General features: G+C 35.9%; 3 protein-coding genes across 3 annotated transcripts; 1 reads left to right on the top strand and 2 right to left on the bottom strand.

Annotated features, from left to right (window-relative positions):
* Positions 1-221: 221 nt before the first annotated feature.
* Positions 222-4,615, bottom strand: cep15 (centrosomal protein 15). Its single transcript, XM_079396815.1, has 4 exons — positions 4,380-4,615; positions 4,177-4,300; positions 2,589-2,657; positions 222-2,472 (listed from the first exon to the last, which is right to left on the bottom strand). The coding sequence occupies exons 1-4, from the start codon at positions 4,430-4,432 to the stop codon at positions 2,308-2,310; spliced, it is 411 nt and encodes a 136-aa protein (XP_079252941.1). The 5' UTR covers positions 4,433-4,615; the 3' UTR covers positions 222-2,307.
* Positions 4,616-17,864: 13,249 nt separating this feature from the next.
* Positions 17,865-22,009, top strand: LOC306856592 (uncharacterized protein; the record flags this gene model as incomplete). The annotated part of the gene is made up of 6 exons (XM_079395954.1): positions 17,865-18,040; positions 18,256-18,524; positions 18,867-19,057; positions 19,881-19,974; positions 20,771-20,967; positions 21,816-22,009. The coding sequence occupies exons 1-6, from the start codon at positions 17,951-17,953 to the stop codon at positions 22,007-22,009; spliced, it is 1,035 nt and encodes a 344-aa protein (XP_079252080.1). The 5' UTR covers positions 17,865-17,950.
* Positions 20,994-25,088, bottom strand: LOC306856963 (uncharacterized protein). Its single transcript, XM_079396546.1, has 4 exons — positions 24,814-25,088; positions 23,104-24,089; positions 22,454-22,658; positions 20,994-22,374 (listed from the first exon to the last, which is right to left on the bottom strand). The coding sequence occupies exons 2-4, from the start codon at positions 23,227-23,229 to the stop codon at positions 22,070-22,072; spliced, it is 636 nt and encodes a 211-aa protein (XP_079252672.1). The 5' UTR covers positions 23,230-24,089; positions 24,814-25,088; the 3' UTR covers positions 20,994-22,069.
* Positions 25,089-60,948: the final 35,860 nt, after the last annotated feature.

Raw genomic sequence — 60,948 nt, 5'->3', positions numbered from 1 at the left:
GATTTGATATAAAGCGATGTGTCACTCACTGATCCCTTAGGCTGTGATTTTACGCCCAGTCTGTGGTGGGTTTCTGAACAAAATATAGTCCAATCCATCTACAATTTTACTGGCATGGTTCCACGAAGCAGCTTGAACATCCATGGAAATTTTCTTTTTAATACTTTTTAGTGGAAAAAGGTTCCAAAAGTTCTTCACACCAACAAACCCCAAAGGGCATTGCTGAGAAAATCTTTATTTTTAAGAGTGCAAAACATAAATACATGACTACATACAAACATTTACGCAAACATGTTGGGATGGAGTGGATGTTTTGACTACTTGGATTAATGGGATCCAGTGAGGTAAATGGGGACAATAACACTACCGAAGTCCAAAATCAATACAACACAGAATGACGTACAAGTTAGCCAGAACAAAAACACCACAGGAGTCCCCTTATGACCAGCACTAGTGCTGAAATAATAGTTTCAAGAATGGAGAGAATTCCCCAACAGGCTCCCAAGCAAAAGCTTTTCGTGTTTAAGTGCACTACATTGACAAAGATCTTTAGTTGTGAAAAGCTCCTTTGAGAGCAATGGGTGGTACGTTTCTGAAGGAAGACAAGCTTGTTTCGCTAAGGGATTTTTTTTTATATATATTTATACCGTTCCAGAGATATAATGTCCAAAGATTAATGAAAATACTCAAAAATATAATTATGTATTTTAATGTAGTATTTTTTACTATTATTCAATCCAAGTGCCATAATCCTCAACATAATCAGGCTTTCATGTAACAGCATCTATGCCATTTTTACAGACACAAGTTATTCAGCAACAAACAACTTTGTTCTATCATCTTACGATAGTGCTCTGAAGATCTGGCTGATGGCCAGGTGTCTGAAGCCCAGAGCTGATCTACAACATTTGGCCTTGGCCTGTGCCTGGGCTCTGACAGCCTCAGTTGGCAGTGGTATCCGTAGCCAAACTACCTCAGGGCTTTCCCCATTAGAATACATAATGCAGAACTAGTCATTTGGAAGGGCTCCAGATCGTGCTCTTCAAAACCCTTTTAGATAATTTGCTGTCATTCCCTCCACCCACACCCAGAATTCTCCACCCCTCCACAGCCAACCAGCCCCCCTGCCAATTCGGAAGCCTCGACTGGTGCCCTGACCTCAGGGGCAGGAGTCCCAGCTGAGGAGGAAGGGCAGCTGCCAACCACCACCACTTCAACCATGACCATCCAGATGATCGCGTTTGTCAAGCCGCCACTCCGTGTCACCCTGAACTGGTTTGATCATCCAATTAGGCTAGGTCATGGTCTGCAATCTCTCCCTCCATGGAGGGACGATAGACAAGACAGTGAACGAGCATGAGAAAAAAAATCAGGATTAAATAGTATATGCACTCAAAGGCAATAAAAAAATAAAAAGTTTGTTATATATGCGCACTTAAATACAAGCGACTCTAGAGCTTGTTTCATGTCTGGATTCCCAAAACCACCAGTCTCAATATGAGAAAATGCTAGTTAAACAACAAACCTGATCAAAGAACAAATCAAATGCGTAATTTTCAGAGTTACAGACAACTCTGAACTCAAGTGGCTGACCCTTCAACAGACAGGCAATACAAGAGCAATTATCGCATGGACAGTTCAAGTGCTCAGAGGCTTTGTGTGATGACCTGATTGTTGAGGGTTCAGGTTGGAGGCAATGAGGTTTAGGGGTGCATTTAAAAGCAGCATTTTTGCACACAAATTTTCCCTCACAATTTGCATTTGTGCGTCTTGAGACAATATTTTTATTTAAGCTGGACATGTAATACTTAGCAGTGTCTAATGCAACTCAGAAACATGTTCTGTTACGTAAATTTGGAGGGAAATAGTGGGTCAGGAAACAGAATGATAAATTAGTTTTTCTTGATGTTTTCTTAATGTTTATTATTTGACACTTTATGGACAACCCTTTTTTTTACTTGTAAACTAATCTGAACTAATTTTAAAGTAACTTCAAAAATACCATTTAATTTGATATCTAACAGCAAAAACAATAGTTTTATTACTTCATCGTAAATCACAGCTGATTTTTACAAGTGATTCAGTCATTTATTTTTCAATGCAGAGAAGAAAAGACAGTGGTGTAGTTTCAGAAAATGTAGTCAGTATTGCCCCCATGTGGATGTACTTGTGTAAGCGAAAATGTTCATGCAGTATTGAATGAACACATTTATTCTGTATTTGCATATATAATATTTAAATAAAATATATAACACATAAAAATAACAATTTTGGGCAAAAAATATAAATACGTTACACACAGACAGCTCATCTAGGTTTGGGTCGAGGGGGTTTACCCTTGCATTGTGCAGGGGAGAAATCATGTTGTCTAGTTTTCAGTCTCCCAGTCTCACTCACCGGCGGTTGCCCTTTCCCAAGCAAATACTGCTCCCATTCTGGTAGTTTGCGTTCAACAGAGGCCCAATAACGAGTCTATGACAAGACAACAAAAGATCAACAAAAAAGTACTTCAAATGCAACATTTACTATTGCATGTGTTCAAAAATGAAACACTGTGCAAGATTTATCTTATGAGATGTAACTAATACCTCAAGGTTAATAATATCTGGGTGAAGAAGCCGTCTGGTTTGAAGATTTTTCTCAGCATTCTGTAAATCCTAGAGCAGAAATCCATACATTATATATATATATATATATATATATATATATACACACAAACACACAATATAGATAGATAGAAAACTGAAAATATTCAAACTAATACACAGAATAAAAAAAAAACATCTTAAGCATCTTAAAAAGACTGAATTGCAGTCATTAAAAATGATTCTCTGTTAACTTGACTATAATAAATCAGTCATTCAATAGTGGGACAAAACAGGGAGGAAAATTGAAAAAAATAAAACTTTGTACTCAGACAAATGAAACTACATTTATGTATCTTATATGTACTAAGCTACTGAGCTATGCTTTGATGCAACCTCACAACTTTTCTATTTTTTAAACAAAATGTGATTTTTTTTACCTTGGACTGTGTAATGTAATTTCAACTTCATCTTTAACAGCATTCAAGATGTTTTTAACATTTCAAAACACATTCTCATGTTAGCAGACAGATTACACTTTCACATGTGACCAACAATTCCACAACAAATATAAAATATCATAATGAAATATTATCAAAATAGTCATCTGACAGAGGTAACAAATCTGACGGTGGTGACGAAAACCTGAATTTAGTCGGTCATTTTAACTATCAAATACATTGGATCAATCAATTACTGTACTACAACAAACAGTAAGTATATTATTATTCATAAAGCTTTTATTCAAGAGTCACATTTAAGTATTGTTGGAACACAAAATCTTATGGTGGTGACATCTGACGGTGTTGACAAATTGGGCATTTCTTTCACAAAACAAAGTTCATGTAGTAGCCATTTATTTTTTTCTGTTGATTCTAGATGCTAATGGAACCTGCTTCAGGAGAATAAAATTAAATATTTCAAACAATTTCCTCAGAAATTGGAAGATGGTGTTGACATATCATGCTTGTGACCAGGGAATATTAACATTAGGATTTAAAATATTATAAAACTATAACACTTTAGAGTGACAGCTGCCCCTGATATTCCCTGATTTTATTACATTTTAATAAATGTCTGACGGGGTTGACAAAAAGTGGGGTCACAACTTTGAAACCTTATCAAACGTGTACTGAAAAACAACTTTGCTTTGATACGAGACATGATTAAGTGTTGCTTTATATGTCTCATTTTCATCATTAAAAAACATTTTTACCCATTTTATAGCATATGAATGATTGAACCCTTCACTGCGGACACACTGTTTTAGATGTAGTGAGAAGACAATAAGTGTCATAGATTTCACATAATAATGATACAACTAAATTGAAGGGGATAATTGTGTTAAATACATTCTATTATTAATTCCCATAACATTTACAATTGAAAATATTTAAAATTTTTAAACCTAATAGCAGTTACAATTGCTGGACATGTTTTGTCCCATGTCTCAAGAATGACTGAAATAAACAAAAACCTTTTTACGGTACTATAATAGAGCTCTGTGAAGCACCTAGTTTTGAATACAGAACTGTATCATATAAATATATAGCACAGTGTATGTATAACAGAAAGCCCACAGTAGAGAAACCTTAAGGATCTGAGCATTCCTCTCCTTCGCTGCTTGAGACATCAGACACTGCTGTTTCTTCTTAGCCTTCTGCTGTTCATAATGCGCTTCCATCTGCTGCAGCAGTAATGCTCTTTTCCCCAGTCTACATGAGAAAAATTACATTCATTAAGCCGTTTAGTTTCATAAGAAGGAATGAATGATTAAAAATAGGAAGGACTCACATATCTTCATGTTTCTGGTTGAGTTCAAACTCTTCTTGTGTATAAGAGGCCATTTAATGTAGTTTCAAAGACGTGGAAAGAAAACTCAAACTCTGTCACTTAACTGAAACTTTATCAAAAGCTCGATACTATATACATTAAAAAACCTCATACTGTTACAACTACCATGGCTGTTACTCTGCGACCACAGGATCCGGAAGCAAAGCTCCTAACTAAAGCCTACCGTAACCATAACTACCAACAGCCACGTGTGCGGAAACGACAGCTCGTGAGCAAAAGATTAGGACAAGTACGCCCTCTATTGTTGGGAAGAGTTAAATGAACATATAGTAGTTTAAAGTTACATTTTGAAATGTTTGAACGTTGAAAAAATGTAATTTTATTTAATTATTAAATCATTAAATTAGGGCCAGCTTACTCCCTATTTTGATATGTCAATTATAGTAAATGCACAACCTAAAAGCAATAAGTAAAATAGCTTCAACGATAGAAAATTATCTTATAAACAATTTAATCTTTCAATTGATGAAGCATATTGCGTTTTAGTATTTAAAAAAAAAAATGCAATTTAATGCTCAAGCTCATTTTTAAGTTCTGGTAAAACACAGTATAAACAGAATCTATGCTGGTTCATAGCACACTGTGGGGATATGGCCAGAACAAAGGCGGGGAGACATTTGCTTGCAGTTAAAAATTGAGTTTATTGACTCACAAATGACATTAAAGACATTAAAGTTGACCCACTTCACGGAGGCCCCAACCAGAACCAGAGGCAGAGTAAGCCCTTTTTACTCCCAAGGCTCGAACCGTCTCATGGGAACTCAGGGAAAACACAATTATATACATACACAAACATCTAAATAAACTCCCAAACTCTGGAATAGCCTTCCTGATAACGTAATTTTTGTTTAGATGGAACAGCAGCTACGCTAATTATGTCTCTATTTGTTTATCTGTTTCTGATTAACATCCCATGGTAACCAGGAATTACAGAAGCTTCAGTCTGGATCCAACCCTTAAATGATCTGAGATGACCGAACACCTGAGAAAAGATAATGCCAACCCCTCAGAGGACCTCAGAGGATGCCAACGCTCAGACAACATACAGAATTACCAAATTTTGCCATAAGTTAAATATATTAAGGTTCTGCAATATATAAATATATTGTGGAAACTTAATTTCCTGTAGAGCTGCTTTGCAACGATTTGTATCATAAAAAGCGCTATACAAATAAACTTGAACTGAAACTTGATGGGAAATCCAGGCGTGCGTGAGGAAACAACTTATGGAATCAACCATCTTCCAAATGCAAGGGGGGTTTAGGGAACGCAAACAGGATTGTCACGCATTGTCACACATGTTAGGTTTCTGTGAATTTTGGGGAATTTCCATAGACTTCTATTACTGACCAAATTATATTTTCTATCCCTTAGCCCAACCCTAAACCTTCCCCTTACAGAAAACCTGTTTGCATTGTTACACTTTCAGATAAACATCATATACTTTTTTTAAATCTTTTTTTCCCCCTCATAGGGACCGCAGGCCAGTCCCCACAATGTAAAAAAAAATCAGGTTTTGCTATCCTTGTGGAGATATTTGGTCCCAAAAATGTAGCATAAAAAAGCACATACACATACACACACACACACAAAATGCCCAGACAGAAAATCAGTACAATAGTTCTTACAGAGATGGAGAGAAAGAAAAATGAAATATGCCAACAGGGAATTGGTCTGCTTATGTAATGGAAGGATGAAAACAATAACAAACTTGTTTTCATCAATCTATTGTTACTACATTTTATGTTTTCAATGATTCAGCAGATACTGTATATCTACCGTAGGCTAGCTACTTATGTTCAACAGTCTCACTATTTTATCAGTAGAGGGACTATTGGCTTTAACAGTAGAGCTGTAATACACTAAAGCTGTTAAAGACTGATATGGTTCAGGTGTTTATCATCACATTTAGACTGTTAATCAATGGCCTTAATGATCCACCTATGGCAATGGCATAATTTGGTGAACAAAATAGGGGCTGAAACCTCAGAACAGACACTATATTGCCAAAAGTATTGGGTCACCCCCTTCTAATGAACAGGTTTGACTACTTTAGTAATTTCTATGGTTACAAATCTTAATGTTTAAGCATATAATGATATTCTAGGAAATTGCATGCTTCTAATTTTATAGCAACAGTTTGGACAGGACACCTTTTCTATTCTAACATGACAGTGCCTCTGTGTATAAGGCACGGTTCAAAAAGACATGATTGATTCAGTCAGTTTGGAAAAACTTGACTGGTCTGCAGAAAGCCAAGTCCTGATCCCAGCTGAACACTTCTGATGTGACTTTATATGCAGACCTTGAGCCAAAAACTCACCAAACACCAAGTTCTTCCACAATGACTGAATCAATCATGTCTTTTTGAACTGTGCTTTTTTTTGTATTTTTATAATACAATAATACTGTAGTATTTTCTCATACAATATGTCAATGGATGAATGCAAGTTGGCATGTTTATTTTAGGAGTGGGGTAAGAAGTTTTTTTTTTTAATTTAGGAGACACAGATATCTTCATGAAAATACTTCATGCACATTATGCACACCTCTCATTTTTTAATGACAAAATTACCCCTATGTCGAAAGTCTTGCATGCCCTTTCCAGCTTTCATGTTCCTGCGATTCCTTCTTTGCAACACCTGTAAACAGAAATCCCAAATGTAGCTGTTTGTAAAATCTTTTCATATTCATAGATAGCCTATTCATAGAAATAGAAAGTGGGAATAGGAATTATTATAATACAAAGTTGCTTAAAACGGGTAGTGTTTATTCAATAATAATAATAATAATAAACAATAATGATATACCAGTTAGTTATGAATCTAAGTAATCAAAAAAGGGAGCTGAGGACGGCGTAGATCACGTCCAACTTTTAATTCCGCCCCGACTGCAAGCGGCTACTCTCGCGAGATGGTCCTCACTGCACAACACAAGATCCAGGGGAAGTGGTTGGATCTAGTTCCAACTCCTCCCACCTTACATATAAGGTGTGTTTGACTTGAAGCGGAGCCTTCCCTTTTAGCCACAACCAACACACCTATACCTACACCTACTCGTCTTCACCTCCTGACCCCTAAACTCACCCATCTCCACCCCTAAACCTACCATCTCCACCCCCTAGATGTGGATCCAACCCTGCCCCCTGGATCTTTGTTCTGCAGTGAGGGGCTACTGACTCTCGCCAGCCGATGGCAGGCTAGTGTAGTTCATCTCGAATAAGCCTAATTACTATTGGGTAAGCTAGCCTATAGTTAATAAATAAAATAAAAAATAGATGTATAAACAATAACTAAATAAACCGATGGATAAACAATCGGTTTATCCATCGGTTTATTTAGATAAATAAACCGATGGATAAACGCAGGAAGTCGTGGCCTAATGGTTAGAGAGTCGGACTCGTAATCGAAAGGTTGCGGGTTCGAGTCCCCGGCCGGCAGGAATTGTAGGTGGGGGGAGTGAATGTCCAGCGCTCTCTCCACCCTCAATACCACGACTGAGGTGCCCTTGAGCAAGGCACCGAACCCCCAACTGCTCCCCGGGCGCTGCAGCATGGCTGCCCACTGCTCCGGGTGTGTGTTCACGGTGTGTGTGTGTGTGTGTGTGTGTGCATTTGTTCACTACTCACTGCTGTGTGTGTGCACTTGGATGGGTTAAACGCAGAGCACCAATTTCGAGTATGGGTCACCATACTTGACAATACGTCACGACTTTACTTTACTTTTTTAACAATAACTACTAACAAATGCAAGGATGTTACTGTTGTGTGCATGTGACTGTGCGCTGTTGTAGGATTAATTAAAACAACAAAAGAAAATGAAAATCAAGATTGCATAGTACTGAAATCCAAGCATAGTCCTACCTTCTTTCTGGGTGCTTTATGCACGTGTTCGTCTTCCCATGTGGAGTCAAATTCGCACTCATCATCTGACTCCTTGTTAAGTAGCCTGGGAGTATATTGCAAAGTCAGGGGCCTGTTTCTCGAAAATCTTCCCTAGACATTTCTTGCTAAAAGTTCCTAAGTGCAAATCTCAAGAAAGTTCTGAAATATTTTCCTATTTAGCCTACTTCACTTTTATTTTTCTCAATAACAGAACGGCAGTTCTCTGGTTAGGGTGGTTCTTGCTGAATACCGATCCGCTCAATGAAAATCATTGCATCTTTTTGCACTCCCTGCAGATTAATGCAGATTTTATTTTAAAAAGTGTTTCATGAACCCTGGCCCAGTAACTAAGACAACGCCAAATTCAAGTACAGTGCCCTCCATAAGTATTGGAACAGTAAAGACAAAATTGCTCTGCTGGCTGTGGAGTCAAGACATTTGCAAATATGATTAAAAGATGAATATGAGACAAAAGAACAGAATGTCACATTTTATTATTAGCCGTTTCAACACATACATGTTTTATAAATAAATAAAAAGAACAGCACTTTTAGAGTTCATCCCACTCATTGATGTGAGCATAAGAATTGGGACAGTTGAACATAAGGCAGATATAAAAGATTAAAAGCTATGATTTATTTGCAGATCCATTGCGCACAATCCCAGCAGTGAGTCTGTGACCCATAGACATCACCAGACTCTTGGTCTCATCCTTTGAAATACTTTTCCCAGTAAATTCCAATTGTTGCTTGTTTTGGGGAGTTTCTGCCTTTACTCTCCTCTTCAGCTGGTGAAATTCATGTTCAATCGGATTTAAATTTGGAAATTGACTTGGGCAATCTAAGAATTTCCATTTCTTTGCCCTTATAAATTCCTTGACTGAACTGGCAGGGTGTTTTGGGTCATTGTCCAGATGCAATATGAAGCACTTCCCAATGAATCTGGTGGCATTAACTTGAATATTGGTATTCAAAATGGTTTTGTACCCTTCCAAATTCATTATGCTACTGTCATCATACATTAAGTCATCAGTAAAGTTGAGAGGGCCTGTTCCAGAGACAGCCATGCATGCCCATGCCATGACACCACCTCCACCATGCTTTACAGATGAGGCTGTATGCTTGGGATCATTGCAGTTCCCTTTTTTTTCCTCCACATTTTTCCAAAACTCTTCCGGCTCACCTTTGTGCTTTTTTTGCAAACTCTAATCTTGCCTTTCTATTTTTGGTGCTGGTCAGAGGTTTGCATCTTGCTGTGTAGCATCTGTAATTCTGTGTCAAAGTCTCCTGAGGACAGTAGATTGTCAGAGCCTCACCCCAGCTTTCTGGAAGTTGTTGGTGATTTTACAGACATGTCTTTTAGGATTCATTTTCACAGCTTTTATGATTTGTCATCAACTACTGTTGTTTTCTCAGCCGATCAGGTAGTTGTTGGTTGCTGGTGTCGCTGGTGGTTTCCAAACTTGATTTCTCCATGCCCTTTGTTTTTTCTAGAGCTCTAACTGACTTCCTCTTTTCTTTTAACATCCAAATTGCTTGCTTTTCTCTCAAAGTCAGCTCCCTCATCTTGATTCTGGTTTGTGTGTGTCAACATCAAATGCAAGATTCAGAATACAGAAGTAATGGATATAACTGATACAACACATTCCCTGCTTTTAATATCTGAACAATTAATGCAATCTGACACAGCTGATCACTTAGAAATACCTGTGAGACAACTGTTCCAATACTTATGCTCACATCAGATAGAGGGATGAAACTATAAAAGTGCTGAACCTTTTAGCTGGTAAAACATCTGTGTTGAATCACCCAATAATAAAATGTGACATTCTGTAGTTTTGTCTCATATTCATCTTTTAATCATATTTGTAAATGTCTTGACTCCACAGCCAACAGAGCAATTTTGTCTTTACTGTTATACAGTACAGTGCCATCCAATACTTTTGGAGGGCACTGTACATACATATATTAAAAAACATAAAGCAGACACAAGGATTCATGCAGACTCATGCCTAAAGTGCTCAACCACTCCCACTGTCAAAGCTGAAGGTCATGGTGAACCGAAAGTATTTCTAGTAGGCCTACAGTTCAAAAAGACTCCAGTTTACTCAAGGGTTGCCATGTCTTGCATTAATATTCAGAAATAGACAAAAAGCAGGTTACAAAAAAATCAAAAAGAAGGCCTAGATTAATCTGGCACATATTTTTGCTATTTGCAGGACCAAACTATAATTATAATCATTAGGAAACTATTCTAAAAACAAAAAAAATATTTGATATCTATTATGTATAGGCCTACTCATCATTGCAATATGTTCAGAAAAAAAAAAAAAATTTTTAAACAGCTTTAATATACATTTGATTTCCATTATATGTTTAGTGTAATTAATAAACCAAAATATCATATTTTTTACATACTGTACTTCAACAGAATAACCTACTACTGTATTGCAGTAATGCAAAACATTTAATTTAATAGTAGTTTCTAATCACAAGTTATCAATAAGCTAAATTATGTGATTAAATATTTAACCTTTCAAGTTAAATATCAACTTGCTCACACTTCAACTTGAGGCATAAAGAAATTTTCAATATTTCCAATTTCCAGTGTTCTCAAAAAATAGAGTAGACAAATCATAGAATTCACAAATCTAACATTTAATGGAGTTACTTTTCATAGTGCAACTTTGCTTCATCACAATTTCATTACTCCATTTCCTGTACAGCAGTCAGGCTTTAGTAAAAGATGTTTAGTCAGTGAAGAGATTACATTAACTTTTTAGCAGTTAACAATGAACAATTTATCAGTACATTAACAATTCATCAGTAGAATCCATCAAAAAACAAAGAAAAAATAATCAATATTACATTTCCTACAAGGCAGACAAATATACTTTTAAGATGCTATTTCTTTTTCCTTCTGACAATCTGCTAAATAATAAAAATAATAATAATAAAAAAAACATTAATCTTTAACAATAGTTCTTTAACTTAAATCATAAAGGACATTCCAATATGTTTCCTTTAATTTAATTTAGAAAAACATATGTAACCTCATGTGACTATCATTTACAGTGCTTGTTAATTTTCCTATTATGTTTCATTAATCTCCCTCATTTTTATGCCAGATGTCAGAAAAAGCCCCTTCTTTAAACAGGTGAAGAAGACAACCCTTATCATCACCATGAGACATGTCAGACATCTCACATTAAGACTCTTTAGTTTGATGAAGACCACTAACATCATCACCATGAGAATTGTTTGCTGGTGTTATGTAATCAATATCATCACAATCACTTATCTCTTGATGTTGCTTTACTACACTTTCATTTTCTGAGCTGCATTGACTGCTCTCATTTGCTCCCTAAGCCATATTTTTTATTGTCAATTTGTTTGGACTAACTGGCTTCACCCTTTACTGCTCATTTTCAGATTTTTCATGTTTATTTTCAGTTTCATCCTTCATATGTCATGAACCTGACATGAAGACCCCTCTTCAATTTGGTGAGAACCACTAGCAGCATCATCAAAAGCTGCACCGTCTGCTCTTATTTGCCCACTGATCACTATTTGTTTCTGTCAATTTGTTTGGAATAACTGGCACATCCTTATTTTGATGATCTTTTTTCTCTTCTCTTCAGTTTGGTGAGAACCACTAACAGCACCATGACTATGAGACTTGTTTGCTGGTGCTATGTTTTCATTATCATCACCATCACCATCATTTACTACACCCTCATTTTCATTTTCACTATCTGTTTCTGTCAATTTGTTTGGAATAACTGTCTCATCTTTAGTTCATATTTAGGCTCATCTTTTTTACTTTGCATCTCTTGAGGAGGATGACTGGCATCTATTTTGTTCATTTTATGTTGGTTTTCATGGAGATTCACACTTTTCTGCTGATCTTCTGTACTATTATTCTCTGTTGGCTGGTCCATGTTTTCATTTTTGCAGTGCACCACCTGACTTGACAGAATCTTCCTTGGGCCCCAGACAAAGTGTTCTTGGGGCTTGAAATGCTTAAAGGCAAATTTAACCAGCTCCCTTCTCTCTGACTTGTCCAAAACAGCAAACATAAAGTAATTTAGTGCACTTTGCTTCACATTTTGAAGCTCTCCCATGACAAGAGTTTCTTTGAGGAAAAACCTGACCAGTGGGGCCTGATAGTGCTTCAATCCTAGAGTCCCCAAACACTTCAGGATGCGTGTGATGCACAAGCTGTTATGTGTATATCTGCAAAATCAAAGCAAAAACAATCTAGCTATTGGAAAAGCCTAAAAGTCTTGAAACAACATAAACTGCAAACAACAAATAGAAAAAAATATGACAGTAAAAATCTGTTCAGGTTTCTAAAGCGGTCCTTCCAGTTAGGAACACGTTCCACCTCTCCTGTTGATTCATCGACCAAACATATTCCGTAGAAATCCAACATGATTCCACCAATTTTCTCTTTGCTTCTTTATCTTTACGGAAATGATGGAAAAAAATAGAGTAGATTCATTTAAGCATTCTCTATTTTTCAATATGCTGTAACCAGCTTCTGAATGGAGACTAATATTTCCTGAGAAATCCTGTCAGACAAATACTTTTTAAGATGGTTGGTAAATAAAGCTGAAAAACCCATCTACTGTAAGTTAAATGTTTTAAACTGACCTTTATTTCATTTTTTGTGAGCACATGTGCTCTGCAATTCATCCCTGGCTCTTGTATTGGAAACAACCTGCAAAGTTTTAAAATGGTTAGTTGAATGATGGCCATTCAAACACTTACAGTGGGGAAACAAATTATTTGATCCCCTGCTGATTTTGTATGTTTGCCCACTGATAAAGAAATTATCAGTCCATAATTTCAATGGTAGGTATATTTGAACAGTGAGAGAGTATAACAACAAAAGAAATCCAGAAAAACGCATTTCAAAAAAATTATAAATTGATTTGCATTTTAATGAGTGAAAAAAGTATTTGATCCCCTATCAATCAGCAAGATTTCTGGCTCCCAGGTGTCTTTTATACAGGTAACGAGCAGAGATTAGGAGCACTCTCTTAAATCTCAGCTTGTTTCCTGTATAAAAGACACCTGTCCACAGAAGCAATCAATAAATCAGATTCCAAACTCTCCACCATGGCCAAGACCAAAGAGCTGTCCAAGGATGTCAGGGACAAGATTGTAGACCTACACAAGGCTGGAATGGGCTACAAGACCATCGCCAAGCAGCTTGGTGAGAAGGTGACAACAGTTGGTGCGATTATTCGCAAATGGAAGAAACACAAAATAACTGTCAATCTCCCTTGGCCTGGGGCTCCATGCAAGATCTCACCTCGTGGAGTTTCAATACTCATGAGAACGCTGAGGATCTTGTCAATGATCTTAAGGCAGCTGGGACCATAGTCACCAAGAAAACAATTGGTAACATTATGCTGTGAAGGACTGAAATCCTGCAGCGCCTGCAAGGTCCCCCTGCTCAAGAAGGCACATGTACAGGCCCGTCTGAAGCTTGCCAATGATTCAGAGGAGAACTGGGTGAAAGTTTTGTTGTCAGAGGAGAGCAAAATCAAGCTATTTGTCATAAACCCAACTCGCCGTGTTTGGAGGAGGAGGAATGCTGCCTATGACCCCAAGAACACCATCCCCACGTTCAAGTTGCCAAACGTCAGCCTCGAAACCTTAATGACTGCAAAGAGGAGTGGGACAAAATTCCTCCTGAGATGTGTGCAAACCTGGTGGCCAACTACAAGAAAGCTCTGATCTCTGTGATTGCCAACAAACTTTTTTTTTTTTAAATGCGTTTTTCTGGATTTTTGTTGTTGTTATTCTCTCTCTCTCACTGTTCAACCTACCATTAAAATTATACACTGATCATTTCTTTGTCAGTGGACAAACGTACAAAATCAGCAGGGGATAAAAAAAAAATTCCCCCACTGTACAACATGCATAATTAAAATGGTGTTAACTAGAACTCATGGATGAAGTGGAACAGGATCTAACCATTGAATGTAGGAATGAACATCTTCCAGCAAGTCATATTCACCCCACCACATCTGGTGAAAATCGTTGATGTAAAGTTCTGCACAAACAAAGGTAATATGTTAAAGCACTTTCTTGAATAATACTTGTAACAGGTAAATGAAAACCATAAATGATGTAATTTTGCTATAGAATGAGTGCAATGCCATACCATCAGGTGAAGATTTTAATTTACCACGGTTAAATTCTAGGTCATAGAAGTGGCCCTTAAAAAAAAAACAAAAAAAAAACATTAATGACGCTACACAAACCCATTATCAAATATCTTCTCCAAATCAAGACTTGTGAGCTATCAAACAAGTTTTGTGTAAATAATACTCTAATACTGTACACTGGCATGCTTGAAGTGGCTAATTATGAGTGTATGGGCAGAAACTCATTTTATTATTAGATTACTTTATCTTGTTCACCATCATCATCATCATCATCATCATCATCACTACTAATATTATCCAAGCCCTTAAGTCAGAAACAAACACAATCCGTGAGATTTTAGCCTACAGTAGGCTCTGGCAACATTTAGGCATGTCCTGTAGTGTGATTTAGATACTCATCTATGTGTTTTTTACATTTGTTTCAATGGAGTAATGCGAGTTGGCATGTTAATTGGGTAAGACAATGGGTTGTGTTCACTGATCTATAATAGAAAACTGGATTGCTCATGACGTAATGAAAGTGAAGCCGCGCCGCCATGCTGGTATTCCCCACTGTTCCCATACATTCCATTTAACTAGTAGGAAATCGTACATATTTAATGAAAACATCGCCTAACAAGTCAGTGTTTTTAAATCTGAAGTGTCCCTGTACATTCTTACAGTGCAAACACCCTAGGCATATAAACGGTTATTTTTTTTAATGTTATTAAAAAGTTACGTTCATTACAGTAGCGAAGGACAGATGAACATGACACGGCCTCAACCTATTTGTTTCAATGGAGTATATACATACGCGTAATTTACGGGTGGGACATGTCCCCACCACTTTTTACCAGGCTCGATATTGTCCCCACCACTTTTAAAAAGTAACTGAAAAATAGATTGCGTAAGGTATATATTAAAGGAAAAGCACCATCTACAAATCGTCACTCTTCATAATCTAATTCATTCATTTAACACATTTTTCCGCCGGTCAGAAGCTTTTCAACGTCCTCAAAGATGAATATTAGCCTAAGTCTCGTTGTGAAACTATCGCGAGATACGCGATATGCGTCATGGGATATGTAGTTTCCTTTCCCTATAATTAGTCTACAGATCCTGTACCTTTCTTTTTACGATGCTCGTATTGTTTGGATACTGTTTCAAGGTTGAAATATTTTATTTGAGATTTTTGAGAAGATTAATTGGACAATATCTCTGGTCCACAAGTCAAATCATCACTCACTGTAGTCATCAAGTGATCAAGTGATGACTAGAAGGTGGACGAAGGTTCTTCTTCAACCACGCAGCGAGGTGAGTTCACTTGAGGCATTGTTAAAAAGTCACAAGTCACGGTTATTATTACAAGTCATGATTAAGTGTTATATGAAAAATTAAGTTATGTAAAAAGTAAATAATTCATTTTGGGATCTAAATGTTTACATTTGCAATCATAAGCAATATATTGGCATTTGTCCATCATTGAAGGCTGAATAATAGTTAAAGCACTTTTAGGCAACAGGACAATTCTGTTATGACTGGGATTTTCACAATTAAAACAAAAAGTATACAAGTCTTTAGTTCATAGTCCTTTAATTCAGTTTGGTATTAAATCACAGCGCGCTCCAGTGGCCGCCAGAAAACATGATTAGCGACAGTATGTCTATATTCACGTAAGTTAAATATAATATGTTTTCGTGTTAAGCAAAGTAACTTGCTGTGCGTGGCTGCTTCACTAAAAAGCTTCTTATATCACTTCCACACTTTCTTTTGGACATTTTGTTGATGTTTTAACATTTATGCTATAGGTAGCAACATTTACCGTTAACTAGCCTTTACATGTGATGTGGGGTGGGGGAGGAAAAAATAGAGCTTTTATAAAAACGTCATAAAAAAAAGATTCCTTAAAACAATTTCATTTATTTAATTATTTAATTAATAAAGGTAGTTTAACCATTTTCAACACAAATTAACTCTCACCCATGTTTTACACAAGGTTTTGCATAGTTTAGGATTGGTTAAATTATTTGATTGGATGAGGAAAATTTTGTGGGCTTGTCTTGACTCTTGACTTAATGTTGATTCTTCCATGTTGGTCAGCGCGTGCATCGATCACACCTGCTTTTAGCAAGTTGCCCGGCTGGTATTAAGAGAAAATATGCAAGTAATTCAAAGTAGAATGAATCGTAATACACACACACACACACACAATTGTGCAATTAATGAATACGCTGCAGCTGAGCTGACCATGAAATGGTAAGTTCACCATATTTATCTTGCGTATTTTGATTGATATTAGCTACCCTGGATGTGTTGTGATAAGCAAAACGTAACATTCACAATTCGGATGTTTATAGACATATTTGTGAATGTGATGCATGTGTACATCAAAGTGAAAATTAAGTGCATTTCCAACTGAACTCAGTCCCCAAGTAAATTCGGTTATTAAATAAACAAATAGCAAAACCAGTTGCGCGGTGTCCCCACCACTTTTCAAAGTAAAGTTACGCCGCTTTGAAAAGTGTGTGTATGTGTGTGTGTATGTATATATATATATATATATATATAATATAGCAAATTATTCGTACAGTAGGCTAGACTTAGGCTACTGCAAATGTTTCAATTTCCTTAACAGCATTTTTTTTAAGCTGGTAATGATTTAAACAATGGTTCAAATTAATTATTAATGTAGCATATTACTAACATTTTACATGAAAACAGTGGTAATGCTAGTAAACATTTATGCAGTGTTGGAGAGTTGAAATAGATGGTGCTTAATCAGGACATTAAAAATATACACATCATAATTTATTCAGAGAAATAACCGACTACATACAGTACGGATTTATAGCTTTATTTCAAAGTTAAGCTTTTCATTTCAGTACAATATAGAGAAATAAAGTAACAGGGCTATCGTATTGTATATTCAAATCAATTTCTGAATAAGTTCATGTTTAATAATTCCTGAATAATTACATAACGTTACATAAAGAAACAGGCTATATTTTGTGTTGGATCAGTTACCAGTGAGCAGCAGACACACCAAACTAAACGATTTAAATATATCGCGTATCCTTGAGCTAGAAATCCTTTCGGTTAAATTTGGGTCCGTGTATATTTTGGTCATTGGATTTTCCTTTCAGAAACGGATATTAAAAAACAAAAAACAAGTGGTTATTTGATTTTTGTTTTAAAATACAAAATATAAAATTAAAATACAAAGCGTTTCTCTTTTTCAGTGTCAAAAAGAGATGAGCGAAATTTTAAAAATGATTTGAATTTCACTTTCTATTTCGGATATCAAAAAATAAAATTACTTTAAAACAGAAACGAAAAAAAGGCCCGTTTGTTCATATTCCGAGACCGGATGTGACTAGCACTCACGTGAAAAGACCGCCACATTTGACAGTTGTGAAGAAATTAAGTTACGTGCTGTGACGACTAATTGAGCGTGAGAGCAGAGCAGACATGGAGCCATACGTTGTTTTTCGAAACAATAAAAGAGTCTCTCTCAGGGAAGAAGACATGACTGCAGAAAAAATAAGTCGCATTTTCCAGGTAAAAAATGTTATAAGCTAACGTACGATCTCTAACGATAGCTAACGTTAACGTTCGCTGGCGAAACCGTAAAACTTTTCTTTTAACGGAAACATTGTGGTGTCTGATTTTAAGAAGTTAATCTCTCAGTAGTCACTGGAAAATATTAGAACTAATTGAGAAAAATTTGGAAATAAACACTTGCGGTTATTTGATTTAAATGCATTTCTTGACAGGTCTCAGCACATAGTCTATATGTGACTGACGACGCAAATGTGGCCATTTTTCCTGGAGCTTCTGGTTTTTTTAGTACATTGGACCTTACACCAAGAGCTCACTATGAGGTTCATGGTGAGGAGGAGGACACCTCATCATCTTCAACTGCCACAGCTCGTTTTTCATTTATGCGATCACCTGCGACTGTTACTCCTAGTACATCATCATCATCTGCTCAGCGGGCTGCCTCAGCCCCCCCCAGGGCCACTGCCTCTAAAACATTTCAAAGGTAACGTTAACTTCTTAAATGACTGTGATACGATTTATAAATTTCAGGGATGCAAACGGTCATTGTGGAGAGCGCAGTGCATGTTTGCATAGCAACGACAGACGCCACGGGAAAGTCTAATATAATTAGATATAAAGGAAAAACACCTCATCACATTTGATAATATTATAATCTCCAGCTGCCTCCTTTTTAGTTGTAGTGTAATAGTTAATACTACTTGTACTTTTCATTTACATTTTAACATCCCCCCCCTGACTTTCATAACCTCTGCCAAGAAAGTGGTGAAGGTTATGTTTTTGCAGTGTCTGTCTGCATGATTATTTTAATATGATGTTCTTCCAGATCGGTTTTTCTTGCTGAGGTGGTTGGTGGGAGGTTGAGTCCCAGCAGAATGGTGGTGATCCGGTTTTTGGAAACTGAGGCTACCCTTCAGGGGATAATCGGTAAAGTTCAAGATGCCATTGGGTGTCATGACCCAATGGTATTGACTGATGTGCAGGGGAATGCCATTTTGGAGTCTGAAGGCACAACTGGTGAGAAACATTAAAGGGTTAGTTCACCCAAAAATGAAAATTATCTCAGTTTAGACTTCCTTCTTTGTCGCATCATAATTTAAGATTTTTATGATGACATCTGATAGCTAAATCACTCCTCAGAAGTGTTATAGGTGGCTGAAACTTGCTCGATCAGAAAACGTAATTAAGACATTGTTAAAATAGTCAAAGTGACTCCAGTGGCTCAACCATACGTTTATAAAGCGACAAGATTGCTTTTTGTGCGCTAAAATCAACAAAATAACGACTTTATTCCACTATTCATACGTCTTCACACAGGCTCACTGTTGGTCTACGCAGGTCATTTGAGTGGTGCGTGTGACGTTCAACCCAGAAGCTCTACGCACATAGACTAAGTAAAAACACCAAGGAAACACACAAGACCAATGCTGAAGAGAATAAATAGTGGGATAAAGTCGTTATTTTGTTGATTTTTGCACACAAAAAGTATTCTCGTCGCTTGATAAACGTATGGTTGTCTAGAGTCACTTTCACTATTTTAACAATGTCTTAATATTTTTTCTGATTGAGCAAGTTTCGGCCACCTATAACACTACTGAGGAGTGATTATCAGATGTCATCATAAAAATCTTAAATTATGATGCGACAAAGAAAGGAAGTCTTACAGGGTTAGAATAACATGTGGGTGAGTAATAACTGACATAATTTTTGTTTTTGGGTGAACTAAACTTTTAATTTTGTTTTATTTTTAAGTCTTTACTTTTGTGATTTAAAATTAGAGGGGATGAGATACACTCATGATGATTTAACCTTTTTTCTGGTTTTCACCCCTAATGTAAAGGGTCCCAGTACTGGAAACAAAATGCAAGAAAGATTCTTGCTATACAAGAACAGGCCTTCCAGGAGGTACAGGGCTCTAAAAGGAGGAGAATGAGGTCATATTAAGTATTCATATTTCTCTTATTTGTCCATATATTGAAAGGCATTGTTTATTTACTTTTATTACATGGCTTGGCTGAATTCCAATGTAGAATGCTGTCTGTTATTTCTTGATAACAGACCGTTGCCATGAAAAACAGCGCGTTGCTATGGACGCAGAACGGACTATTTTCTTTGGCGGAAGCAATACAATCGTTTTTAAATCAATAAACTCCTTTTAAAATCAATAATTCGTGGCAAATTATTTATTTATTATTTTGTAGGTAGCCATGTAATAAGCGGGATAATGTATAGTGAGCCGGTTGTTATAGTGAATAACAACTATAAGCGTCGGGATCCCGTTCAGCCTGCCGGGGTTGTTATTCACTATAACAACCGGCTCACTATACATTATCCCGCTTATTACATGGCTTGGTTTAATTCCAATGTAGAATGCGGTCTGTTATTTCTTGATAATGTATAGCGAGTCGGTAGTTATTGAGAATACAACCCCTTCAGGCTGCTCAAGATCCCTCCGCTTCGCGTCGGGCTCCCGATACAGCCTGTCGGGGTTGTATTCTTAATAACAACCTCCTCGCTATACATTATCCCTTACATATTTGTCCTTACCTTTGTTGTCCAGACTATTGAAACTTTATTTCAAATCAGCACCGGTTTGCCAACCCTTTGGCCATTAATGCTTCTGTATTTTAGTGGCTTCTATAATGTTTGGGCCAAAGATTTATTTGGCTACCACAAGCAAAACCGCTAAAACACAAACAGTATATCTATTATGTGTTTTCCTTGTAATAGCCGAAAAGATGAAGATGCTGCTGGAATTGGAGAGGTGACTGAGAAGATAGAAGAGCTTGTACTGGCATCACAGACCTTACCAGATATCACTGCAGCAATCAAAGAGCTCACCAATCTAGCTGCCACTCAAAGAGTGATCCTGACTCCTTCCCAGCTACAGACCATCAAGCAAGGATTCTGCTGTGTTATTTGTATGAGTGAGTAAACAATAGATAGTCATTGTCCCACATGTACATTTATTTTGAATCCAGTTTGATCAAGAATTGTAATTTTCCAAATATGCATTATTACATTTTTTAACCATGGTCACCTATGTCTCATCCACTACAATTAATTACATGTACAAATGCAAACCTTTGTGTTAAAACTTATGATGTAACGATACATTAACAAAAGCTGTGTCTGAAATGGCTCCCTATCCACTATATAGTGCACTATTTAGGGTGTCTGCCTATTTGTTTCGGTGTCCGAAATCTGAGTGAACGACATCATTCCCTACATTCGTTCACTACTTTTACCCACAATCCTCTCTGAATTAGAGTGTACATCCGATGTACCTATTAACCTATTATTTAGACAATATATGAAATATTAATGTTAACAACGTCACATATTATTACAATACCTGACTGTTAGTCAAACACATAAAATTGTGTTAATGCCTAAATAATATTTTAATAAAACAAAATTACCTTATTAATATTTTATTTAATTTTAACAAGTCATCTATATAAAATTGTCTAAAGCTCAGTCCTCTACACATTGAATTGTGGTAAATAGTGCTTCAGCAAGTGTACATCGGATGTACACTCTAAATCAGAGAGGATTGTGGGTAAAAGTAGTGAACAAATGTAGAGTATGATGTCGTTCAATCAGAAGTTTAAAAAAAGACCAGTTGTGGACTATAGGGTTTAAGAGCTACAGACATTTGTAGTTGGTTATATGTCATTTTCAGAAAATTCTCAAAAAAGAAGGGGTGCTGGTTAAGAGTTAAGGTCATATGGACACACTAAGAATGACTAGTTTTTCTCATTTTGTCTTTTAGAATTTATCGAGGAGCCAGTCTTCACAGAGTGTTGCCGGAGCATTATTGGCTGCAAAACATGTGTGGTACAGTGGCAGGAGACCTCTGTGCACTGTGCAAAATGTAGAGGGAACACTGCAAACAACACCATATTTGAAATTAATGGTCTGTCAGAGACATTTTCTGTTCTGAGATCCCTTTTTGAAGAGGAGTAACATGTTGAATTTTTACACAAACAAATTTACAGTTAACAGTTAAATAGAGCTAATGGCTTTTCACACATTGCGCTGAGTTGTGGTTATAAGACAGAGCAATGCCTGTTTGTATGGGGCAAAGTCATTGTTCACTGCTCTAGAGTACAGTTCTGAAATGTCTGAATAATGCTCAGCAAACTGGTTCTCAACTGTAATCTTGTCCTGTTCAGTTGAAAATGGATCAACTCCAAAAGTTGAATGCCTGGTCAGTGATGATCCCAGCTGTTGGCTGTAAAGGTCTGCTGCTTCAGCTGAATGAGGCAACAGCTCCTGTTGGATTTTTTTGGGACACCCACGGCCAGCCAAGTCATTTGGTGTTCCTTTACCTGTAAAATAAAGAACATACTGATGGTATTGAAAATTATGAATGCCTCTTGTAATCTTTGAAACACGGTTTTATTTCACCTGGAATTCTATGAGCATTCCATGACTCCACCAGCCTTGTAAGACCAATCTCACACAAGCGGCCAGTAAGGTTGGACACACAATATCTCACAAGGCTGTCATCCATGTCTATTTCCTCTTGATCCACCAACCCCATAAGTGCTGTCTTCAGTGGATAGTTGACACGATTGTTGACTTCAGGCCAGATTCGTTCAACTATATGATTCTGAATTTGCAACAAAGATGTGTAATCAGTCAATTTGTTCTGGTGGGTAAATAAATCTTAGTCTATTAAGGAAAAATGGTCATGCAGGATTCCCAGTAAATCTGTAAATGTATTAACTCAGCAGTCATTATGCACATCGACCGCCGAACAAGTAAATTTATAGTTTTACCAGGAATTCTGCTTGAAGACAAATAGGATGTAATTGCTTCTGCAGCAGTTTTTTATTAAGCTGTAACCAGATTTAAAAAAGAAACATGTTCTCAGCCAGTTAATTTTGTTTAATTAACTATAAAATTTGGAAAGCATAGTAATACCAATGACAATTTGTCTCATACATGCAAAACAACATTATACTGCTAAAGCAAAACTAATAATAGTAATAATAATAAAAAAGCAGGGATACAAGTGAATTGCTGAAGCAACCAAACAAACTGTTGAGCTGTACCTTTGTGGATGAAGTCTGTATATATGGCCTTCGCTCCTGATTATGGCGGTGAGATGACAGCAGCTCCTGCATGAAAAGCGTCAAATAAAACTCCTTGCCATGATCTACTCGTACCTGGTCCCACATACCATAGGCAAGTACTGCAGGCCTATTGGATAAAAAAGTGTTTTATTTTGTGCAAAACTTTTCAAACTTAACTGTTATTAGTTATTCTCAGTATAATAGGCTTCATAACAATATACTGTAGATGTTCAACAGTTATTATATGTTTTATATTCTATCATGAATGTTAGCCATGTGTATGCACTTTCTTTATTGTCCACAATAATAATAATTGCCATTACCTGAAAACATCTTCATAGATGGCAAGGTTGTTTTTTATAGGCATTGTAGAATGACCAACAATCTTTTTGCTAAAGCCATCAATGGCTAAAACATGGGTGACCCCAAACATAGACAGTTTTTCGTTTTGGTCCATATGAACCTTTTGACCCATGTAATCAGCTTGATATGGTATGGGGTTGAGATTGCGGGCACCCTAAGAGAGATAGGAAAACGATGTAACTATTTCACACAAAAATAAATCTCATTAGTCCTATATGGCTGCATATTTTACAAATATAACCTATTGTCTATTTGTGTCTCTATCAAAAAAGTAAAATGAAAATTAGGGGTTTGTTCTGATTATAGGCTTAATATAAATATCTGCAAGTTTTTAATCTTAATCTAAGTAACTGCAGCTAAACAGCAAAAAAATAAAACACAGACAAAAAAAAAAAAAAACATTATCTCATATTTACACATAAATTCCATCCACATATTTGATTATGTATTAGAGAGAGGAGACAGTAACAGACCTGACGTCTTGCTTCATGGTATGGCTGATGAATAGTTCTGAGCGCTGATCCAATTCGTATCTCTGCAGCATGCACTCCTTTCGTGGCGAGATACCCCTTCATCATCTTTCTTCCATATGTAGGTCCAGTCTAGAAAATAAAAAATATACAGCCTGTCTTTTTCTACGTTCCAAATATTTACCAACTGATGTCTGTTTAATGAAATAAAACGTTTTTGTGTTATGGAATGTATCAGTGTTGTGAGGATTATGTTAACTGTGACTTAGAAACTATTTATAAACAATGGAAGGCTGAGGCTATTTATTGGGATTTATGTACCATTCGTAATAAACGGGCATAAAAGATGCCAGCCAAATAAATTTGATAAGACATATAAATGCGGGACATACTGTGCATATCACATGTTCTCTCTCTCTCTCTCTCTCTCTTAACTTCAATTCTTAAATCTATAAAATTTACTGTAGGCTATAGTACATTTTTTGAGAGGTATATATTTTGGGACAGTTTACAGCCATTTATTTATTTTTTAATCTCAATAACAATAATTCTCATATTGCAGACCAGTCAATTGTAAATTGGTTTACAGACCCATGTTCAGTGCTGACTTGACTGTTTTTATTTCAACCATCTCTCTCTCTCTCTCTCTCTCTGTCTCTCTCTCTCTCTAATTCAATAGGGCTTTATTGGCATGAAAGTTTTTTGAAACAATGTTGCCAAAGCATATACAAATAAAATATATACATAATATATACAAACACAATAAAACAGTTATATGAACAATAATAAAATAATAATAATAAATTTAATACTCTCTCTCTCTCTGTAGTAAAAAAAAAAAAAAGCAGGATCATACCTCGGTTATAGCTTTTGCCACCTCCAACTCCAAATGTGCGTCAGGGAGTCCCATCAAACTTAATCCATTTTCACTGCAAAATCTCCTCACGTTTCTTGCGGAACATCCTCTTGCTCCCCCATTTACTTGTGATATCTGCGCTGAGATTTCTGTGGATGACAGGCCTTGTTTTGCCATGTCTAAAATCATAACTGAGTAAGGTTCTAAAGACATTTTATTCTGGGCTAAGCACGGCTAAGCACTGTCAAATGTGGCGGTCTTGTCACGTGAGTGCTAGTCACATCCGGTCTCGGAATATGAACAAAAGGGCCTTTTTTTCGTTTCTGTTTTAAAGTAATTTTATTTTTTGATATCCGAAATAGAAAGTGAAATTCAAATCATTTTTAAAATTTCGCTCATCTCTTTTTGACACTGAAAAAGAGAAACGCTTTGTATTTTAATTTTATATTTTGTATTTTAAAACAAAAATCAAATAACCACTTGTTTTTTGTTTTTTAATATCCGTTTCTGAAAGGAAAATCCAATGACCAAAATATACACGGACCAATTTGCCTACAGCTCAGTTTTATGAGCGCCGGTCAATATCATGTTTATAGTGACCTCTAGTGGATTTAGTTTTGTACTGACATGCGTACAAGAGGTTCAGATAATAAGTCAAACATACAATCAGGACAATATGTCTATTTACTATGTAAAATGTATTTTAACGATTGTTTACAGAAAAACATAATCCATCCAGAAAACCTGCAGTACCTCTGTAACCCACGGGGGGCCTCAGTCTACATGCTGGAATAGAAGCATTGCAGGTGAGAGCCTTTGCTCAAAATATATGAAATGGAAGTAAATATCGTAATCATTAAATGAATAATCTAAAGTGGTAGTAAATCAGTCCAGTAATAACTACAGCTGAGTAAAACTTCCAGAATTAAATTGAGAATGCTTATTAAATTCCAATCCATGCAGGGTTGTAATGCCAAAAACTACCAGAAAAAAAACAACAACATATTCTTAACTGCTGTTATTGTAGTTTTTAATGTTATTAAAGGTAATATAATTTTTCAGTACCAGTTAGACCTACCTATTATTATATACACAGCATTTCAGATGACACCAGTGACGTAGACCGATATTAGGGAGACAGAAAAAAAAATAGTTTTGGAGCAAATGTTTTCTACTACTACTACTGACCAAAATAGGCATGATTAGTCATAATTATTATGGTTTTGTCACAAAACTTGTGTTTGACTGTGTTGATTTATTTTTATTTATTTTGAATTTTGAATTTTTTCACATTTCTCACATTCCATGATAGGGAATCAGTTTGTCCAACCCTGACACAATCAATTTCAAATTGATCATCAATTATCAATCAATTATTGATGTTTCAGGCGATCGGACATGCTGCAGACTTTCCTCTAACCTAGAACATCAGAACATGAACCACTGCCATCATATAAAGGTTAGTAAAATCACTTAATGTAATTACTGTACACATAGTCATTTAAGATAACCTGGTTCCACAGGGAAAGTAAATTATGTTGTGTTAGTACGTGACTCCCTGCTGTATGTTTTTAATTATGATAGGATGGCTAATATATCCATAAAATTAAGCCATTTGTCTTGCATTTTTCTGTTCTCAAAACATTCCAATTTCTCAATACGTCATAGACTCACGTGTTCAGGAGGATGATTTTTTTATTTTTTTATTTTTTTGTGGACGTCATGATTGGGAATCATACATTTTGTTGCAATAGCGTGGTATGAGCAGCAGATGGCTCTGTATCATAAAGCTTTGATCAAAGCAGTCTCTGCCTAAGAGCTAATATCCCTATGGTTCATCATTCTCTATGCTATTCAAATACCTGCTGCTGATACACTTGTCAAGTGTCACATTTGGAATCAGATAAAACGTCATTTATATAAAACCATTTCACACCAGGATAAAACCTGAATGAAATATTAGCTTAGCTTACGAATGCTAGTTAGCTAATCAAGTCTATCACATAAAAAGAGGCTGTGTGAATATTTTAAAAAGCTGTTTTCAGTATCATTTGAAGTAAATATGCTTACTACAAAAAGTGCTAGACCGAAATATGCCACATGTTGCACTAAGGTATGCAGCATTTCATAACAAGTCACATTTCCTGCAGGCAAAAGCCATCTTTTATATATCAGGCATACACTGAACACAGTATGCGTACTAGCTGCCATACTTCATTTCAGTAGTCATGTCCACATATGCAGAAGCATTTTCCCTTTGAGTTTATAATGTGTAGTAGTGGATTATTCTTGACAGCTTTATGTAACAGCATGTCCTTTGTGGGTGTGTTAATAATTAATTTGCTTGATTTTCTTTGTTCAGGTTCTTTTGAACAGTCATATCTTCAGAGATGTCCATACAGCTGAAAATTTTCAATGTTTTTTTTTTTTCTCTGTATAAGACCGGAAAAACATGAATGCAGGTTCGACCTTAGTGCAGTGTTATTGTTTTCAGCTCCAAAAAAATCTTTAGCTCTTTAATTTTATATGAGGTAGTATGTTACACTCCTGGACAATGAGATTCCGGAACGCTATAAGTAAATAAATGTGCACTAATACAATTTCTAACACCGTGTTTTCCACTTATATTAGCACATTAATCAAAATGAATGTGTAATAAAATATTCAATTAGACATCAAAACAACATTACCATTTTTCTAAACCTTTTCCAAGCTGTTTTGCTGGCTTAATCACACATGCTGAATTGGAAATAATTAATACAGCACAGGAGTGGTGTATTGCAAGTTTTGTTATTTAAAAGCTAAACACCAAGTACCAGGGCCAACGACATCCGTGCTAAAAGAAGTTTAACTGCATTAAATTGATCAGTAATGTGAGATACAGTTTAAAATTTTGAAACGTTCAGCTGGACTCGTTTAACAGCAATATTGTGTTCACTAAAGGAAACCGTCAGACCTCTCCTAACCTAACCATGTACTGTATTGCTTTCATCTCTTATCTCATGGTGCATTTGATTCTATGCAAAGCCTGAGCAATAAAAGCAATAAAATCACAACACAGGGCTTTGCAGCTATTCAGCTATACAGCTATACATATATTCATAAAATATGATGGAGTGACCATTTTTTTTCTCTTGCTTTTGTCCAGTAAAAATGCATAGATTTGTACTTGTGTTTTTACTTTTAAAGGCAAATGAGGGAACTAAATAATTATTTCTGATAGTCTTCCATGTACCTCTAGTGGTTCTAAATCAGGGGGCCGGGTCGCAATAGGTGGCCTCAGTAAACTTCCAAGGGGGGCCTCATGATTACTTAAATTATATTATTAAAAAAAACTTTTGGAATCACAAAATGAATCGTGATACATTTTCAAAAGTATTTTTTCCCCTCAAGTTTGAAAACAAGCAGCTTTGTGAAATATGAAAATGGTCCATAATAGCACAAAGTAAAACAGGGGAGCTTAACAAACCATGACCTTTCTGGATGTTATTTTACTGTAAAAGAATCTTCTCACAAAGCTAATAGTCACTCCTTGGCTCTTAAATGACCATTTATGAGTTTTTTTTTTTTAAATACCAGTGGTTCTGCCTTCTACTTTTTGTAGTATCTGGTCTATCTACACCTAATTACACACCCTGACATAGACAGAAATTACGTTTCCTTCCGATATGAGACATTTAGAGGTGACTGGAAAGTTTAGTCATCATTTGTTACAATATGACCTTCAGAAGACCTCTAAAGCTTTATCATTTCATAGACCACTTAATACTGTAATTGCACATCACATTTTCCTCTTTTTTTGAAAGTCTATTTCAAAACTTGCCCATCTGGCAGAATTTGAATGGGAACAGATAAAGACAGCCTACCGAGATAAAATTTGTTAAAACCCTAGGCATTTGGTCCAAAAGATAACAAGCGCATCTTGATGGATTTATTTTTTGTCTTAGCAAAATAAACTAAAAGGACAGAATAGAGGAGAATCACTACAAAAGTTGTTTCAGGGTAGAAATATGAACAGAGAATTATTCATGACATGGGTCCATAGAAACTTGTAAAAGAGTGACGCTACAATTTGTCAGCACGCTTGATCTTCAGGCGGGGCGAGTCAGATCCTTTGCAGCGAATCATCTCTAAATAATTCAACATGCCGTGGCTAAGCTTCACGCCATTTATCTCTGCTCGACTGACAACCATCAAACTTGTCACTCTCTTATGTTTCATTGCATTGAAGGGCTCTATTGATTATGCCTGCTGAGATTCATTCTCTGAATTACTTCATAACAAAACTAAGTGGCCTTTATCAGCTTACTGTTTACTTCATTCCTCAAGTTTTTTTTTTTTTTTTTTTTTTTGGTTGGCAATTTAGTATAGAAGTAAACAAAGTGTCTCCGCAGTGTTAGACAACACATTATTATCATCCTTCTATTGTCTCATTAAAAACTCAATAGAGAACAGTTAGGTGCTTTTATAGGTTGTAGTTTTTAAGGTTTGGCGAATTAGCATAGATTTTTCATGCCATTTACATGCTCTCATATCTAAGAAAGCTGGTTCAAATTAGCATAAAATGCATCAGTTCTGCTCAAAGGGGTAAAAAATTGTGCACTGAGTTGCCAGGGAAACCAGTAAATGTTTGCAAATGAAGAGGAAAATCACTGTGCAGAATGAAGTGTATTAGAAACTGGAATATAAGCAAAGTGAGTTAAGTCTACAATGTCATACCTCCTTTTCGTTCTCATTTAATCCGAATTATTTCATGCTGCACATCTTGAATATCTGCTGAACATATGCATTATCTATGGTTCCCACGGTCATGGAAAAATGGAAACAAATGGGGGAGGGGGGGATTTGCATCTTTTCAATTTTGTATGTGTGTTTATTTGGATTCATTTGATTCAAAAGTGTTACTGTTCATAACTATTAATTCCAAAGATTCACACCTGACATACATATGGAAATCTATTATCTCTATGAAATCATTTATTTGAAAATACTAATCCATTCACCATGACTGAAGAGGTTGTGGAAAAGTAATGGAAATATTATAGAAATATTTAATTTGCAATATTATAATATCCTTTCCTCTTATTCAGATGACATTCCTGGGTATTTCTGTAAGCCTTCATTGATGATCTGACTATTATAGTTTGTCAGTTCCTGTCAGGCAGGCATGCTACAGGAGTTATGGGTACCCCGATGAAATGATGGGAAATGATAAATAGTACTGTGTTGAACTAGTTTAAGGGGTACAGCTAACTATTGTTCATCCGTTAGAGATGAACTTCACAAAGAGAGTCAGGGGAACCGCACGAACAGCAATATCCATCAGCAGCTAGTGACAAACTACCTCTATATACCAGCTCAAAGACCTCCAGAGTAGTTATTATTTCACTTGGCAATCATTTGCATATTTGTTTTGCTTTACCATTTATTTTTCAATGTTTTTGTTCTGTTTTTAAGGAAAAACTTGAAACATATAGACCATTTCAATGGATATTCGGCGGTATAAGGAAGTGACATCTTTGTTCCTCGGACGTTTCTGGTTAGTGTTTGAACGCATTCAAAACAATGATGCACCGTGGGATTGCGATTAATTCATTTAATCCTGTTGGTTAAAATGTTGAAATTAAAATTAGAATCGGTGGTTGGGTGGTTGGGTGGTCCCTCTGGGCTGGAACTAACATTCATTTATAAATAATCAGATATTAAAGGGTTTGATGTCCGAGAAACGCGCCTGGATTGCAGCAGTGAAGCGAGAAGCAGAATAGACACTAGCAACTCCAGGATATACAGCACAAGGAAAAGTTCTTGTTTTTTCCATTTGATTCTTTGTATTTATTTCCGTTAACTCTTCTTCAAGTATGATGCAGCATTGTGTTTTCGTCATTGTTTACATATGCGCCTAGCGTTTTGATTCTTTTTTTTTAGTCAAAAAGGCCAAGCTTTTATTTCTGTTTCATTGCAAGCATGTATGTGGGCTATAATTAAACATGAGTTCTCATTAGTTGTCTAACTATCTTGTCAGCAGATACATTCAGTGAGTAACACGTTATAGAAATGTATTCTCTAAACTTGAATGTTGAATAGTGAAACGGTTAACTGCAGTTGTTTACAAAAGCTTACGGAAAACATTTTTCATCACTTATGCTTGTCTAATGTTAATTCCAATATGTACTGATGTATTAAACAATAATAGTATTATTTGTAAATATTGTGCATTAAATAAAATAATAGTTTTTCTACTTTTGTCTTTAGGAAAGCCGTCATCTGTAATGTAAGACAGTGAGGGAGACAGGACAGTGCTAAACCACATGTGTTCATATGAACACCCAGATGTGTTTGAGAACTTGAGGATGAAATGCAATGTAGTACTCAAAGCTGCTCATGGTCAGCTTGCTGCTTTTGATATTGATCACGTTAATAAATGTGCTGGAAACTGTCTTTTGTTTATATGCAGTACTGGTCAAATGTCTGGATGCATTACTATTTTTTGTTTTTGAATGAAGTCTCTTATGCTCATCAAGCCTCCATTTATTTGATCAAAAATTTAAAGTTTTTTTTTTTTTTTTTTTTTTTTTTTTTTTTTTTATTCTTTATATTTATTTCTGTGATGCAAAGCTGGATTTTGATCAGCCATTACAGTCTCAAGTGTCACATGATCCTTCAGAGATCATTCTAATGTGCTGATTTGATATTTGGTTATTGTCAGTGTTGGAAATAATTGTGCTGCTTAATATTTTTTCTGAAACCTGTGATACTTTATACAGGATTGATTAATTGAATTGATTGAAAATTATAGAAATCTTTCCTAGCAGTATGTCTTTACTATCACTTTTTAAAATCAATTTAAAAAATTGCTGAATAAATGTATTCATATTCTTTAAAAAAATAAATAAAAATACTGACCCCAAACTTTTGAACAGTAGTGCATGTTGTTACAAAACATTTCTATTATAAATAAATGCTGTTCTTTAATTCAAAGAATACTAAAATTATCTCAGTTTATAAAGAAATATTAAGCAGCACGACTTTTTCCATCACTGATAATAAATCGGCATATTAGAATTATTTCTGAAGAATCATGTGACACTGAAGACTGGAGTAATTATGTTGAAAATTCAGATTTGATCACAGAAATTAATTATATTTTAAAGCATATTAAAATAGAAAACCATTATTTAAATTGTAATTTCAAAATATTACTGTTTTTGTCTATATTTTTGATCGATTAAATGCAGGCTTGATGAGCATTGGAGACTTATTTCAAAAATATTAAGGCCCGGTTTCACAGACAGGGTTTAGACTAAGCCAGGATTAGGCCATAGTTCAATTAGGACATTTAAGTAATTTTTATTAACATGCCTTATAAAAAAACATTACTGGTGTGCATCTTGAGAGAAAACAAAGGTAACAATGGCAATTTTAATGACCTTTCGGATGTATTTAATCATAAAACCATTTATAGTATATTACATTTATTAACGGTTTATGTCATATTTTCTCTAAACCTTCTTGTACATTAAGATTCTGGCCAAATTAAAGACACGTTGTGTTTGAATTTGTAAATCTTATATAATATAATTATTATTAATGACCTCTTGTGTTTAGTTAAAAAAAAAAAAAAAAAAAAACATTGATTAGTGAAATGAACGAATGATTTCATAAAATAAATTAGAATGATTGTCTCTCATTGGCCTGATAAGCTAAGCCCCCAAAACACGTCTTATTTAGCGGTAAAGGATTGCATGATTTGTAGATTATATTTAATAGTTTAACTTTGCAAAAACTTTTTCAATTAGTTTTAAAAGGTTACATTCTTAAGGACTCTACACTTACATTTATTTTCACAAGCACTAGTGCTTCTACTTAAAAAATAAAAAATAGGAACACCTTCTGCTCAATGACAGAAATTAACCTTACTATTATAAGGTGATATTTGACTCCTTAAAGTCTTTTGTGTGTGTGTGTGTGTGTGTGTGTAATGCCATTTTTAACTTTAAATGTATGTCATGTGAAAATAGATTTATTACATTTATTAACTTTTTGTAAAAACTTTTAATTAAACAATACATTTATTTAAAATAATAAGATACAATCAGGAAGACTAGTCAAATTAAATCAGCATCAACAATTAATCTTTGCAAGGCACAGAAGACCACAAATGTGGAATATTTACAGACGTTTTAACAAGACTCAGAGATGGCATTAATACATTTCATAAAACAATGTTATCAGATTAATGTTTTATATATAAAGTTTTGAATATAGAAACACTAAACGATTGTCACTGTCTGTCACTGAATCATTTAGTCAATTCGTTGAGTCATTGACTCACTGGTCATTGAATCATTGACTCACTAGATTTGTTCAAAAACAAAGATTCATTCATAATCGAAACAGCCCTGTGTTTGTTTGGAGATGCGCAGCGGCTCAGCTGTGACTTTATTTCATCAACAAAATAGTTCTAAACAGATCGGACAACAGTATTCTTAAAATGTAAGTCGCTTAATATTAAAGGTGCTGTATGTAGGATTTTGATTCTACTAAAGCATAAAAATAGCAGATATTTAAGGAACATGCTAAGTTAACATACTTGTTTATCTGAAAAACAATGCTACAGTCAGTTATTCTCCTTTGAAAATGTGCATACCGGCCCAGAATGTCCGCTTGTTATGGTTTGTGAAGCCCGCCCACTGCCAGTTTACCCAATTGTATTTTGGCACCCCGGGTTGCCAGTTGGCGGAACCCACAGTGTATTTAATGTAATTCATCGTCATGTGCGCTCTTTTCAGTTGGTGTCATTAATCTGTTACAATGAATGACAAACTGCAGTCTGCTTTCAAGATCTGTGCTGTGAGGTGCAGCAAGCACAGCTATAGAGAAGCATTTCCATTGGCTGCAGTCTGCTCTTGATGGCCAATTAAAGACAGCATTTCCCAGCAAACCATAGATACAAATACCCATCTACATTTCTTTTTTAGTCTGCATTGTGCTACAGTTTATGCAAAACTGGGTTTGCTTCTGTAGTCTTTTGAATGGATAAAATATAGAAATCACTTTAATTTTCAACTAAATTTAACCAGATGGAAATGAAACGCCGTCCCCCCTCGAAATTCACTTCCCGGACTCCGTCCCCCCACTTACCCACCATTTCCAGCCCTGAGTAGCTACATCACATAAGAAAGATTGGTGGGATACCTAACTTGTAGAACCTTTACTGCATTATCAACACAAGGAAGGCACAAGGGTAATAAAATAAATTTTATTAACAAAAGATAGACAAGAGTAATCAACAACTACTAAATGAATACCATGAATGAAAAGGAATAAAGTGCATAAGATCCATAAAATGCAAGTGATTATGTTGGATGTTGCTACAAGCTGAAGAACCTTATTATGCATCAAACAAATACCTGAAAGATTATTTGTTATCAACTGCAATCAGCTATATAACATCTAATGTCAATTAGAAAAATCATATACTGATAATACACAACAATGCCAAGGTCTCTGGAAGAGGTTTGGATAGGGGACAGTTACGTTGTCTGTGGTTGAGTGAGCAGTCCGGTGGCGGTGACTTCATCCACTGGTTTTGCTGGTAACAATGCTGTGGGAAAGGAGCAGGAATCTGTTTTGACAGCCTTGAACACGAAGTGCTGGAGGATGCTGATCTCATGGAGCACCAAAGGGTCCTAAAATCTAGAACACGCAGATGTGGCCCGGGAGTAGGTGCAGAAGGTCCTTAGCCTGGAACACGCAAGCAAAGGTACCTTGGAGTGAAGGTTTGCTCACCGGACCTTAACCTTTTTGCAAATAGAGACCCAGAATTTGGTCAATCCGCTTTGTCTCTCTAGGATGGAGACTCAGGACGTGCTGCGTCTGTTGTTGTCTCGCTGGACGAAGACTCTGACGTCTGAAAGTAGATTATCTCTTTCCTCGCAGGCTGGAAGCTCAGAACGTGGACGTATCTGTGGCTGCCTCGAAGCTGGAGACTCAGGACTTGGTATCTGTTATTGCCTCTTCCCTCATGGGCCTGAGGCTCAGAACGTTGGTGATCTGTTGCAGTCCTTTCCTTGACAGGGCTCAGAATCAGAACGGCGGTTTATCTGCTGTAGACTCAGAACAAGGAGTGTCTTTTGGGAAGGTACCTTTGTCTCTTTCGGATGAGGAGGAGATTGCAATCTGGCACTTCTTTATTTCCAGGCTATGATTGGCTGTTTCCATCAGAGTGAGGGGACACGGTGTGGCACACCCTTCTTTCCTCCTGTGGAACTTATTTGCATAGTCCAAACACACATTTAGAAAAGTGTCACTAAAGCTTTATCAATGCATTATTCACTTACCAAACCACAACCAGAATACCTTTGGCAATGTTACGAACACATTAAATCCAAACATGATGGATGAAGACTGAACTGTCATGCATGCATTTATTTCATGCATCCATCAACAGCTAAGTTTGTGTAAGATGTTGCACTACACATTATTGTTACGGAGAATACTTATTTCTCTGAATAAGTATAAGACGTGTGTGTTGTAGTTTGCATCGGTTTAAGGTTTGAGAACATAGTTATGAATGGATTTGGATGGAACTTTGCGATCTCTCTTTGTTTCACTCACTGCTGCAGCATGCAGTGGTCCTAAGGAATTTTTGGAATCAATCTGTTGGTGGGTGAAGGGCAGACTAATAGGGAGTCCTGTCCTTCCCGGGCTTTGTATCAAAGTTCTTCTTCTTGCCCTCTAAGAGGTGTCTGGCTGTTGTCCTGGCATCTTTATCTGATGGCATTGGATAGTTTGCTTATGTTAGTCCTCCAAGATCCAATCAAAATGTAGCAAACCTTTGTCCACTGTAGTGGTCAGAGAGGGGCCCCGCCATAAACTGGGCCCTGGAATGTGCTGTCCACTATATATTATTATCATGTAACAACTTATTTCCTGAGGATAGGGTTGCTTCATTTTTCGTTGTGAATTAAGTACTTTGATCAGAATCAGAATCAATGTTTGCACATACAAGGAATTTGTTTTAGTGACAGTAGCTCCACAGTGCGACAGAATGACAGCAACAGGACAGGACACAGATAGTAAAAATATTAAAATTAAAAATAAAATAATGTACAAATATACAAAAATGAACAATGTGCCAAATAGCACACACAATATACAAAATAGACAATCCATTATGTACAGGTATGTTAGGTGCAAATTTGAAATGTAATAAGTATGTGTGTAAAACAAACATAAAAAGTATGATAGTGTTGTGTGTTTCATGTTTATTGTTAAGAGTTCAAGTGTTCCGTCAAGTGATGCTGAAGGATCTAATGATTCTTTGTATAAACCTGTGTGTGTTGCTTCAAGAGAGCAACAATATATTTGTGTTTTTATTTTCTTTCTTTTAAATAATCATTTATCATTTAATGAATATGCCATATTTTATATTATATTCTTCCATTGTTGTTTGATCTTATGTTTGTGTGATTTCAAGAGATATTGTCTTCAAAAGTATGTGATAAAAGAAATGTCTCACATTCAAGGTTTTTAACATCACAGGTTGATGTTGTGAAGCAGTAATTTTCCATTGATTTTGCTTTGGTTTAATAGCACTTGTTGGATTTGTCCTGGTCATTGAAACATACAAACGTAAGATTATTCAGTAAACTTTATTTATTATTATTAATTATCATTACCATATCTTCTGCTTTCTGTTCTACCCATGCTTCCTCAGTCAACCTGACTGTTATTACAGTTTTGGGTACTAAAATTCTTATTTGGGGTATCAGACAAGACTTGCTGTTAATGGGTTTTGGGTATTAGATAAAACCCTGCTTTTAGATACCAGACAAAACGGATATCTTCTGGATATCTGCAGGATCTGACATCCAGGGTTGGATTTAATATTCCTGCGGTGGAGATCTAACAACCTTCATTGCCCCCAAAAAAGTTCATGAACTTGGCTTAGGGGGTAGCCTGCCATTAAACATCTTATGGGCCGTTCCAATTTCAAAACAATTATGAAACTACCCCAGTCTCCACTACAAACCCACAATGCTAGTGTATCATGCATTATTTGACCAATTCCAGAATACTTATCCTTCAAATTCCTTCTTTCAAGGCATTTTTTGATACTCTACAATTTATGGGCCAAATCTGTTGTGTTCAGACAACTCTTATGAGGCATGTTATGTTTTTGTAACTTCTGATGTAATATTTAAGTATAACCAGAAAAGACTTGCTTTACGCAGAGAGCACTGAAACTGTTAAACAGGCTTCAATGGCTTGTTTGAATGCACCCCAGAAGAGGTTGATTTTGGCTGGTGCAGGCTGCTTTGCTGTTGGAAGCTCTCTCCTGGGTAAGTGTGCTGTACTGTAATCTCGCTCTGATGGCAGGGAAATGCTGTCTTTGAACAAAGAGCCTCTGCAGCAGAGAAAAACCTCCCTTATGGTTGAGATGTGATTAAAGTTTCTCTCTCAGATCTCTGTGTGTCTGTTGAGGGGAAATGCGTTTGCTCAAAGAGAGAACCGGGGAGTCTCTCAGATTTGATGGGTGGGTGGATTGGGGAGCTAATAGTGAAAAGAACAGAGTAACTTCTATCGGGCTCATGACAGCTACTGTATGTGACTGTAACCAAAAATACTGATGGTACACGCAACGTGTGAAATGATGACTTTAAGGGACAATAGTCATATTTTTGTACATGAATACTGACATTTACTTGCAGTGCAGGAAGACAAATTCAAAGAGTGAGAGATAAAAATGCAATCTTTCAATTGCTGAATATATTTGTGCACAAACACACATGCAAGGCTTTTCTCCCGTCTCTCTTGGCTTTCTCTCAAGACTGGTTTGGCTGTGGTTTGATGAGGTGTGATAGAACTCATTCTCAGTAAACAGAGATTCTCTCAGTTGGAGGCCAATAGTTGGCTACGTCTGCTTTGCTGTTTTCGTCTCGCGTCAGACATATGTTGTTAGCCTGGGTGCCGATTTAGATATTTGCCTTCTCACCCTTTGAATTTGAAATTCAATTCATTTTAATCTTGTTTGCATTTTTCTATTCTCTGAAGATTTGCATGTGAAAAAACTGAGATGGATATCTTTCCTTAATGCTAGTTCTACAGACGAGTTTTGAAAGATTTCAAGGCCTTATGTGTAATTTCTGATACATTAGCGGCACCAAGCGGAATTGCAAAAATAATGTTGTTTCCAATGTTTTTGTGAACATTGCTCATTCTAAACTGCATGGTGCGGTTACAGTGTTTTTAAAGTGGAACATAGTGTCACAGATCGGCCAGGCTCCCAGACCAGCCAATCACAACACACACCATCACCTGAATTCTAATGGAACACACCTGCACATAATTTGAGCCTCATCACCCAGCACTATAAAGCCACACACCTCGCTGCACTCAATGTCCGGTCTCGTTCTTACGAAGTGGACTCCTATAGCTATCTCTGCGACTTACTAGTGACTTACCTGTTTGTCTACTTACCTCCTGTGTTCTCTCCAGCGTTGTGTCCCTCTGTCTCCTGGATCTAGATTATTCCAGTGATCTCCTGTTAGCCCATTGAAGTCCCACAGTGAGGTGTGTGTGGTTCTCCCAGCATCCACGAGTTCTCAATAATAATAAAAAAAAAACTGTATTTGAAATATTAGAAACAAACTAACAGAAGAAACAAGCAACACAGACATGTGGCATATCATGAATGAAAAAAGTAATTCTTTTTTTTTTTACAGTATATGGCGCCTTAAACAATGCAAGCTAAAACACAGCTTTTCAGTAAAGACACCCTGATAATAAATGGTAATATTTTGTACAATATAGTCCATATATATATATATTTACACCAGTAGGTGGCAGCAACTGTCTGTCTTTGTGAGTGAGTCATTGATCTATTCATTCAACAGTTTAATTCAAAAATGCAGATTCAGGAACAAAAAAAGTGACTGCGTCATTGAATCATTAAGTCAACCAATTTGTGTTATACTAACTTCAATTTGAATATACTAATCTGTCTAACCTGACTAACCAGGACTATAAGAAGTCTTCAAAACTTACAAGTTAAAATACAATATTGTATAAATAGGTTAATAGTCGAATAATCAATTAGTTAAATGGATAGTTCACCCAAAAATGAAAATTCTGTCATCATTTAGTCACCCATTCAAAATTTCAGTCTGTATTTTTTTTTACCATTGACTTCCATTGTATGGAGAGAAAAAAATAGTTTGTGTTCCTTAGAAGATAGAAAGTCATACATTCATACATGCAGGTGAGTAAATGATGACAGAATATACATTTTTGGGTTAAATATCCTCTTAATAGAAAGTAGTTGAACTTGTGAACTTGTGTTATTTTAATGTATTCTGTGTTGGTCTACTACAAACCAAATTAATAGTCAATTTAAAGCAACAAAAATTAGAGGTTTGTTTCATGAGAAAATCTGACGTTTCTAGCTTGATTGAATGCCTGCCCTGAAACCTATACCTATCTACAGTGCATGAATACATTAGACCGAATTGTACACTGCAAACTTTCAGTGTCCTTTTAATCATGGCTGTATTGTTACATAAAGAGAAGCCTGGAGTGTAATAAGCATGCTATGTATAATTACTGTAAATGCCAGCCTTGCTGGAAATGGTTGTATAACAAAAAGGTTAGGACAGGCTTCTCAGAACCATATTTGTCACACAGTAGGTAACTGTTAGAGGTTTCAGAGACATTAAGAGCCTCAATCTTGACGTTATAAGTCAAGGCATTTTTAGCTGGGAGGAGTGTAGAAGAAAGTCTCTTTTATCCCATTACTTCTCTCTGCGTCTGCAACCAACATTTACCTTAATGCCATTTTGAGGTCATAATGGTGCAACTCCCACAATAATTTGAAAAGTTGAAGCTCACGAGTTTATCATCAAAACCACTTTGTGACAGAGGGGGCGCCCACCTTCAGTCATTGTGACCCTCTCTCTCCTGTTCCTCCACGTCCAGCCTCACTACAAGAACATTGAGGCATGTGAAAATAAAACATGCAGCATGTGATGAGGCACATCCAATGCTTTTTGCACCCTTTTACCACTGCTGCTGTATAAATCCAACATTGTGTGTCTTATTTTGCTGAACATCCTTCAAAGTGCATGCAGGAGATGCAAGCCGACTTTTAACCGTTGACACTGTTGCTTAAAGAGATAGTTCACCCAGAAGTGAAAATTGCATCATGATTTCCTCCCTCTTATCATTCCAAACCTGTATGACTTTCATTCTTTAACTGTTTGATTACCAAAGTAATTTAAATGATCTGCTTTTGTGTTCTGCAGCATTTAAAAAATAAAGCATAATGATGACAGAATTATTATTTTTGTATGAGCAATCCATTAAAGATGCCAGGGTTTGGCGGTTAACATGGTCCATTTAGCCCTTTCTGGCAGTTGTTGTTAACTATATGATCTGGGTCTATAAAATCATATTTCTCTATTCATGACCATTTAGTAGTAGCTTGCAAGCAACACATCACTAAAATTACAGGTTTAATGATAAATAAGAGTGTTCATGTTAAAGAAAAGTGAAATAAATAAATAATAAAATATAGTTTAAAACACATGCCATGTTCTTGGAAATAATTATTTCTCGTTAGTTTGGAAAAAAATATAGCATTTGTATAGCATTTAAATATTTTTCTGCCTGTTTCTGCATTATTTTGTTGGTGCATGATTCGTTTCTCAAATATTAATAAGCAAATAACAACAAAAGATAATTCCAAACTAGTTATTCTTTTTTTTAAATGACTGTAATTATTATTATAATAGTAATATTATAAGCTTCTGCTGAATGCGTTAATTCATTAAATAAAAACATGACCTTAGATGATGTATATTCAAGTCTTTCTCTGTATAAACAGCATTTTAATGTTTCGTGTCACTGAACCTAAATGTTTTACCAGTTCTAGTCAGTATTTGTTTTATTTTTTGCAGGATCCTTAAAAGTGATAATTGGACTAAATGGACTTTTTTTTATCATGACTGCTTTCTTTGATATCACAACTCATTTATAGCTCAAGCGAGTGCCCATTAGGAAAGATGGCAAAACCGCATACTATTGGATGGAGTTTTGCACCAGCTGAGCGACTGCCATTGAGATGAATAACAGCTAATTGCTTGCTTTCTCCAGGTATTATAGACCTCCTATGAGCTCTTCTACTAGTCTAACATGCTTCCATCTTCCCTCGCACGGACAGCTCCTCGTCACCATCCCAGCATGCTGAGGACACCACACCATGATTTGTTCACACCATCTGGAGTTTTGCAACCTCAACCCCTTAACATTTCACTTTAAACTTTACTCAAAAAAGAAAACTAATCTTTAATTCCGCTGGGTTTTCATTCTCTGCTGTGAGATACATCAGCAGTATGGTCTTTTACACCTGCAGGCATCACCATATGGAAGCCCAAGTTACTTTTCTTGTGTAGCATGCAAGCTACCAGTGCCAAATTGCCAGTGGAATCGCTGAGGGCACAGAAGAGAAGCTTCCCATAACTAGTTCACCCATCCCACAAAGCTCAGAAACATAAGGCAATCTGAGGAAGTCAAACCCACAGGGTACTTTTTTACTAGAGCTTTTGATGTAAACTTGAGTCTGTTTGACATCCGAGTGTGCTTCATTTGAAAGTGGTTTTCTGAACTCGGCTGAATCGCACCTGAAGCCGCTTGAAAAGGTTGCCTGAGGTAGGGTTCATGTGAAGTTCTCTATGGTTTGCAATTGGTACAAGGGCAACTCGTGGAAGTAAACTGCTTCTAATGATAAAAATGTTGGGGATGCACTGATATAATAATTCTGCCGAATACCAAATAAATGACAATGTTAAAATTCTGATATTATACTATAATACTATTTGGTGTTAAAATACTGTTTAAATAAATTCTAAAATCAGTTGTTTTAAATGGCTCAAGTGAAATTATGAATCACAACATTAATGTACATTATGGAATCATGTACAAAATATGGATTGCATTTTATAGTGTTAAATTAAATTATTGTTACATTTGAAAATAAACTTTAAATAAGCATTAGTTGACAGCAAAAGTTATCTAAAGGAAAGGAGAGTAACAAAAAACATTTGAATTAAATATTTCATTTTTGAAAGAACTTGACACTTATTCATGCATCAAACTGATCAAATGTGACAGTAAAGGAATTTATAATGTTACTAAATATTTCTATCTCAAACAATTGACGAGAAGTTTTTTTAATTTAATTTTATCACATAATCTTGGGGAAAAAATCACATTTTCCACAAAATATTAAACTGATATAGAACCAATTTTGGCTGTGATTTTGTTAAGAAATGTTTCTTGTGCAGCAAATCATCATATTAGAATAATTTCTGAAGGATCATGTGACACTGAATAGAGTAATGGCTGCTGAAAATCAGCTTTGCCGTCACAATAGTAAATTACATTTTTAAATATATTAAAATTGAAAACTCATTTTAAATTGTAATAATATGTCACAGAATGATTGTTTTTACCCTATTTTTGATTAAATAAATGCAGCCTTGGTGTGCATAAGAGACAAAAACATCAAAAGTACACTCCCCAAACTTTTGAACAGAGTGCATTTTGCAGCCCTAAATAATGTGCATCTTAATTTCCATTTCTCATAACAGCTTGTCTATTAAATGTCTGTTGTCGATTAAATTGCTTTCTGGGAACACCTTGCTTTCATTGCATGTCTTGCATTGCATCCGTAAAAAAGAATCACCCCTAGATTCCGTTTGAAGTTACAGCTAGTATTCATATTGATGATGCAAACAAAAAAGAAGAATGTTATCCGTGGGAGCAGGCAGAGGTGTTTGCAGTCAAGCTCAAGTTCAGACAAAGCAATCAAAAAGCAGCCTAGGATTCTGGCTTATGATCCCAAATCTCTCCCTGATTAATTGAAGGAGAAGAGTCTTGCTAACTACAGCTTATTTTATTTTCAATGAGCTAGACAATTTGGGGTCAAGATGGAACTCCTCTCAACCAGTCGACCACCTCCTGCACCAGGCTAAATTATTAATCAGCTTGTGACATTTTTGTTTTTAATTGTGCAGTTTGCATCTCCGCTTAGCCTCATTAACACCGGTATTGTCAGCCATGCATTCTTTAACCGGCGAGTCCTCCCAGGACCAGTGAGGATAAATCAGAGAGACTGCCTGGAGTGCTTGTTAGTGATACACTTCTTTAATCAGATAAAGCAACTTTGCCCAATTTACCGGCTGCTTAAGCACTGGATAAAGTGAAGAGCGAGGGTTGGAGGCCCGTGGGCAGAGAGAGAGAGAGAGAAAGTTGCTTACTGTATCTGTAAATAAGGCTGTGCTGACTCACTCTCGGACAGATAGGCCTCTGAATTTAAAATTCAATGTGTGTGTGTGTCAGTGTTTATGGACACATCACTGATTTGACTCCTCCCTCTTTTTGTGACAAGCATCAATGTATCTTGCTGCTAGTAAGATACAATTTTGTTTTTCACCTAATAAATATTGAAGTTGTGTTTTATTGTTTAACATTCTTTTAAAATTTCTTTCTAATGTCTAAATACTTACGGCAGCTGGTGAGGAAGTGTTGCTCTGTCTCCACCTCTCCATGGTTACACTATGGGCAGATGCGGCTCTCTTTGGGCAGCCAGTGCTGTAGATATCAGCGTCAATATGATCAATATGGCGTCTTTGAAGAGTAGCGTGGCAGGAGCTGCTTTCAGGACTAAATTTAAACGACCTGATTTTTATAACTCTAATGCATTTAATGCGAAGAATAATTATGCTGCAGCTCTCCCGAATCCCCACAAGATGAAATTCATGCAGAAAACTTTGTTTTACGGATATATTATTTCCCTCCTATATGTTTCGGTTCAGTGTTGTTGGACTACTCACATACGCTTCGACGAGGTCCAATCGGCAGCAAAAGTTATCTAAAGGAAAGGAGAGTAACAAAAAACATTTGAATTATGCTGCATCTCCCAGTGAACTAGGTCAGTTCGCCTCGTATTCCGCTGTCTTAAAATCACTTTGGAGAAAATCAACAGCAGTTCAGAGCATGAAAAGACAATGCAGAAAAGCTGAGCGGATGTGGCGGAAGACGAAACTCGAAATTCACTATAGCATCTATAAAGACAACCTTCATGCTTTCAATGTGGAACTAGCCACAGCTAGACAGACTTTAATTTCAAAAGTTATAAACAGTAACTTAAACGACACTCTTTTTGCGACTGTTGAGAGACTGACAAACCCCCCAAGTCAGATTCCCAGTGAAATGCTCTCCGACAGCAAATGCAATGAGTTTGCTTCCTTCTTTTCTGAGAAGATCAATAATACCAGAAAGGAGATTGGCACATCCTCAAGTTATGCAGAGGTCACACAGAATCGAGCGCAATTTAAAAAAGAAGTGACTATGTGTGTTTAAAAAAAAATTGATAACAAAATTTTGGAAGAAATAGTACAGCACCTTAAATCTTCAACCTGCTATCTTGACAAACTTCCCAAATCCTTTTTCAAAAATGTGCTTAACTGTTTAGAAGCTGATCTCTTAGAAATGGTGAATGCCTCACTTCTTTCTGGGACTTTTCCAAACTCCCTTAAAACTGCAGTTGTTAAGCCCCTTCTGAAGAAGCGCAATCTTGATAACACCATCTTGAGCAACTATAGACCCATATCAAATCTTCCTTTCATAGGTAAGATTATTGAAAAGGTAGTTTCTAATCAGCTGAACAACTACTTAAACTCAAATGGATACCTGGACAATTTTCAATCTGGTTTCCGAGCACATCACAGCACAGAGACAGCACTCATTAAGATAATAAATGATATTCGCGTCAATTCTGATTCTGGCAAAATATCAGTGCTGGTACTACTAGATCTTAGTGCTGCGTTTGACACTGTCGATCATAACATACTTCTAGAGAGACTGGAAAACTGGGTCGGGCTTTCTGGGATGGCACTCAAATGGTTCAGATCATACTTAGAAGGGAGAGGTTATTATGTGAGTATAGGAGAGCATAAGTCTAAGTGGATTCTGACTAGAACCAGAAAATCTGAGCATATCACTCCTCAGGTCCTCACACTGGCTTCCAGTTACAGTATGAAATGCGCTATATAAATAAACTTGCCTTGCCTTGCCTTAAACCACGGAAAGGCTTCAATACCAACTGTACAAAGGAATTCAGCACGTGTGAGATCTGTACGGTCTCAGCAAAAAGTGCTGCTTTATCTGATGACAACGCTTCTCTTGGCTGGTGATATTCAGCTCAATCCAGGCCCTGGTGCAATCGGTGGTGCTCGGTGTGTCGTTTTGGATCATGGTGCTGCATCTGGAGGCGTTTTACGGTTCACACCGTGTAATGGTGATCAAGCCGAGACCGATCGCGGCCTGGTTGTTTTGCCGGAGTTTGTCAACGATTCACCTGAGATTCCTTGTGAGATTCCGGTGAACCATTCTAAAATAATCTGGGATCGTGGGGCTAAACCGAAAGGTATTCTAGGAGGACATTTAAATGTTCGAAGTATGTTATCAAAACATGAACAACTTGAAAAATTGCTTATGGATTCAAATTTAGACTTCTTGTGTTTGTCTGAAACGTGGCTTACTAAAACGTTTCCTACTGCATCTTTAGCAATGCCTGGGTATACATATTTCAGACAAGATAGGAAAAATGGCAGAGGAGGAGGGCTTCTTATCTATGTTAAAGATCACTTTATAAGTAAACAAGTTCATCTTGAATGCTCAAATGATTTTGAATGTATTGCTGTTTTAATTACTTTATCTTCTCAAATGTCTTTTACCATTGTTGCAGTTTATAGGCCCCCTTCATCTGATATTTCATTTTATGATCATTTTAGAAAACTTTTTAACGAAATTGAGATATGTAAAGAGTGTTTTGTTTTGGGGGATTTCAATCTTAACTGGTCTGATAAAAGGACCAAAAAGAAACTGAAGGAAATAATTAAATTACATGATTTTACACAATTGGTTGAGGGCCCTACACAAATTACAGCTACTTCTCGAACTTTACTAGATCTCATCTTTGCTTATAAACCAGATAGAATTACAAAAACTTTGAATCTTTTAACTGGAATATCAGATCACAATTTAATACTTGTTTCCAGGAAGCTGAATAAGAATAGATTTGTATATCATAATACTAATCAGAGTAACCAGAATTGTTCATATAGAATACCAAAAAAGGATATGAGAGCTTTTGGAGAAGAGCTTGGACAAATTGATTAGCAATCACTTTTATCTTCTGAAAACCTGGATACTGCACATTGAATATTTATTGAGGAGCTAAAAAATGTAAGGAATAAATATACAAAACTAGTCAGAAATAAGTCTAGAAAGAATAATTTACCATGGATTAATGAACAGGTATGGATGCTTATGAAAAAGCGTGATATTGCCTTAAAAAAAGCTATAAAATCTGGTTTGCAACAAGATCGACTTCTTTTTAATAGTTTAAGAAATAAGGTAGTTAAGACATTACGGCAGGCTAAGGCACAATTTTTTGTTAATATTTTAAATGAGGCTAAAGGCAATAGTAAAAGGGTATGGCAAACTATTAATAAATTGATAAAGATAGACATTAAATCATGTAATAAATGTTTAGAATTGGATTTTAAAGGAAGTATAATTGATAAATCTGACAAAATTGCTGATGCATTTAATAATTACTTTGTTGACTCAGTTCAAACTTTGAGTGATAAATTTGGGATAATACATAAAGAAATTAAATCAGTGAATTTAGAAAAATCTGCATTTCATTTGACAACAGTTACAGAGAGTATAATTCAGAATATTATAAAAGATTAAAAAAATTCTAATGCCAAAGATATAGATGGTTTAGACTGTAATTTAAAAAATAATAATAATAGTGATATCTTTTTAGCACCAATTACTCATTTCGTGCATTTATCAATTACACAAACTACATTCCCAAGTTGTTGGAAAACGGGGTTAGTTACCCCAGTTTTTAAGACAGGTGATCCAACTAATGTGGTAAATTATAGGCCGATTTCAATTCTATCAGTAGTGTCTAAAATAGTAGAAAAAGTAGTAACTGATCAAATTGTGAATTTCGTAGATATACATAATTTATTGTGTCCTATGCAATTTGGGTTTCGTAAACAGCATTTGACAGAAACTGCTGTATGTAATTTTATTGAGCAAATTTGGTCAAAATTAGATAAGGGTGGGGTTGTTGGTGCTGTGTACCTTGATTTACAAAAGGCATTCGATACACTAAATCACAATATTTTATTATCTAAATGATCACATTTTAATTTTTTAGAAGATACAATAAAATGGATTGAGTCTTATCTTACATCAAGGAAACAGTGTACCCGGATTAATACATACATATCTTCTTTACGAGATTGTCCCACAGGGGTTCCTCAGGGGTCAACCCTAGGGCCATTACTCTTTAGTTTGTATCTGAATGATCTTCCAGATGTTTGTCCTGATGTGCATATTCAAATGTACACAGATGACACTGTGATTTATGTACATGACAAAACAAAAGAAAAGGTGGCACAAAAATTATCTATTGCAATGACAAAAATTTTAGATTGGTTTACTCAGTACTGCTTAACATTAAATGTTCGTAAAAGTGCATGTATGTATTTTAAAATTAAAAAGGAGGAGGTCCAACCAGCTATATTAGTTAAAGGTGAAACACTACAAATTGTACCAGATTTTAAGTATCTTGGAGTTATTTTAGATTCTCATTTGACATTTGAAAAGCATGTTCGAAAAATAGTTTGTGCAGTGTCACCTCAACTTAGAAATTTTAAATTTATACGCAGTCAACTTTCAATAGAAGCCTCAAGAGTTTTTTTGAATTCTTTGATCTTTTCTCATTTCTCTTATTGTATCACTTCATGGTCGCAAGCAGGAAAATCTGCTCTTATACCTTTATATATATGGCGCTAGCAACGCCAAGGTCATGGGTTCGATTCCCTGGGAAAGCAAGAGCTGATAAAATGTAAAAACTGTAACTTGAATTCAATGTAAGTCGCTTTGGATAAAAGCATCTGCTAAATGCATAAATGTAAATGGAATAATTTACCAATTACTATAAGACAGTGTTCTACTTTAGCACAATTTAAGTTACATTTGAAATCATGGTTAAAAACGAGTCAGGTGTGTGACCATTGAGTATTTCTGTGTTTTTAATGAAATTGAGTTGTAAAATTTTTTGAATTATTTGTAGGATGATGCTTTGCATTATTTATAGGGGATATTTCGTAGAAATTTGGTTTGCAGTTTCTATGTGAGAAATCATATTTTTTTATGTTAAATTTTGGAGGGATTTTACTGTAAATGGTATTATACGGATGTTTTTTTGTCACATAATTTGTTTTGCATTCTCCTGCCCAGGGACAGCAGATGAAATTTAGCTCTGTAGCTAATTCTGGGGCAGTTTTCGGACTGTCTATTGTCCCTGTCAAATAAAGAATTAAATAAAATAAAAAAAAAATATCTACCCATATCTATAGTAAGATTTCTCTCTCTCTCTCTCTCTCTCTCTCTCTCTATATATATATTTTTCAAACACTGTCCTGTTTACAGAGTCTGACAGTTTCCGCACGCCTATAACATGGACACATCTAGTGAAAAGTATCCTGCAAATATGACTTGTGATGGAGCCAAATGACCATTTTCTACGTGGTTAATCAATCTTCTGTACATTTTCCAAGGAACTTAACCGATTGATTTTCCCCCACCAACAAGCAGTTCTATGAAGTCCAAATGGGAGGTCACTCCACATGACTATTTGCAGCTTGTACTGAATCTTAGTCTATTGATCTATCTGCTCACAGAGCATCCAGAGACTGCACCAACAACTGCTGCTTAGTCAGCTCTCTCTAAAAGACAAGTGGAGGAGAAGCTGGTGTATAACGGAGAAAAAAGTGAAAACTGACATTAAATATAAACCAAATTGCGATTGGTACATATGCTTCTTTACTAAATAATGACTTTGAAATGTGTATATGTGTTTTGAGTGTATGTGAACTTGTTTATTTGTGGAGAAATTATTTAAACTGGCCTCTAATTAAATGCCTAATTACATACTTGAGAGCAGTTCTCTAAAATATGTAGAACATGGAGAAATGTCTTGCCTAATATGCGATTAATGACAATAATTTATTGCGCTCGAGACATTAAATGGTGTAAGAGGATTTTCTAAATGAACAATTATTGGCTGATGAGCATTTACCAAATACGTATGCTTTTACAGTTTAAAAACTGTGCCAATTAATGTAAAATTAAAATGTAAAGATGCTTTTTTTTACTACATAATTTACTTAGTCTTCTTACTAATAAACTTAATTTTTTTTCCATTCTGATTTTGCTCTATAACAAATTTCCACCCTTTTGCTCTGATCCGTAAGCATTAAACATTTTTTTCTGTCTGCAAAAAAAAAACAAATAAATGAAACTCAATAAACAAAGACCTATTTAATACAGCTATATATCATTTCTTAGTAGTTGGAGTGTAGAAGTGTAGAGATCTGCAATAAAACATGCAGAAGACCATATGAATTAGACTGTGTATGTAAACTGTATGTAAGGATTCAATGCAGCAACATAACAGCCATACTAATATATACCAGCTCTGACCCACCCATAGAAATAGAATGAGTGAAATTATAATAACAATAATTAGTTTCCATCTGGCTTTCACCAGCCAACACAGTGTTTCCCATGAATGTGATTCATGTGTAAATCAAAACATCGGTTTAAATGCACTGTTTACCTCTGTTGTGGGTTTTATGCCACTTCAGATGTCTTCTCAGTGAACGGACAACATTAGTCTTTTTCCTGAAATGGTGCAACTGAAGTGGGGCAGATTTTTGCACACCACGACACTTTTCTGTATATGTAGTGTTTTGTCATAAATGCTCCATAAACAAAATTCTTAGCAACTAATTAACGAGTCTTTTGATGTTTTTTTTTTGTTTGGGTTTTTTTTTTTTGTGTGTGCATTGAAGCAGAATCATCGCATAAGCATCAAGATACATCGCTGAATCCTTTTTCCCCTTCTTTTTCACAAGTCAGTGGATGTTAATGGAGAAATATTGTGGAATGAGGAAAAATTCCAAAATGGTTAATGGTTGCATTTTTCGAAAAAGGGAACAGCCATGATGAATAATCTATGAATTCATTTGTATATGAAATATATTAAATAATTGTATTCATTTAAAAATATGTATTATGTTTAAATGTGTAATTTGGTGTAAATAAAATTTTATTTTAAAAAGTGAAAAAAGTTAAAATAGGCTTCAATATTCAGTTAATATGTAAAATTATGTATAATTACTGTGGGCTAAAATGAGATATGAGCACAGTACAATAAATGAGATAAACTGTGAAATGGCAGTGAGTGAGGTAGGCGGATGAAAGGCGAAAATGGAACATCTAAAAAAATGTGTTTCATGTCAACAGCTAGATCTTGGCTGTACAGGAATCTGAACGCAGCCCAAGTGCTCACATCCTCCCAGGCAATAAGCAGTTTGCAACTTTTGCAACTTTTTCCACGTGCACTAAAGCAATTAAAACAAGAATGTGTGACCATTTTTATGTATGCCCTGCACATTAGGCACAAGTTCAATAGACCCGAGGCTCTTTCCAGCCTGGCCGATATACTGTCTTATTTGAGATTAAATTAGAGAATGTCAGAAATAATCAATGTTACCATGTAAAATAATCCTGTTGCTATTGATCGCTATGCTCCAGAAAGGCCAACTATGAACACGGTTATGAAATAATGAGGAATTGATCATGCGGCCAATGTAGCTGCTAGCTGCAAGCTATATTCACTGTTAATTCATACATGCACATCCACATCTAAACTGAGATTGTACAGTAATAGTGCAGGATTTCAACACCCGATATGCAAATCTCTGGCGGTGGAGGATAACCTCACCTCCTATTAGAGGTCTGTCACTTCAGTTGTATTTGTATAAAGTGACACTTTGCAGTTTATGAGAGACACCTAGCTAAAATCGATACTCAAGCTCAGTTTCAGCCGGTAGACGGTATAGATACCTCCCCCGTTCTGGAAACTCTGCGACGGCTCAGTATTCACCCCGCCAACATAGACATCCAAGAAAACAAGTGGCACAGCACTGTGACATTGCTGGCTGATACTAATTCCTGTAAATTAAAAGTAAAGGTCTGTCTAAAGCCAAAAAGGTATTTTTCCATTTGATTGACACACTGATAATACCCATCCCCAGGGTAACCACATTGGTTTCCTTGGTAACATTTATCACATAGAAACAGATAAAACTGGTATGAACCTGAGAAGTGCTGTCAGCATTGTGTCTGTCTTTGTCTGTTTGCTACTCCATTAGACGACGCTGCAAAAGTTTGGCTTTGAAACCTCGCCAGTCACAATTACAGTGTGCACTGAACAAATGCCATGAAGTGCAAGTCAGGTCTGTGCATCTCTGTTTCATATAGGTCTTGCTGCTTGGCTCCGTGCGTGGGAGTGGATTCAAATGGGAAAAAGAGAGAGAGGCAAGACAGACAGCGTGTTAAACACAGAGGGCCAGACCCCGGAATGACATTTGAAATCTCTTTGTGTATGCTGGCCTTCATTCTCTTCAATAGCGCGCTATTCAGAGGAGAGTGTGGTCTGGAGCGTGGATGTTATAGAGAGAAATTAGGTAAAAGCTGGTCTTGGAGGAGGAAGACTACCAGGGGTCTTTGCCAGCTGTCTTTTGCCATGGCGCAGTACAGTACATTAGTACTTGGAGATTATCATACTTGGAGACAGATAGCATTACTGTGGCAAGCATGCATTTTGAAATCTGCCAACCATAAGTGCATGCAGTAGAAAAATGTGTTTCTCAAACACGAGAAACAATGTGTAATTAAATTACAGTTACGAAATACAGAAAAAATATCAACGATTACAAAGGGGGTTACATCTGAATATTTTCACAAACATACAGATTTGATTTCTTTCCCAAATTGCATTGACTGCTCTAAAATAGACATCAATGAGTTTCAGACACAGAATAGGATACATGCTTTTTCGGTAACTGTTTTATTTCCTATTTTGGTTCATGTATTTGCTTTATTTTTTTTAAGATGAACTTTTTTCCAAGGCATTGTTAGATGCAAGTGTTTATCATAGCTATGCAAAGATTTGAATTTCTAAAACAACTATTAAACTGTTTAACTCTTGTTGTGATATTAAATCTGTATTCAATCTCAAAGTAAAAAGAGGCCCTAAAGTCTATTTTTGTGGAGGCTGTGCTTTAAAATTAAAGGATTTTGACACAGACAGGAACACCGGGGAGTAACAAGTAGACCAGACGACACAAAACTAATCAGGCAGGAACTTAAATACACAGGCTAATTACACAAACACAGCTGGACAAGAATTAACTAATGATCACACTAAACAAGGACAGGAAACAAACCAAATAAGGAAACATGAGGCAGAAACACATGACACACACGACAGAGGACTGGCAACAACATCTGTGAAACTTTAGGTGTTAAAATAATGTCATTTGTACATTTGAATTATACTGGAATTTGTTTCTAATTCTCATCTGCTGAAATGTGCTTTGAGCACGTTTAAATTATAATAATTTTTGTAGATGTTTGAATTGGGTGTTATATTTCAGGGAAGTTTGTAAAAACAAGCAGAAGAAATGCCATGTCAGCCTGAACAGAAGTCCGTTCCAGTTCCGCCTACACCACAGCAGACCTCTCTATTTGTATATGGATAGCTTTATATTAGTACAATATATTATGTTCTCTTGAGAGTCATGTGTTTGCAAATATAACTCAGGGATGTGAAAACCTGAATATTGCATGGAGAATTACCTTTTAAAAAAATTAATGTTAATTGCACTGCAGTTAAAAAGAAAAAAAAATTTACTCACAGGTTTTTGAAAATTAATTGTAATATTTTTGTCCATAAATGCTAATACACACAGCTACAACAGGTCACAACAACTCCAACAGGGTAAGTGCAATAACCCTTGGAACAACCATGTTTTTTTGTTGTTTTTTAGTTTGTTGTAGCAATGTGAATTGGCCCTTAATATGTTAAGTGCTGAGATTAGTTGAAATGGTCTTTAATTTGTTTGCTAATATGTATCTATTTAGGAGTGCATTAATGTGAAGCAAGAAATAGTACATCAGGAAAATGCATCCTTTAGTGGAACATGGACAACAAAATATAAATTAATGATATTTTCTTACTCCTCTAATATATTTCAGAATTCCATGATTACAGCTTGTGTTATTGAAGTACATCCATGGTAAATTCATGCAAGGGTAGTCAGTGTGGGTGCACTGGAAAAGGCAAAATGAACATAATGAATAAACACTCTCTGTATAAATAGAAATGGTAGCCCAAACAAGTTTATTTTATTTTTTTAACTGTACAAATGTTATAAGAGTCTAAAGAACAAAGGCTATGCTTATTACTAAATTGACTAATCACAGTGGATATTCGAACGACGCAACCTTGTTTGCTTCCGTCCGAAATACAGTCTGAAAAAAGGCATAAGGAAAATAAAGTAGCCTCTTTTCGCATTCATAATTAATCATTGCCAAAAGTGACCATTTAGGCCAATCAGTTAAGAAAACAAATATAAACTTTAAACAAAACATAGATCCAAATTATTGAAACAACAGGAGCATATATACATTTTTCATGAAGAGGAAGTGAAGATTGGGGTTCATCTTCATACAGGTGAGTAGATGTTAGATGGAATGGCTCTCCATTCATGCTTATTGTGATCTTAATAGTAACAACAACCGCATCTGCTCTGAACTCAGGGTTTCGTTTACGGTAGTGCTGTTTCATTGCACTTTTGGACTGTTTTTGTCTTTTGATGTCTCTCATGTGCAACAGAAATGACCGTGCATTCAGTGTTAGGCAACTTTTAGTAACACCAGTGTGCCCTCTAACAAAAGTGTGTCACACTAATACAAAAAAAATCCAGACTGCACACCATGTGACTAACTCAAGTGCAAGAACGCAGTGACAAAGCTGACTGGCTGATGACACCACAAAAATTCTAGCAAATGCATTAAATAATTTAACTTCAATATATACACACAAATAAACATGATTTATTTTATTATTTTTAAGAAACATCACTAGTAATTAATGTATGCATCAATATCTGTATTTCAGGATTATTAGGCCAATTAGCTTGCATGATGAGAAAATCCATACATACTCCTTATCTGAACTAACTGATCAATTTTGGAAAAGTCTAGGAGCTAATCCCTATTTAGCCTATGCTGACCGTCTGTTTTCCCCTGAGCTTTTCATTACCTTCCGTTGCTCCTCCTCACACTTTTAATGAAAGTCTCTTTCTTTTTATCCTCACCCCTTGCTATTCTTCCCTCTCCCATTCATTTCTTCTTGTTCATAATTGACCATGTTTTCATTCACACTAAATTAAAAAGATGTTCATTGGATAGTTCTTATTCAATATTATTCCAATAATGTATGAGCCATATAAATACATGAACCTTGCCATAACCTGATTAAGTCTATATTTTTGTTTTGGAACAGCATAAGCCTTCGGTGTCATGTAAACATCTTAATCAGCATATTGACTATTTTTACTGCAGTATAATGGATGTAAAATGGTCATTCATCCATCTTTCTCTTAATCTCTTAATTTCCTCTTGGTATTTGCCGCCTTGTTTTCCTGTGTTTCCTCCTCTGCCCACCTCCCTCTCTCCCTCCCTCTTCCTCTTCTTCTAAGCTTCTGCTTGGATCCATTACAGTGTTCCCTCCCGTGAAAAATCTGAGCCTGTCAGCAGAACATCATAATCAAATTGTTTCAAAGGTCATTTAACATCGGAGCACAGAGCACCAGCTAAGCCAAAGTCTTCAGAGGATCTGGCTCAGTAGCAATTTACGTGTCAGAGATGAATTGAGGAACGAAACATTTACAGAGAAAATGAATCTCAGGCCTGATTGTGACTGGGATTGTCAGTCCATCTACAACGTCTGTCCTGTTCCATTCAGCCCCTCCATATGTTTCTAGATAGATATGGCAAGCATGCTTTGTGAATACTAGTAGCTTTGAGGAGAGATTTGTTTGGTATGGCGGGATAGAGACAGCAGATGTGTATATCTTAATTTCTAAGAGCATGTTTTGGCAGTTGACATTTTTTTGTGTTGTTATGAATTGTTTATGCTTAGAAAGCACAAAACTGTAAAATTGCTTGCACAACTCTTCTAAATTGATTCTATGGAACAAAGCATCACAGATGCCTTTGTGAAAAATTTGTGCTTTTTTAAAATAATTAGTAAAATTGTTTGGTAGGTAATTCAAACCATCGACGGTTATTACATTTCTGAAGTAAATCAGAATTAGATAATTCGAAACTAAATTAGCAGGCAGGCCCAATGAATCATCCTGTTCCAATAAACATAATGGACATGCTAAGCTTTGAATAATTGTTCAATTAACTTTTCCTTATGTTAGAACTTATTAGCTTTCTATGGGTGAATATTCCTGCCATACACTTTATCTGGTACAACATCCTAGTTTCTGAAATAAACCAAAACAAAAGCATGGATTCTCATTTGTAAATTAGTCATCCACTCAGACAATTAAAGGCGTACCACAAGTCTAGCATATCCATGCAGTTTTGCTGTATTTAGTAAGTCTGCATCGTGCTAAAGCGGGAAGGATGTTTTATTTATTTTTTGCTCAAATCCAACAGTACATTTTCAAAGAAACAAATCTTCTACCCATTTTACTGCACATCTGATTTAAATAGGTTTGGGTAAACAAATGTCTGTGTTCTTTTTAATGGACGTTCATCAGTTTTGAAAGATCAGTTAAACTACCGTGCCTTAGTTAGAAATTGACAGTACACATCAATTTTTTCTCTACCAATTCTTTGACAAATTAAGACAGAATATACTAAACTCCAAATAAAAACATTTAGTCTTTTCATTATTGATGTGCTTGCTGCATGCTATTCACCCATTTGCAACTGTAGACAGTGACATTTCCAATTATTTATTTATTTATTATTTAATGTTTATATTTTTAAGGAGCCTATAAGTTGAATTTATTTAACTATGTCACGTCAGCTTTCTGTACATTTGATAGTTCAATACATTTTTTTCAAAACAAATTTCACTTTTGTGAGAGAATGTAGATGATACGTTCTAAACTCCAGTGCAAAGATACTTTATTTATTATTTTACTGTTAAAAATTAGTCTTTTCATTATTGATGTGGCTGCTGCATTATTGTGTAATGTTTTAATTACATTTTTAAAAGTGGACTTTATTTAACTTATGTGATGTCAACTTTCTCTACATTCGATAGCTCAGCCGACATTTAACAATACTGTTGGGTTTTTACAGCTTTTTAAATGAACTACTAATGATGAGTTATACACACTATATCAGTAATAATTCCAACCTATGGTTGCTGCTGTTTATAACAGATTATAAAGTGGAAGTTTCTTTACTAATGAAGCCTTCTCACTGAAACAGTCTATTGTGTTGACATCCATAATGTCTTGTTTGAAAAATGTGGCTTAGTGCATAGATGGTTTAGTTTTTACTTTTTAGATTTCTCTTTTTGAGTAATAAACTTCATAACAGACAGCCGTAATACATCACAGCTTACTAAATATATTACAAGAAAACATTAGAGATAAAGTAGGTGCACAAGCAAGAAATCTAGCTTGTCTGGGCTCAGTTTTGTAATGCTAAAGAACGATCTTTCTCTCTGACCTCTCCATGTCCCCAACCAAATGCAATCAGCATGAAAGCCAAACGTGATCGTTCTTCCACACCCCACTTGTTTTAATCTACTTCGGCTTGTTAGAGCCTCATAATATGAAAACATAGGACCAATGATCACTGATGTAAAATGTAAATATGTAGGGGAGATTAAATAGAAACGTTTTGCCCCAGGGCCAATCTTAGATGGATCAGGGTGGCAGAGAGCTGTCTCAACTCTAATTGGCTCCAGTAGACGCTAACAACCAATCGAACAGTGCTTCTTCCTCATTGATCCCTCACTTAAAGCCAGAATAGTGCAAGACACAGGAAACACAATGGGATTGGATTTGAGGGCATGCCGAGAACAGAGGAGACCAAATTCTCCTTTCAGGAGAGCAAGTGGATTTTGGCATCGGATGAAAACAAACACACCTGTTTTATTTCACTAATCTGTTCAAATATCTGAGGGCTACCTGAGAGGGATCAGGTGTGTTTGTTCTGTTCTGGAGGAAATGTGCCTTCCTACAAAAGCAGAGGCTTTGTGGAGAACTGGTTTGCATTAGCCACATGATGTTGAGTTCATCTCTTCAGAACCACGGAGAGCACTCCAATCATCCCTATGACTTCAGAGCCTTGGACTGTAACATAACTCCATCTATCTATCTATCTATCTATCTATCTATCTATCTGTCTATCTGTCTGTCTGTCTGTCTGTCTGTCTGTCTGTCTGTCTGTCTGTCTGTCTGTCTGTCTGTCTAGTCGCTGTATGCTTTTTTTGCATTTAGAAACTTATTGGTTGTTAGAAACTTATGCATAGTTAAGGTGTGTATATAAATAATAAAAGGGGGCAGTTGTGGCCTAATGGATAGAGAGTCGGACTTATAACTCGAAGGTCGTGGGTTTGAGTCTCAGGTCCGGCAGGGATTGTAGGTGGGTGGAGTGAATAACCAACACTCTCTCCACCCTCAATACCACGACTGAGGTGAGACCCTTGAGCAAGGCACCGAACCCCCAACTGCTTCCCGGGCGCCGCAGCAATGGCTGCCCACTGCACCAGGTGTATGTTCACTACTGTGTGTGTGCACTTGGATGGATTAAATGCAGAGCACAAATTCTGAGTATGGGTCACCAATAAAAATAAGTAATAGCGCGTTTTTATCATTAAATATGCACTGGCTATGCAAACTTAAATGTGTCACGAATCCTAGCCTTGCCGTTCGGACTTTGTTTGCACCTCTCTTGGACTATTGCTTGTGTACTTGGATTATCTCTCTGCCTTGCCCTGTTGGATATTGTTCGCCGATCATAGACCCACGCTTGCACTTGGATTACTCTTTGTCTTGCCTCGCCAATTTTATTAAGTCTGTTTGCTGTGTATCGACCAATGCTTGCTTCATGACCACGCCTTCTAATAAAAGCCTTGCAAATGGATCTCACGTTTCGTTCGCCCCGTTACAAAATGCAATAATAATTATTTATTGTTAATTCTATTATAATTATGTAATATTCATAATAATAATAACATCATCATCATCATCATTATTAAATTATTATTTATTTTTACTTATTTCATTATATATATATATATATATATATATATTATATTTTTATATAAATATATATATATATTTATATATATATATATATATATATATATATATATATATATATATATATATATTTAAGTTTGCAATCTCTTTTTAGGATTTTTAAAAGCATTCAAGAAGCCTTTGGAAAAATTATTTTTCTTTTAAGACTGCAGGTAATCAAAACACATTCTTAGACTCGAAACTACAAGCAATGCTGCTTAGTTCAAAAAAATGTGCCCTGCTAATGTATCAAGGTAGACAAAAGAGTATTGTAGCTTTTAATCTGCTTTAATGAAGTTTCTTGCTCCATTACTGGATCAAGTTAATCGTTCATCTGCATGGGATTTCACAAAATAATTCAGCATCACATCATGTAGCCACAGCAGTATATTTTGGGATATTATGGTAATTTTCTGGCAAACCAAACATCACTGATAGCATGCAAATAAAAACAGCATTTGGAAAACAATTTAAGGTGAATAATTTGAGATGTGAATGAGAAAAACACTGGAGGTAAAAGCATAAAAGCTAGAGTGATGACTCTTATCCAGACCCTGAAGTTTAGAGAGGTGCTCATGAATTTAAATTAATCAATGAAGACATACAAAAACGAAAATCATAGCACAACAGAGAATAACACAAAGGCCAGATGAATAGAGCAACACCGTGGGCATTGCTTTGAGATGCCATCACGTTAACTATATGCGTGAGATGTCTCCCAATGAGCAGGCATAATATCCCTCTTTGTGCAGAGAGAATGTGTTGTGGATGGTCTTACAGATTGGGCTTTAATCAAGACTCCAGGAGGAAATGTTTTTAGTTTGTTTGCTTCTCTCTTTTTTTATCTCTCCAAACAAATATCACTGATTGTGGTAATTTAGGCTATTATCACAACTGAAAAACTTAAATCAGATTCAGAGGAAGACCAAGCTTTCAAGTTCCGTGTGAATTGCTCCAATTTGAAATCTAACATTGTCGCAAGACCGTGAGAGGTATTTATGAGGTGAGAAAAGCATTTGGGGTAAAACAATGAAATGCGAGGGATAATTTAAGAACCAGCTATGCAATCTCTTCCACCGCTATCACTGAAAGCAGTCTCTGATAAGTGATGTTCACATGGTGACTCCATCCTTTTTAGGATCAAAAACAAAGGAGATGATGTTACTAATCCTTTGTGCCAATAGATACACAGCACTTTTCTGAAATTGCCTTGATGTTAGGGATGACACTAAATTGACAAGCAGAGCTTTTTCAAGTGGTCACCTTTCTTTTCCTGACGTTTCATTGACTAGCCTTCACAAGGCTTGAGGATGAATTCTGCTGTCCCAGAGTCATCCGCTGTTATGTCTCTCCCCATTTCTTAAAGTTATCTTGGGGGCCCAGGAGAGATATTTCTGATTGATCCATAGCCATCGACTACATCTTTCTGCTGCCTCTGATGCATATTTGATGTTTTTTTTAGGGACTGACCAAATGGATCCCTCGAGTTTTATGCTGGATGTAGCTGTAAAACTTCTGCACCACACTTTTCTGTGGTTTTCCAGCCCTGTTGCTTTGCATCTGCTGCCAGTTCTGTTTAACATTGCCTGTGTGCTTCGTCTACTGAATTCACCAATGGGATGTTAGGTTAAAAGTGTTGACCACAGGCTTTTAAACCGGGGTCAAATGAGTCCCAAAAGCTTCTAGGGAGGCTGCGTAAAATTTGAGAGTCAAAAAAAAAAGGAAGCTAAATCTAAAGTTCTATAGACAACATTTTAATGATTTGCTTTGGCGTCAGTACTATGACAATATAAATTCTAGTAATTCCATTTAGAATATCATATTACATGTTTAATATATATTTGGGGTATGGGGGTCAGATTTTATTTTTATTTTTTTTTAAGAAGTAGATACTTTTTTTTATTCAGCAAGGACATGTGATCAAAAGTGACATTTATAATGTTACAAAATATTTATATTTCAAATTAATGCTGCTCTTTTGAACTTTCTATTCATTAAAGAATCCTAATTAAATGTGACAATTTCCTCAAAAATATTAAGCAGTACAACTTCTCAACATTGATAATATATATATATATATATATATATATATATATATATATATATATATATATTTTTTTTTTTTTTCTTTTAAATTGTAATAATTTCACAATATTACTGTTATTAGTTGCAGCAGTCTGGCAGATGGTTGGTTATGAACATCCACCAGCATCTTCCAGTCAAGAATAATATTAAACTGTCCAGTCTCTACAAGGGAGGTTTTTTTTGGTCTCTCCTGGCTGCATGAATGCCATCAGTCTTGCCATGTTGGTTATGCTCAGCCAGGAGTTAGTTGTCATTTCTTTGGTCTCAATTGCTGCTGCCAGCCTTTTTTCAGGACCTGGTTGTGTACCTACCTTGAGTGAGGCTAGTCTTGTAGCTTAATGTCAGGATGTGTTTGTGGGCTGCTGGAGTTGGACAGAGGGCAGACTCCATTCGCCAAACCCTTTTTCTGGCAGTGGACGCACATCACATGTAGCTCTGATAATAAATCTAAGCCTATTTGCTTCCCTCTCCCAATTGTCCTGCCAGCAGATTTTTCTACTATATTTATTAAATTATATTATATTATTAAATAGCCAGTCTTCAATTCCACGATCGTTCAGAAGTCATTCAGATGTGCTGCTCAACAAACATTTAATCTTATTATTATCACAGCTGAAGACGGTTTCAGTTGTGCTGCTTTATATTTTTGTGGAAACGGTCATACATTTTCTCCTTAGAATGCTTTGGTGAATGGAAAGTTAAAAGG

Source organism: Barbus barbus (assembly GCF_936440315.1).
Source record: "Barbus barbus genome assembly, chromosome: 37".
Classification (NCBI taxonomy): Eukaryota; Metazoa; Chordata; class Actinopteri; order Cypriniformes; family Cyprinidae; genus Barbus; species Barbus barbus.
This window is presented reverse-complemented; position numbering and strand designations above follow the sequence as displayed.

Coding starts and splice junctions, on each gene's coding strand:
- cep15 (XM_079396815.1), bottom strand. CDS start 4,432: ATGGCCTCTTATACACAAGAAGAGTTTGAACTCAACCAGAAACATGAA. Junction 4,301..4,379: donor AACCAGAAACATGAAGATAT/GTGAGTCCTTCC, acceptor TTTCTCATGTAG/ACTGGGGAAAAGAGCATTAC. Junction 2,658..4,176: donor GGAATGCTCAGATCCTTAAG/GTTTCTCTACTG, acceptor TTTCTGCTCTAG/GATTTACAGAATGCTGAGAA.
- LOC306856963 (XM_079396546.1), bottom strand. CDS start 23,229: ATGTGGGACCAGGTACGAGTAGATCATGGCAAGGAGTTTTATTTGACG. Junction 22,659..23,103: donor TACAGACTTCATCCACAAAG/GTACAGCTCAAC, acceptor TTGCAAATTCAG/AATCATATAGTTGAACGAAT. Junction 22,375..22,453: donor GAATGCTCATAGAATTCCAG/GTGAAATAAAAC, acceptor TTTATTTTACAG/GTAAAGGAACACCAAATGAC.